At 44.5% G+C, this 72,089-nt stretch overlaps 1 protein-coding gene across 1 annotated transcript; it reads left to right on the forward strand.

The window, feature by feature from the left end:
• Positions 1-33,876: 33,876 nt before the first annotated feature.
• Positions 33,877-49,971, forward strand: LOC144828066 (histamine H3 receptor-like). The gene is made up of 3 exons (XM_078686203.1): positions 33,877-34,153; positions 35,344-35,510; positions 49,204-49,971. The coding sequence occupies exons 1-3, from the start codon at positions 33,877-33,879 to the stop codon at positions 49,969-49,971; spliced, it is 1,212 nt and encodes a 403-aa protein (XP_078542329.1).
• The last annotated feature ends 22,118 nt before the right edge of the window (positions 49,972-72,089 follow it).

Consider the following 72,089-nt stretch of genomic DNA (forward strand, 5'->3'; position numbering starts at 1 on the left):
CATGATAGTTCAACAGTCTGGCGATTACAGCTCGGGGCCATTCTCCCTCAGGTGGTCGCTGCGCTAACGCACGATGTGCACGTTCAATCACAAAGCAGGTAGAAAGCGCCCCCACGGGGAGCCAGCTTTCCAGCCATCCGGGTAAGAATTGCTCCATATTGTCTTTTTCGCATCGTTCCGGAAAGCCAACAAAGCGTAGGTTGTTCCTACGTGCGCGGCCTTCAGCATCTTCCACTCGGGTCGCAAGAGCCTTCTGAACTTGTGCCATCGCGGCCATTTTGCGTTTCAAAGTTCCCACTTCATCCTCGACCACCGATATCCTCGACTCCGTCTCGGTGATCCGTTCCACGGCGTTCCGTAGGTCCTGTCGCAGTAGGGTCACGTCCGCACCCACCGCCCCAATCTTTGCGTCCAGCATATCCCTGGACTGGGTGATCGCCGCCATGAGTGCCGCGTTGTCCGGTCCCGCTCCTCCACTCCCACCGGGAGCCCCAGACCCTCCGCTGGGGCCGGTAAACTTGTCTATAGGCCCTTGCTTGGGCGGGCCGCCACCTCCCCTAGTCATAGCTGCGTGAAATTGTAGGGTCCTGTATCCGGAGGCTCCACTGAGGGGGGGGGGGGGTGTCTCTCCCACCGACGAGCTGAACCGTCCCCGGCCCCCGAAGAGGAATCGGCCCCCAGCCAGGGGTCAACGGAGCTGGCCACCAGGCCCCCACACCCCTGCCTCCGACTGCTCCGCAGGGCACACAGCGGGTCACTCCGGAGTCACCGGCCTCACAGGACCTCGGGCGTCACGACCGCCCCTCCACCGGCTCCGTCAATGACAGTCCAAGGGAAGTTCAATGTGGCCCACTGGCCGTCTGTGGCAGGGTCCGCACCCCCAATCGTGGTAGGCCCTACTGGTCTTCCCAGAAAGCAGCTCAGCGGCGCCCCCAGACACCTCCTGTATTCCGCGTCGGCTCCGTCCGCAGCCGGCACCGGGAGAGCACGAGAACCCAGGCCCCGGCTGACCTGCAAGGATGCTGTCCACTACTCTCCCCAGGTGCACCGGGCAAGATCCAGGACCGCAGCGAGGCTTATCTGCGTCCAGCCGCTGCTCCCCGGAATCACCGCCGTGCAGGGCAGTCCGTCAGCCGAGTGGTCCGCCGGCTCGGCCGGAGCACCCCAGCCACTTCACTGTAGGCGATGTCGGAGGCCCCGAAAATCGAGGCCCCGGTCTTGCTGCCTCAACGCAGGCCTTGTCGCACTCCGGCCCTTCCCACAGGTCGGAGCAGGCACTCACCACAGCCAGAGGGCCCCTCCGGCAGCCTCTCACTCCGCTCAAAAGAAGGATTCCGCCAGCCCCCGGGGAACGGACCTATGCAGGGTGGCACTGCGACTCCCCGGCTGGGGAGCGCGAAACTCGAGGTCCCGGTTCCTCCCGGGGGACAAGGCCGCAGACTGCCGCCACGGTCGTCAGCTCCACCAGCGATCTGGGAGCACCATAGAACGCACCGGGCGATACCTCCTGCCCTCCGAATAGCTCACCGGCCGTGTGGGGATTGAAACGGGTCTGAGAGCCAGGATTTGCAGTCGGATAAAGAACGGGCCGGCGGGAGCTTTAGCAAGCTGCTACCACCATCTTCGCCCGCGTAGCCACGCCCCCTTCAAATTTGTTTTTTAGTTCTTTTTTTACTGCTTTAATTTTTGATGGACCAGATGTATTTTAAATAATGGAAATACCAGGACTCTCTAGTTCTTGTCTTTTGTTTCCACATCTTGATCATTAGTTTTTGCATTACATAGTCCACCTGATGCACAATTATTAAAGGAAGGTATCTATATGTCCCTGATAATATGTATGTGATCTCTCTTTTGAGATGTTCTAGATGAGGAATTTAGGAACACCTATATGAAATCATTGAGATAAAATGTGTTTACCCCATTAGACGATGCCACTATATGTGAGGACATCCATTCAGATAGAATTCCCATGTCGCTATCTACCCTTAGATGGTGAAGGATATGCTCTCACACGGAAACCCAATTGAAGAGCCTAGAGACACTGTTTTGCCCATTGCCTTTGTTTTTGTATTGCCTTTGAGAATGACAGTGTATTTCAACGCAGAATTGTCCCATGGCGTGTGGCCACTCCTTTGAAGATCGCAGACCACCTGTTTGCAGTCCCCTTGTTATACAATGAACTGTTTAAAGCATCGCACTTGCTTCATCAGAAGGCGTTCAACATCAGAAAAGAAGGAGGAGCTGGTTTTGCCACAGAACCAGAATTTCAGTGCAAAAGAGCGCCTGTCATGTGCTGGTTAACCTCTGACAGTGTGCAGTCCCTTGAGATTTCAGTGCAAAAGAGCGCCTGTCATGTGCTGGTTAACCTCTGACAGAGTGCAGTCCCTTGAGCCCCTTGGCCTGAGTTTTGGCCACACACCCCCTTTTTCCTTTGCTTCAACGGAAGTGCAGTGCACCGGAGGATCCAAGAGTGGCTAAAGGCACTCCGTTCTGGTGCCCAAGAAAGAGCAGCCTGAGCGTCCTCTGACACTGAATGATGAGTGTTGGAGTCTGAGAATGGTCCCGGGTCTGCACGAGATGACCTGTGCCCATGACCAATGAAGAGCACAATATCTGTAGTGTCTGCCGCAGAGGAGAGATGCTGGTGCACTGCCTTGAGACATTGAGACTTTTTGAATGAGCATTGAGTGTTTGCCAGGAGAGCACTCCAACGGATACTGAGAAGCACCATTTACATAAAAGACCTGAATGAAGAGGACTATGCAACAACAAAAGAAGATTTGATGGACAATAGAAGCCTGCCAGAGAGGCTTTTTGAACGGACTCTGGGCATAGTTGGTTTCACAAGTGGTTTCCGTGCGATTGCATATAATAGGTGTTAGGAGGCTGATTTTTTGCTGGCATTGTTTTAAAGTACTATTCTGTTTAGTAAAAGCAGAATAAAGTCCATTCTCTGTGGAAGAGTATCCCTTTTCATCTGAGAGCATTAATGAGGGTCACCACTGTTTCACTTGAACATATAATAAATTACTGAAATGCATAGGAAAACCTAAAAATGTTACTAGATAATTTTAGGATTTACCTTTTGTTTAGGGTTGTTGAAAATTGTAATTTCGTTTGTAATAGTGGTCACTACTTTCTCCTGTTGTCTATATGTTCTTAATAACGGGTTTTCTAGTGTGTTTTAAACATGACGTTGTCTTTTATGGGTGGGATTGTTTTTTCCTACTCAATTGACATCTGTACCCACCTCCCAACCTATGTCTCTTCCTACTACTACTTCTTTGCATTCTTTCCATATTTTACCTGAACATGGACTAGTTAGGAGGTCAGAGTTTACTGATAATTCCTTCAGTACAGTTTCTGCATCAACACCAGTTAGTAGTGAACATCACTAATTGTTGGGTGTGTGGTCTTATACCACATACTACCGATAGAGGCATTCCCTATTTGGTCCTGCCATATATGGCCTTTGTGCTACTGCGTGTGTTAGGAGACCTGTCCCGAGAGAGTTGCTAAGTAATAGGATTATGCTTCAGCAACATCTTGATGATTTGATAAATATAGACCTGGACTAAGACTAGCGTGAGTATAGGTTATTGCCTATGTAAGGGCAAAAGGAGCGTCTGTGGTACTGAAAATTCTGGACCCGTGTCATAAACATCGTTGTATCATGACGATTTTGGTATCAGCAGACCGAGAATGACTAGTATACTATATACAAGCATTTTCGTCATATTCGAGTGACAAAATCACCCTGAAATCAGAGATTCCGTCCTGAACCCTCGGGTTCCATTTTATACACAGCAGCCATTTTGTGGTTGCCCTCACATAGGCCGATGACTAAGGCCAAGCGAGTCTTAAGGACACGTACACCTTCAGCTGACTTCTGTGTGACCTGGGCAAGCTGACTCCACTGCCCGAAGCCAAACCTGTTCGACCATTTCCTTTCCCAGTAGCTGATCAAGATTAAGCATCAAGGCACAGGAGATCATAAACCTTTATTGCACACAACTATGTCTTATCTTACTCACAACTGTCTCTGCTCCTTTCTTTATGGCCTGTTTACGATGGGGATGTGACCGGTTTTTATTATGGGTTTGTGCAGCTTGTGTAAGAAGGAATGTTGGGTTTTGCATGCTTGCAAAAGCTAGGACTGCCCCTTACTTTTGTACTGAGTCATGTAACGCTAAAAACATATAAAAGGCCTCTGTCCTCTGTGTTCCTCAGACTACCTCATTCAGTTGCTACGGCTTCTGGGTGATGTGGCCGCACTTATGAAATTTAATAAAGATGTCTTTTCATATTACAGCTTCTGTGCCAAGTTCTTTGTTATATTAGTAAGTATTCCCTGAGAATGAACATTTTCAAGTACTTCAGCAGAAACACTTTCTAAAAGTGGAATTTTCAAACACACAACTTAAAATGGGTCAACCTAGGGCCTACTTTAGGGGTGCCAAACATGTAGTAAAAGGGAAGGTTTGGACCTGGCAAGTGAGTACACTTGACAGGTTGACATAGCAGTTTAAAACTGCACTCACATACATTATAATGGCAGGTTAGAGACAGGTTCACATGACTCCTCATGTGGGTGACAAAACCAGTGTTGCAGGACCACTGGGTACACACAGTGAGAGATTTTGTAGAAAGGAATAACTTCCTCCTTGATAAAGTTTTAAACTTGCGTCCTCAAGGCTATACACGGAGGCAGGCTATACTAAACACAATAAAAAAGGAATTATCTGCCTAGTGTGAACATGTGAATATAGGACAGGTCAAAGGAAGTACACCCATTGTTTTTGTCACATATATGATTATGTCTGTTTGTTAATGTATATTTTTAAATGTGTTTCGACTGACATTTTGTATATAAACGTATATCAATGTATGTTTATATTTTGTGATTCACTACTAAGTGTTGCCGTTCAACAATGACATGATAATGTAAAAAAGGTTTTCCAAAAAGGTTCAAGAAAAGTGAAATAAATCACAAGGGCTAAAGAAACAATAAACATTGGTACCTAGGTTGCAACTAGATACTCTGTTGGTATCAAGTATAAAGTGGTCCAATCTAGGTTGCGAAAGGACCTAATCCTTCCTTGAATAACAACAGGTCTACCAATGCCACACACAAACTTCTAAGGAACACTTAATTATAGGGGGTCCCTCAGTCTGACTACATAGAAATCGGAAATCAAAACCGTGACATGAGTTCTATTAACAATAGTTTGGCTACCCACCCATCAGGAGAAAATGCACACTATAGCCAGGATATATCTAAGCTTGTTATAAACAGCCACCCTGGTCTTCCTATGTTACTCAGTGTTACAGGGTTTTTCTCCATATATTCATCTGCTGACATATCACACTCATGTAGCATAGTTCCTCAGCCAGAACTCTGAATCGACTATTAAACCAGTGTTGCCTGAACAGGTTGTTTCTTTGGTGTTCCTGAGGTCAACCCTGGTGCTTTTCTGAGGACTGTGGGCTCTGTGGGCTCTTACCTGCTGGTGCTTGCCCTGCTGATTCTTCCCCCCGCCGCCTGCTCCACCGGACATCAGGAGCGGCCGCAGAGAGGGGGAGGCTGAAAACTACAAGCCCCAGCAGCCTTTACCAAGTCCACTCCCACAAATGCGCCCGGAGGTGCTTTAAAAGAGCGTGCTGCCTTCGGCCGAGTGGGTTGTTTCTTTGGTGTTCCTGAGGTGAACCCTTGTGCTTTTTTGAGGACAGTGGGCTCTGTGGGCTCTTACCTGCTGGTGCTTGCCCTGCTGACTCTTCCCCCCGCCGCCTGCTCCACCGGACATCAGGAGCGGCCGCAGAGAGGGGGAGGTTGAAAACTACAAGCCCAAGAAGCCTTTACCAAGTCCACGCCCACAAACGCGCCCGGAGGCGCTTTAAAAGAGTGTGCTGCCTTCGGCCGAGTGGGTTGTTTCTTTGGTGTTCATGAGGTGAACCCTGGTGCTTTTTTGAGGACGTGGGCTTTGTGGGCTCTTACCTGCTGGTGCTTGCCCTGCTGACTCTTCCCCCCGCCGCCTGCTCCACCGGACATCAGGAGCGGCCGCAGAGAGGGGGAGGCTGAAAACTACAAGCCCCAGTAGCCTTTACCAAGTCCATGCACACAAACGCGGTCGGAGGCGCTTTAAAAGAGCGTGCTGCCTTCGGCCGAGTGGGTTGTTTCTTTGGTGTTCCTGAGGTGAACCCTGGTGCTTTTTTGAGGACTGTGGGCTCTGTGGGCTCTTACCTGCTGGTGCTTGCCCTGCTGACTCTTCCCCCCGCCGCCTGCTCCACCGGACATCAGGAGCGGCCGCAGAGAGTGGGAGGCTGAAAACTACAAGGCCCTGCAGCCTTTACCAAGTCCACGTCCACAAACGCGCCCAGAGGCGCTTTAAAAGAGCGTGCTGTCTCCTGCCTCGCGGGACGCGCGCGGGCGGCGCCGGGCTGATCCCGGGCAGAGGGCGGGCCGTCTGTGGCCATCAGAGGCCGACAGAGACTGGACTGGGCCATCCCCCTGAAGTTTTTAAAATTCATAGTAAGATTTTAAGTATGTTAAACTGTACTCCATATTAATGCACATGATAAGTCGAAATTAGTTGTAGGAAACAGGGTAAACGCACACCTATTACAGGTATGGCATTAAAAAATAACAATGGTAGTAAGACTTCTTCTACGGGTGTTGGTAGTGGGCTAATTGGTACTATTGATGCTTTCTTCACTAAGGCAGTCTCCGCTTTGGAGAAGGAGATTGCCTTAACTGAACGGCGTATATCCCTCGACCCAGTATTTATGAGGAAATCATCACTGGGGAAAATTGCTACAGTACCCTCCCCCGAACAAATACTGTCCCAGAATGTCCAAATATCCGGCAATCAAGACGAATTTTCAACTATACTTGACATTAGTGGCATTGATGCAAGCTTAGACTCCTATTTGGCCTACCCAATAGTGGAGCCGGCCCGGCGCCAAAGCCTTCTGCCAACTAGCAGTAAGCCTCGACTAGATCGCACTCACTCTGAAATAGAAGAGGGCAATGCTCTTTCTCTTAAACGTAAGCGAGGAGGAAAGCAGAAAGAAGGCTCGCGCCCAAAAAAGAGTAAAAAGAGCAAGCCTGCTTGCCCCATGCACCAAGATAAGGGGGTCACGTATAGGAACAAATTATCAACACAGGAAGGAAATGTAGATCTAATACTTATTAGTCCTGTTGTTGAAATAACAGAAAGCCCATCCACACATGGTAGAAACACCATATGTTCATTGAATAATATTGAGCACTTAGTAAAGTCATTAACTCCTCCCATTGATGGAACGTACAAAAAGGATAGGCAAACAGCTAGACACACTGGAGAAAATTACCCGGGATAACTCAGCCTTGCTGAAAAAGTTGGGAGATGAACAATCTTTGAAAAAGAATTCTTTTCCACCACCTAAAAACAGCCAAATATCATCTGGTAGCACAAAACTGGGCCAAGGTAGCAAAACCCCGCCAAGCCCAGAAGGTGGAAAGGAAAAAGTGAACGATCCCCAGCGGGTTGGCAAGGATGGCAAGCAAAACAATTCAGATAGCCGTGAAGTGCAACTAAGTTCCCAGACAATACTGCACCAGTACCAGACAAGACAGTAGCACCTACCAGTAAAGGACATAGGATGAGTGCAGATCTCCCCCCGGACTCCTATCCCTATGTAATCGTGCTTGCAGGGGTACCGGAGTGGAATAACAACAGGGAGGAAACTTCGCATGAATTAAAGAACAAAGTCATGTATTGGCTCAGGAAAAACAGGCCCCTTAGACCTGACCTGCGTGGGGAGATTATTAGTACCCGTAGAGTGAACTGGGTGGGCCCTAAAGTCAAAGACATTGGTGGCGACTGTATTATTATAAATTTCAGAGATTGAAGAGTTGTGCAATTCATTAGCGGCTTCCCTAACTATGATAATTCTGGTGGAATTTTCTCTTTGGATCTAAGCTATTTCTACCCACCGGCCCCTCCCATTGATGCCAACAGACAGAAACTTTTTAATCCACGACATGGAACATGGCATCCACACGTTGGAAGTCGTTACAATGTCCCAAGGGATTACTTGATGCATGGAGGCTCCATGCCGTATAACTCCCACGATCACCGACAGATAGGGAACCTATTTAACGTCCCAACCTATAATAGATTTGATTCCCTTTCAGGCTTGGGGGGGGTGGACTGACCAGCACGGGACCAGGCAATTGTTACCTGCGTAGAAAATAAGGACTGCCCAATAATTGGGGAATCCCCAGATCGAGGAGGAAACACTCTGGACATCTTGGAGAACACACGCACAGAAAGGCTGGAAGCTATGCAAACGGGGGACTGTAATGCGAAAAAGGAAAAACAAGACACCTATATAGTTAAGTCCAACACTCCAATCTACCCCTTATATAATAGGACTAAGGGAAAATGAACTATCACTTTTTGGAACATTGCTGGACTTAAGGCCAAGCTGGATAATCCGCTTTGGTCCAAATTAATTGAAGGACAAGATGTCATATGCCTGCAAGAAACATGGGCTAAAGATGTGTACCATTTGAATGGTTTTAAAACTGTTTTTACTCGAGCCATAGGCTCACTACATGGCAGAGCCATGGGTGGGCTCTGCACATATGTTTCTAATTGTTTTAAATGTAAAAGGATTGAGGTTTTTATTAATAATTGTTTCTACCACATAGCTGGCCTACACATGAATAATACTCTCTGCATCTTGATTATTAACCTATACAATAATGTCCCTATGGCTGACTTAGCCCCAGTTTTTAAATCACTAAACTCAGAGATAAATTCCCTAATTTGCAATGAAGGAAAGGAGTTTGTTGCTATATGGGGGGGTGATTTCAATTGTGCACTCTGCAATAGAGGTGGAATAGGAAATTGTGGATTAACCATGGACAGGGCGTACCCATTGACATTGACCCATTTTGAACATAATGGCAAGGGCGATGCCCTGAACGAGATCCTCTTTATGAATGACCTAGATTTTGCAAATAAATTATGCAAACCGGAGGTTCCGTTCTCTGCTACATTCTGTGGGAGAGGGTGCTCATCGGTAATTGACTATGTTTTGATTTCCTCGTGTTTCAGGGGTTGTGTTGGTAATTATAGTGTATTGGAGTTATCCCTAAGCGACCACTTCCCCATCAGGGTGGAAATTGTAGATCCCCGCGTCACCCCTGATAGTACTCCTAGGTTGGAGTCAAGAGATATCACTATCTCTAGGCAGAATGGACACGCCTCAAAATGGTCCAAAATTGTACCTGACGAGTTTCTTTGTAATTTAATTAAGGCCTGTAATTCATGTTTCAATGCTTGCCTGGACTTGGTGTCCAAGGATATCGAAGTATTTAAAATAATTTCAAAACAATTATTAAATCCATTAAGAAAAGTCTGTGGATCAACCCGAAGAAACACAATAACAGTAAAAAGAAGGGATGGTTTGATCAAGAGTGCACAAAGGCACACACCAAACTTAAACAGGCTTTGAACATGCATAACAAAGACCAAAAACAGATTAGGGAGCTTCGTAAACTTTACAAGTTGGCCATTAAGAATAGAAGGGCAAAAATAAGGAAGGAAGCATGGGAGGACTTACTAGAAGCTTCTGAACGGAGGGACACGATAGCATTCTGGCGGGCAGTAAATGCGCCATATTTTAAGGATGAAACCAAGGCGCGGGTTGAAATTGCCATCACCGAGGATGACTGGGTGAGCCATTTTGAGTCCCTATATAGCCCTGTAGACAAACTGAGGGAACCGACCGTGCAGGATGTGTCCAAAGCATCAACAAACATAGAAGGACTGCACCTCTCTTTTACACTGAGTGAGGTCACGAAGGGTATTATCTCGAGTCAGGGGGGCAAGGCACTGGGCCCAGATGGGGTACTGGTAGACGTCTTTAAAAATAACGTAACATTATGGGTGCCACTATTAACAAGATTTCTTAATGCAGCTTGCACAGTGGGTCTCCCTAATACTTGGTATGAATCAATAATAATACCCATTTTTAAAAAAGGCGATAGGGCAAGTTGTAAGTGTTACCGCCCTTTATCCCTGCTCGATTCCACTTTTAAAATTGTAGGGAGGGTTATCCTGGATAGGTTGAAGTCATGGGCAGAGGAGCATAAGATCATTAGTGATCTGCAATATGGTTTTAGAGAAGGGGTAGGGACAGTTGATCAAGGACTTAACTTATCTATCTTATTGGAAAAGTACACTAAGGCAAAGGGTGGGAGGTTGTTTTTAACTTTTGTGGACTTGACTTCCGCCTTCGACTGTGTTAACCACAGTAAACTTTGGGCAATTGGGTGTAGAGGATAATATTATTTGTTTTCTAAGAGAGTTGTACAGGGCAGCAATTAGATATGGCTTAAATGGAGAATGTACTAGGATGATCAACATTGCGAGGGGAGTGAGACAAGGATGTGTCCTTGCCCCGTTTTTATTCTTAATCTATATTAATGAGCTGGAGGACATATTGTTGAGAGATTGTATAGATATGCCTACGGCATCACAACGACATATTCCGGCACTTATTTGTGCCGACGATGCCGTTTTGATGGCAAGGACCCCTGTCGCAATGCAATCTATGATTACTTCTTTTTCAACCTTCATGACCGGCCTGGACCTGAAGGTGAATTGTACTAAAACGTTTGCCATAAATTGTGGCCCTAGAACAAAACGGAGAAAGAAAACTATGTTCATAGATTGTAAACCATTAGATTATATTTCCTCCTTCCATTATTTAGGTATTTTGTTTGAAGGTACAGGTCTTTGGAACTCTGCGGTCAAGGGGAGAAATATGCTGTTTACCAAATCTATAATGGCCCTCAAACTCTTTGGTAAAAAGATGGGAAAGAAACCACCCAACGAGCTTTTACAGATCTATAAAACTAGCTGCATAGCGGTGGCAATTTATGGTGCGGGAATTTGGGGTATCTCCAATGTGACCAGTTTGCAGCTGACAGAGAACAGCTTCTTGAGATACCTCCTAACCATCCCCGAGAGTACATCCACCTTTAACTGCCACGCTGAACTTGGCTTGGTTTATATTGAGGATACTATTAGAATTCAGCCGGTTCTTTTGTGGCACAGGGTCTGGACTACCAATGAATGTCATCTGAATCGTCCTATAATAGGTGATCCACTGAAATTGGAGGGTGCTTATCGAATGAAATGGTTAAATTACATCAGAACCTTTTGTGGTAATATTAATCACCTCGAATTTTATGATGACCCTGTGTCAATGGTGAAAATCCCAAGAAAGGAACTGAAAAGCCTATGTAACACGTACCTTGTGAAGCTAAGAGATCAAAATGAACTGTCTAAAAAAACAGTGATGTCCCATCAACTGATTTTAACATCGCAGGCTATTCAACCTTACCTAAACCTGCGGCTGACAGAACATGAACGATTTCTGCTGGTACGTTTCAGATTTGGGATACTTTTTAGAACAATGAGCTTCCCCATTATAAATGACTGGTCATACTGTATAAGCAAATGCCCCTGCGATGATACATCCAACCAATCAGATATCCATATTTTATTTTTTTGTAAATTTTATGAACCCCAGACAATGCCGTCCAGCCTTTTCGGCAATTCGGAAACTAGAAGATATATTTACGGTAGCATCTGTCTCTGTTTTCCTTAGAAATGCTTTTTATTCAAGGAAATTGATTACGTCCTAAAGATTGTACTGCGTTATTGCACTGAGCCTATGTGTTTTATTAACTAATATATATGTTTTCCTTAGAAATGCTTTTCATTTAATGAAATTGACTACGTCCTAGAGATTGTACTGCGTTATTGCACTGAGCCTATGTGCTTTTTATCAACTTATTTTTAGTTGTTTTTATACTGTGTAAACTGTGCATAATATGTGTTTCATGTACTTTTATGGTTATCACTGCTTATAACCGAATAAAGTCTTTGAACTGAACTGAACAGTCCAACCATTGTATCTCTCCCACTGTCTGCAGAGCAATGGGAATGTTGTATAATGGGAAACAACAGGCTGTCTAGCAACAATGGTCTTCCATCTGCTGGAACACAAATGTCATGTGCATTTTGAACACATCCTGCTCTGATCCATCCTTGCTCTTCTGCAGCTCTTGAAATCTTTTGATTTCTTATCGCATATCAGCTGCTGACAACGACATTGAAAATGTGGTGTCCTCATTAGATTCATTTGTATGTTCTCCATTAAATATGCATACCACAATCACACTATACCGTGCAACTTCATCGGGATATCTATTTCCAACTGTGACAAAGTCATTGCCACTTCTGTGGGCCGCACATTCAACGTTACTAATTTCTTGTGGCAATTGTAAAGCTTCAAACAATTTCATCACCTATTCCCCATTCCGGATCAGTGATCTAGATGAGGTCATGAATCCCCTCTGGGACAACACTTCCCAAAGTCACGAACCACACCGAAGCCATATTGACTATTTGTAAATAGAGGCACTCGCAATTGAGCTGAAAGATTGCAAGCTTGTGTGAGAGCAATCAATTCTGCCCCTTATGCAGAAGTAACACCTCAAAGCCAGGAGGCTTCCAAAACTTTTGGAATTGTACAGACAGCATAAGCTGCTCTCAAATTTCCCTCATTGTTTCTTAAACATGAGCTGTCCAAAAAAATTACATTGGCAGACTTATTAAGAGGTTCACCTTTAATGGCAGGTCTTGGATTGATACATAATCTGTAACATAAGGGCAGTCATGTTCAATCTCATCACTGGCAATTTCATTTTCAGTCAATGATAACAAAGTAGCTGCATTGAGAGTGTGACATCTCTTAAAAATCACATTGTCTGCAGCAAGACCTTGTTGTTTGTATTCCTGCTGTTTGTCAAATACTGCATTTTAGCCCTAGTGAGCAATATCGCCATTATTGAGCACCATCACTTTAAGAGGATGTACCATAACTATGCTCTCACTTCTCTCCATACTGACACCAACCACTGCAACCACTTTAAGGCAGCCAAGCAGTCCTGCGGCAACAGGGTCAAATAGCCATAGATCTTCAAAAATCTCCATGTAATTCAGGAAGCACTAAGAGAGCACAGCCCTCTTTCTCACTACAAAATAATATGAACATTTTACGGTAATGTGGCATTCATCATGCCGAGGGAAGACAGAGACTTTCTCTCAGCTGTAGGAACACTTTCAAGCAATCATTGTCCTATGTAAGTTGATAAGGCACATCCTTGTTCATCAGCCTCAGTAAAGGCTTGGGTATTATGAAAAAGCTGATTATCCACTGTCTACACAAGCCCTCAAATTCCAATGAATATCTTCATTTCTCTCTGCATTCTTGGTGGATTAATTTTTAGTATGGTCGCTATTCCCTCTTGTCACACCTTTCCAATTCCTTTTTCAATTAGATGAAATATAGGACCTCTTTCTGACAGTATTGCAATTTGTTCAGGGACACCTTTTGTTAGTTGTCATCCTGCTAATCCCTGCTTGGTTACCTGCCACCATCGATCCTGGCTCCAGGGCTCCAGAGACTATGAGGGCGCTAAAAGCACAATGGGATTCCTGCAGCTCGGATTTCCGACTGTTTCCTGTCTGTACTGAATAGCTGCCACCATCGATCCTGACTGGGGTGGGACTGCATCCCCAGCCTGCTCCAGGGCTCCAGAGACTGTGAGGACACTTAAAAGTGAGACAAGAGCCCACCACACCCATCTTAGTCCATCAGAGTCGGGATGAGGCCAGGCTGGGCCACTCCCTTTGCCTTGCACTACAGGTTCTGTGGAGTTGATATCAGTTTGCCTTTATTTTCCTTTTCATGACTGTAAGTTTGCCTTTAGGTGACCAGAATGGATAAAAGGAAAGCTTCATCCGAGATTAAGGCCTTGGAATCTACTCTTGATGGTTGTATGAAGATAGCTGTAGGAGCTCTTAATAAGGAGATTGAGTGTGTGGAACACCATCTTTCAGGCACAGCAGCTACACTAGTCTTGGCTACTGATAATTTAGGAAACCCTGAACTAGCTGCATCTATTTTACAACCAGCTAATCTGAGCACATTTGACACATTCCATCTTGACCCACATGCCACAGATGCCCGTCTACTTCATGTTGTGAAGTCTATAGAGTAGAATCAGTACAGACCATTCATTGCCAATTAGCACCATGCATGGAGAAATCTCTTGATGAGGGCCATCTAACCATAACGAAAATGCAAAATGGGATAAACTGAAAAGCATATGAGGCTGGGTCTAAGCCAGAGGAAGTAGTTGGTCAATGCCATTCTAGAGACCCAATTCTAGAGACCCTACTAGGTCTATTCAAGACATTGTGACAGTCGCACACAGCAATTTGCTTAAACATATTAAGGGGAGACTGCAGGATTTAATTCTGCATATTACTAACCTTTTGGACTCTATTAATAAGGTGAATGTCCATCCATCTAATCCCCAACATGTTTGAGCTTCACCTCCTGAAGTAGGCCATAGAGCCTACCAGTACTGTGATTCCTCCAAATTCTATTCCACCTCCTATACCAACCTTGCATCTAGGTAGGCTATCACGGTCCCAGTAAGTAGCCCCTGTATCCCTGTGGCATGATCCCTCAGTATTTACCCTAGTAACCTAGGAGAAACTGAGCCACTGTGACTCAGTAACAATTAGTTTACCATTAGTCTGCTGCCCTTATGTGGCAGTATTTGTTAATGTAACACAGTTAAATCCAAGATCGGGTGAATCCCTGGTGTCTTTAACGAATAAAGTTGTACACTGGCTTGATACGAACCATATATTTCCATCTAAAAGATCATATCAAATATTGATGACACGAAGAGTGGGATGGGTGGCGGCTCCAAGGAAGACCTTTAAAGATTATTGTATCATCATTAATTTACAGCAACCATACTTTGCTGAGGAAATCCTATCCTGTCTCCCCTTTCTCTAAGTACATTGCTTTACTTCCATTGGGTTATTTCTATTGCCATCTATGACATCTGGAACCAGGGTATAGTGAAAAGCCACTTAGCCAACAGGTATTAAAGTACGTTTCTCCATTTCCTCCACCACTAGCCACGTTCAATAGGTTTGAAGTGATGGCTTCGGTATATGATAATGATTGACTCAAACATAGTATGGTCGGTGATAGGAAGTGGTATGATATGAGTTTGGTTGCCAAAAATACTATGATGGAGTCTGTAGTTGGTTTGACAAATACCAATATGACATGTATACGTTGAGTGGAGTTTAATACAGGGGAAAAGAATCACTGACCTAGTATAATCAAGGGTAGTGCGCCACATAGTATTAATGTGCTGTCTAATGTTGAATTTCCGAAGGCCACCTCCAACAAGGAATTTGAGGGTCACTATTTATTTGCTACCTGAAACATATGTGGGCTACAGAATAAGCAGGGAGTGCCAGAATGGATCACGTTTACCACCGGGATGAACATTGTTGGCCTTCAAAAAACCTGGTGTGTGAACCCACTCCATGTTGAGGGTTATTCCTCTAATTTTCTGCGTGTCATACCTTCCCCTATGTGATAGGCGAAAGGAGGCCTACCAGTCCTAATATCAAACTACCTTCCTATCAAGTTAAAAGAATTTCCTTAGTTGGACCGCATACCCAGATGTTGTGGCTAACTAGTAAAGGGAGACCTGATGTGGTGCTGGTTATTTTCTGTACTAACGTTTTTGATTCTACCCAAAGTTTGGTGCCCAATTCCCTACACACCGGGCTGGAAGTCTTTATACATCCAAATCATTCCAACTTAATTTTAATCTGGGCAGGTGGCCTTTAATATTCAGTGTTGTCTTCTACCCATGATGCAGGTTTGCAGGTTTTCTAATTAGGATGGTAATGACATGTCACATTTTTGTCATAAGGATTACAGTAATGTGTTGAAATCAGTCCTTTTTAAATACGACTTCCTTATGCTAGAGAGTAAAAGTGGTACTAATTGGGAACTGATCCCCTCTTTTACTGGTAGAGCTGCCCGTACTGTAATTGATCATTTGTTGGTGTCCACGGCCGCTAGTAATAAGTATGGTACTCCCAGTACTATCCAGACTATATTTAGGGCCAGATGTAGGTGGCCATTTACCGGCCGGTAATGGCCGGTTTCGGCCGTTACCGACCGGTAAATGGATTTTTGGGATGTAGGGGGCCAATTTTACCGATTCGGTAAATTTACCGAATCGGTAAAATACCGCTTTGGTATTTTTACCGATTCGGTAACTTCTAGATGTAGGTGGGACTCTTCTGAGTCCCAAAGGCCTTTCAGATTCGGTATTTTACCACCCAATCCAATTGGGTGGTAAAATACCGAATCCAGGAGTGCTTGCACATGTGTGCATGCACACCTATGCCATATGACAGACAGACATGCCCTTAGGGCATGTCTGTGTGCCACATGGCACACATGCCTGTATTTGGGGTGCTAGAGGGTGTCAAAGTGACAGACCCTGCACCCTTGCTGGAATCGGTATTTACCGATTCTGTAAATACCGATTCAGTAATGCCCATTGATTCCTATGGGCTTCAATGCCCATAGGAATCAATGGGCATTACCGAATCGGTATTTACAGAATCGGTAAATACCGAATCTTAACGATTCGGTATTTACCGAATCTGTAATACCTACATCCCCCCCCTCTATTTTACCACTTCTTAAATACCGAATCGGTAAAATTTGGTATTTAAGAAGTGGTAAAATAAAATTACTTACATCTAGGCCATAGTGACCACAACCCAATGGATGAAAGTGATATAGGTGTGCCCAGTTGGTCGGATCACCAAGTTGGTGGTATTTACACGTGTGTGTAAATGTTTGTCAACTTGTATGAAGCATAAAATGTTTGCATGTTCCTGTGTCCATTGCTGATTGAAAAATAGGGTCTAATTTAATCACAGAATGGTTTTACTCGTTTTACATATTCCAAAATGTATGTTCTGGCAACATTTTTAAATCCTAAAATGGATTGCAGTCTTTTCAGAGTCGTAGGAGGTTGGAGCAATGCACATTTTTCGAAAAAAATGTGCCACTAGGCTTTTGCCTTAACTTCACAACCCGCATCCCAGAAACAAGACTTTGAGAAGAGCAATTTTTTATTTTTTGAAGGTAAATGTGGAGCCCAGGTGAATAAGCTCTAGAATGATATGGTTTACTCTGTCCAAGTGTTCCATTAATTCATCGTCCCTCAGATAAATATCGTCTACATGGTGCAACAACTCCTCATCAAAGGTTTGAAGTAACTCTGTCACTCTGGCTGAAAACAGCCCAGGGCTATTCTTATACCCTTGAGGTAAACTGCAACATTGCCTCTGTGAACCTGGCACTGAAAATGGTGTCAAATATCTCCTTTCAGGTGCTGTAGTCTGGCAGAAAAATCCATTTTAGATATCTAGTGTTGTTCTGTAATTTTCCCGCACCATGTTATTCATTAGTGTGGCACTGTGTGCGTTTTGTACTGCAAATGTGTGAGTAGCTGTGTTTAAATGTATGTACTCCAAAACCAAACGGTACAAATTGTCTGCTTTCATTACAGAAAACAAAGGATTATTCATTGAGAAGGTACAATTTTCTAATACATCTTGGTGTGCAAGTTGTTCTAGGATGTCATTAACTTGTTTTTTAGCTTTATGTTTTAATGGGTACTGTCTCTGGGGTTGTGGAGTTGTTTTTATTGGGATTTCATAATGAGGTGATTCATCATCCCACCCAAAATGATTTTTGTATAGCTTGACGTATGAATGTTTGATTGAATCTGGAACGAGGTCAGAGAAAGCAAATAAAACTGCTGTTTACTCCATTGGGTATTACATTACGAACTCAGGTGACCAGTCCTTTTCAGCCAAAAGAATGCAGTAACCAAATGTCAGGTTCTCCCAAAAGAGAGCCTTGGTGTTTCTGGATATGTCCCCCTCCAATTGGAGTGTTATTTAGAATAAACGATGGGGAACAGTGACCCTGGAATCAGGTGTTTCTACCATGATATGTTTACTCAGCGCTACTGCCACCAGATAATCTATCAGGTTCCGGAGCTTTATTTTGACTTCTGTCACACTGTCCAGCATCATCATTGCCCATTCTCCATTCAGAAACAGAGACCTCAGTAGCCTGGGCATGTCTTATTTTGATTCCGCCACCTTCTTCCTTTTGAATTGAGGTTTAGTGTTCTTTGGTTTTTCTTCTTTTTTAATGACATAGACTGATGAGCATTGTGATTCGTTCTTCGGTTTCTCACACTCTTCTGATCTGCGCTCTGACCATCCACCTCTCTCCGAAAGTGTATCAAATGAATCCTGCAAGGAACTAAAGGAACGTGTATCAGTATTCTCATTTTATCACGGTTTCTAAACTTGTATTTCTTTTCAGTGGTTTCCTGTTGAGAAGACCCACCCCGAGATTGCATTTTTATATCTTTTTTTGCTTATTGTCCCATTTTCTTGGAAGAATTAGGTTCTTGCTTAGAGTTATCCTTTTCAGAATTACTTGTTGCTTGTGATATGCCTTTGTCTGGCTCCCATATTATCTCTACCTAGCGTAACATAGGTTTCTTCAATAATTTTAAACAACTCCTGTTCCTGTTGTGTAGGAGTGAACTCCCTCAGGCGTTGGTGTATACCTAATGCAGATGCCTCTCATTTTATGCTACTCAACATAATGGTGAATACTGCAGCACAATTTCCCATCGCTTTCATGCTTAAGTCCAGGGCAGGTGCTGCCCTGTACTCATTCATAAGCTGTTTTAATACATCAGATAAGACAGCCAGTGAAGGGGTACCATGAGTTCTGGTGTAAACGGAAGCAAAGACTGCACCACAAGTGGCACAATCTGCCACCCGGGGAGCCATCACTATTGGCAAGAAAATTGTTAATATTCTGTGTCTCTCCTGCAGGCCCGTATGGGAAAAAACTGCTTCAAGCTGGCATGTTGCGCTATCCAGAACAGAATCTGTTCCCAACTGGTGTGACTCTTTTCTATAACAGCATTCAGCTTTTGTGAGCTGATACCTGTGGTAGCCAATTGTTGTTGTGTAGCCTGGGTAGTCCGCGCAGGGTTAACTGTGAAGGTTTGTATTAAGGATTGTGTAAGAATTCTGTAAATCTTTGCTAAATCTTTGTATAGTATGCTTAGTTCTGCGCATCTATTTTAGCAAAATTTGGATGCGGTGTATAAGCAGCTAAGACCTGCCATTTCACTGCGTCTCTGCTGAGCGGACAGAGTCACATATTTTCTGTGGTGTGTAGAAAGGTGCTTTGAAACCAATATCGATGTTCTTGATAAGATAATGGCTTTTCTATGTCCATAAATGGAATGTATTTCTCTTGTGTTTCATCTTCAATGCAAGTGTGAAACAATTGTATATTGACATTCGCAGGCGGAAACTTAACCAAAGAATAGAATATCTCTGTCATGAATGCCTCGTGTGCCTCAATCATGGAGGAAGCATCTCCGCTCATTGCCAGGAGTCCATATTGTAATAATTTTATAGTAACTGCATGTTTTCAATTTTCTGTAATGTTTAGAGCTTCTACTTCTTCTCCATTCTTTCCTCCATTATCTACGTTTACGGACATTCTTTTTAAAGAAGAATGAAAGTAATTTATGAAGATAGGGTAAGCACAATGTGGGAAGATTTAATCTTACAATCTTGAATAACTTACATCCAATACATAGGGTATACCTATTCAGCTGTTGCAGATTTCCCTACTACAATGGATGTCTCTGGTCTAGAGGTAAGTAGGGGTCTCTGAGTATGCACAACTGAACTACTCAGGTAGACCCCTAAATAAGAACCCAACCAACATTGGTGGCGCCATGTCATGTAGTTCCCAATAATCCATAGGATCTGCACGTTTGTTGGACAACATAAACTTTGGGTGAGATGCCTAGACTGATTCCAAGCACCCCTGCAGGATATGTTGGCCTAGAGACCAGCTAGCACACAGTGCCACAATAGGCCCCCCTAACCCTACCAAGGAGCGAATAGTTTCTGGTAACCACTGAACATGACAGCACTGATCCCTAGGGGAATCGTGGTAACAGATCAGATCCTTTCGCTCAGTCACTTGTGCTTCTTGCTCTCAGAGAAATATACAAAGACTGCACAATGGGACGTTTTCAATATATTTACTGAACCAACATTATTCTCGTATAAAATACATGTGCAGCAATAATCAGTAGACAGAAGCAGATGAAAGTGATTACAAGCACCAAAAGAGTGAACAGTAGATATAGTTCTACCATGGAGCTAAAACAATGTTCATTTTGGAAGGCGGAGGGAGCATAGGTCTTGATATATATCTATCTATGTTTCCAATTGTGTTTTGCTTTCCCTGTTATTAATTTTATTTATTTTTTCTCTTCTTTCCGTATGCTCCATGTGCCTCACAATCCTTAAAATATGCTTGCAATAATTTTGGATTTTACCATGGATACGTATCGAAACCTTAGTTTTCGGGGTGTGGGGGGAGGTGAGGACGCTCTAATCGTATAAAAACTATGAACACATTTTTTTTTTTAAGGAGCTAAAACAATGTATGTATGCAGGCATACAAAACAAGGCAGTGATCAGGCGTACTCCTACTATGTGAACCCTACTCTGTACCTAGAGTTTGTGTGGGTGTGAAGCCAAGAATCCCCCAAGGGACGATCCAACCCCATTTCCTGGCGGGAGAGAATGTAGGACCCTACCCTGGTCATGAACTGGACATCCCCCACAGAGAGGTCAGACCGCTGTATGGTAAAGTATCGGCATACAGGGACCTTCGGTGGCAGCTGAAGTGCCTCCTCTGCTAAACCTATGAGATGGTGATTATTTATAATAAAAAGCTTCCTTGCAAAGTACACGTAGATTAGCAATGTTATGGATATCTAGAGAGCCCTGGTGCCCTGTGGTATACTGATACAAAACTCTTTGAAGCCAAGTTGATTTACACCTCTGAACATTTTCTTCATCCACATAGCAATGGGTACATTCAGTGCACAAAGCAATCAATTTGGCATTCTTTGTTTATTGAGTTTTGTTGCAGTGCCTAACATAGAGTAACCACCAGCCTCCACATCATTGCGGACAGTTTTCAGCCTTGCACTTTTGTGTCTTAGCCCAACACATTCTAAGTGCTGTAGTCTTGTTTTGCTTCCACAGAACTATTTACACTAACATATGAAATCAATGATCTGACTGCCATATCACAAGGCCGGTGGTTGAAGAGATGTCGTAAGAGGGATCGACCACCACCTCCGACAGGATCAAGGACCCGGTTGGGCATCAGTTGGAGGCCTAATCCATACAATGGAGGTGGTGCCTCCGAAGGTACCGCCGTAGGAATTAGGATGTCTTTCTGACAGCCTTTCTCTGTCTGCCTTTCCGACATGGAAATACGGTCAGAGAGTAACTTTCTCCCCTAGGCCACCGCTATGTGGCCTGTGGGGCACATGTGGTACCCCTCAAATATCTATGCACAATGTGCCAGGCAATACATGGTGCCTAGCACACAGTGCATGAATGTTTTGAAACAAAGGGCCTTATCTACAAGAAAGTGACTCAGTGCGCCACGGCAAGCCATTTGGCTGCACCCCACTGAGTCACTTTCAAAGCACAGGGATGCAATATATTTAATATTAATAATAAAGAAGCTTATAAAGCGCACAGCTACCCTGGATGGGGTGTCCCATCGCTAACAGGGACATTGATAGAGGTAGTGGTCAATCTACCATAGTCATTATGACTAAAGAGCCAAGTTTCCAGGGCCTTTCTACATTTTTGTTCAGACTGGATTGTGCGTAGTTGAAGCGGAAGGTTATTCCAGCATTTAGAGGTCCCCACCTCGAAAGTCCTTCCCCCAATTCTGGCTTTCACAAAGGTGGGGTGGTAAGGTATCATTTGTGGTGAGACCTAAGACATCTGATCTGCTGGTAAGGACGAAGTCTCTTCCTCAAATAGTTGGGCCCCCTTCCTTGAAATGCCCGGAAAGCAAACGTAAGAACCTTAAACTCAATGCGTTTGGCCATCGGAAGCCTATGCAGTTGTCTCAGGTAAGGAGAATTACGCTTGCGAAGGGGAACCTTGCAAACCAGTGTGGCCGCTGAATTCTGCACTATCTGAAGCCTACTGATCAGACCAAGTGGCAGACTCATATAGAGACCATTAGCATAATCAAGGTGGGAAGTGATTAGGGCATGCACAATGATTTTACGTGCTGACTCAAGCAAGTAATCAATGAATTTCCTAATTATTTTTATCTTGCCAAAGCAGGCCGCGGATACCTGTTGAACCTGGGTGGCAAGGGACAGATCTTTTTCCCACCTAACTCCTAGATTCTCAACTGAGTCCTTCGGAGTGGGGGGGTCCTAAGTCAGCTGGCCACCATAATGCTGAGGAGATAATACTGCTTGATTAAAAAACATGACCTCCGTCTTGTCAGCATTAAGTTTAAGAAAGTCACTGCTCATCTAGGCAGAGATGTTTTTAGGCATAATTTCAAAGAGTCAAAAGAAGGTGTGGACACTCCACTAAAAGTAAACATCAGTTGTGTGTCATTGGCATAAGATGTTAGCTTGATTCCAGTGTTGGCGATGAGCTCTGTAAGCGGAGTCAAGTAGATGATGAAAAGTAGCAGGCTCAAGGCTGACCCCTGTGGTACCCCCCACTTGAGTAGTTTTGTGGTGGAGGTGTAAGGGGGGATTGAGACCTGTTGTACTCGGCCATGTAGGTAAACCGCGATCCAGTCAAGCGATGTCCCCTGGATGCCAATTTGCTTTAGGTGATCCAGTAAGATGGGACACCGTGTCAAACGCTGCTGACAGGTCGAGTTGTATCAACATGACCACCGAGCCCCCATCTACTGCCAATCAGATGGCATCTGCCATCTCAATCAGCACTGTTTCTGTGCTAACACTAGCCAAACCAACCAAATATTATGTTGCATCCCTGTGCTTTCCCCTGCACTGGCACACAATTCGCTACCATGCACCAATGTAGGCACCCTTGCACCATGGTGCAAGGGTGTCTGTGTTACAGAGGAGATTATTTTTGTACAGGAAGGGAAACCTTCCTGCACAAAAATATTCACAAGAGGTGATTTCCTCTTTCTATATGTGCTGCAGAATGCAGCATGCATAGAAAGAGAAACAAATGAGGAGAAATTAAAGCATGGGGAGGCTTAGGGTTCTGACACGTCCCCAGGTTTATGAAAGGTTGTAAATCTTGGAATGTGGCAGGAGCCATGGGTGTTGCAGGGGATCACCCACAGCAGCACCCATTACACGCCCCTTTGACGAAAAGTGCTGCGTGAAAAGGGGCCTACCTACAAGGACCCAAAAAGCCATGTAGGGCGGCTTTACATGTCGTTGTAAATATGGGACAGCAAAATGCACTGCCGAAGTGTTATAAAATGTGACACATCGGCGGTGAAAGGGGCTTGTAAATATGCCCCATAGCCTTTACCATTGCAGCTTGTGCCGCAGCCCTTTTCTGGACAAAAGCCCAAGCTGCAATGGTAAATGCTATGCCTCTGACCCTCCGGTCTCCCCACACAAAGGGAGCAATTACCAGTACTTCGCCCAGCTCCTAAGGGAGAAAGAGGTGGGGTGAAATAATCTGCATCAGTCACTCAGATATCACACTGCACCAGCAACGGGCCTGCCCAAGCCCAATGAACAAAGGAGAGAGCCCATGCAACTGGAGACAACCCAGGAGGGGACTCTTTTTGAACTTTTGTTGTGAAAGGCCCTGGCAGTGATGTCAACGAATGGCGGAGGTGAGACCTCAGAAACAGATTTGACTAGTGGCTCCTGGATGATGCCATTTTGAACTTCTCAGCATGCTCTGCCTGAGGGTTGGGAGAGGGGTGGAGAGATGACGTGGCACCCTAAGATTGGCCAGGGTTGCCTGGCTTCTGGAATCTTGATCTCCCTTTTAAAAAGTCTTCCACAAGGAAAGACCCTCTCTTGCCTGGTATTTATTTTGTGCTTCCCTGCTGGATCCTAGGACTGCCCTGAAAAACTGGCAGGCGGAACACCCTAATGGCCAGAGAGGGCTAAGAACTCTGCCCACTTGACCCCAGGACCAGTGGGTCACCCCAAGTGCCAGTGAGGATGCCCCCCTTACAACACCTGAGGACCAGTTGGGGTAAAGATCTGGGGTTTTGTGCCCAAAAACCAAGACCAGGAGGAAGCTGGTGCAGGGAGTCAAGAGAACCATCTCCCTGAGGACTGAACCACTTTGCAGGTGAGGAAGTCTGCTGCAACTGCCCCTGGTGGCTAGAACTTGCCACCACGAGCAAAATGATCCCAAGATCATCAAAAGCAGCCCAATTCGGCCTGAGTTATGGCATTTTAACATTTGGCAACCTTTGACATTTTACCAGCAAAAGTGCATGGGGCTACTCTGCCATTTCTGACTTTACCATCAGGGTGGGCCATGGCCTGGGGGACGATGCAGGATTCTATATTTAATCATTGCTGCAGGGAGGCTATTAATGAGGCCCCCTCCCAGACTCTCTTTGACCCCGTGTCCCAGGTGGTTTTGATAAGAAAAGGGGACTAGAACTCCATCCCTGGCCTCCTGAAGCACAGGAGAACAGGAGGGGACGCCGTCATGCCCCCACCCCATTGATTTTGGGCCTGCCGGGTGCCTGTGACTGGGGGAGCAGGTGGCCACAGCACACAGAGAGATCCCTATCTGCAAGAGCGGGTAGGGGAGAAGAGCTGCCGGCTCACACAGGCAGCAAACGAGATGCTACATGTGTAGGGGGGCCAGCAGGGCAGCTAGGGGAGGTATCTCTGGCTGCCAACATCCAAGGAGGCACATGGGGTGAGCGAAAACCCCCTAAAAAAGAAAAACATCAAAATATAAAAAGCTAGTATGCTCTCCTGGCACAGCGGGAGAGCTGATACCTAAATATTCACTGCTCCTAGAGGAGCGCCCCATAAAGCCCTGGGTTTTTGTATTGTTTTCATGCTGTGACTCCCAAAATAGACACAGGGCACCACCAGCATTACAAGCATGACCTGGAGGGCTGCAGGAGCACAGCAGCCCCACCAACACTTTTTAATCAGAGTACTGACCTTAATTTTACGAGGGTCAAGAATCTAGGACCTCCCTAAGATTTCCAACATACTCTCAATCAATCCTTAGGCTGGAACTTTAACTTTACAGCTGGGAGTGCTGCACCCTCTAGGGGTTTTGTGTATGATTTGAGTTGTGGTAGCCTGAAAGGACTATATGTGATTAAAGAAGATAAACGCTTTGAAATGCCATCTAGGGGCCAGGTTTATGGTTGCAATGCAATGTCACTACAATGTGATGCCCTTTAGGGTCTGCTCTTATTATTGCATTTTTATGGCTGAAAATTATATAAAAAAATATAAAAACATATATTTTGCTCACTTGAAATGTTTTATTGATTTAATAATGGTGTCAATGATTATTGAACAGTGGTTACTAGCCCATTTCACCTTCCCTGAGTAGGCATTGGGCTGCTTTGCCTTGCTACCCTGAGAGAGTCACACACTGCAATGGGGTGCTTGGCTCACAGTAAAGGGTTTGTGGACCTTTTAGATGTACAGGCCACACAACTAAAAAAACTATTTCCTACAATTGTCTAGATAATGGGGAACTTGAATATTTCTCTGATACAGCTGCAAAACTAGATGATTCAGCACTCCTACTTTTTACAATTATAACATATCAACTTAACACCGTTATTTAACACAATGCACAGACTCCATTGTATTCATTCCTAAAATGAGAATTCTTCAAAAAAACATCTTGTTTTTTGATCTTCTAACTGGCCACAATGAGTTTGGTGTGAGCTGCCATATTCACTGGTTCATTGAGATCGCTTCCCACATATGGTTGAAACCCTCAAACTGGAGAACAACTGGGTCTTTTTAAATGATGCCATTGGCTCAGAAAGCCCTAGTTCCAAGATATATTACATGAAGTGGGATGTCCACTTGAGAACAATTTCTCCAATGGGGAGTTGAGGGAATTCCATACCGCTGAGGAATCCATCTCAAACTTTATACCACAACAACCCATGTCCATTGTCTCACTGTGATGAAATAATTTATTAAGCCTTGAAGAAGTCCGTCTAGAACAAAACGTGTTGGCTACATTCAAATTAAAGATGTTGTTAAAAAAAAAGGTTATGAATAAAGAAGTCTCATTTGAAGAATAAATACAATGGAGTTTGTGCATTGTGTTAAATAACTGTGTTAAATACATTTGCATGCTGTTGTAATTGTAAAGAGTAGTGCTGAATCATCAAATTTAGCAATTTATTATGGAGTTTATCCTCTGTGGAAAACTAAGAGTACTGGTCTTCCTGATTCTTGCACTACCCCAATCTATTGTAATTTTTACCCACTAAGTGTTAGGTGGGATACTCTGTTGCCTCAGCCTTTTTGCATAGATTTCAGATTCCTCTAGTACACAACAGCAATCACTGGGGCCAAGATTTTGGTGAACACCCCTGGAGAAAGTGGAGGACCCAAAATAGTCAATACTACTGGCAACTACAAATTCAAAACATCTCTGATGAGCCGAGGCAATGGAAATATGTTGGTACACGTCCTGAAGGACCAGGGAAGTTTGGTAATCCACCAGATGAATCAATAGAATTACTTGCTGAAGTGAATTCATTTTCTAATGAATTATCTTTGGATATAGATTCAGATAAGCCAATACCCACTGAGATCTTCTTTACCAGAGTACAGAAGAGTACAACCCTTGACTTTTTTCTGCATCTAAAACAGGGAAAGTAGTACTCTTCTAGAACAGGCATGCCATATTCTCCCATAATGCTTGACTCCTCTCTGGACTCGGACAGGTGAGACAATAGAATCAGATTAACTGGAGGAAAACTTGGAAATTCTAGGGTCTGACCCCTGTACATCATTTACAGAACCCAGTTATCTCTGACTACATCCTGGCAGGTGCTAGAAAAGTGGGAAAGAACTCGGCATAGTCAGGAACACTGATTGTTTTTCGAGTTCCTTTGTATTCTCTGAGTTCGACGTTAAGGACCTGGCTTGCCACTGATTTTTGTTGAAAGTAGGGTTACATTTCTTTCCTCTAGGTCTATTGTAAAGTTTTGTCTCTTCAGGAAAATCCTTGAGTCAGGTTTGAAGGGATAATTCTGCATTCCATTCTGGAAAGATTTTCGTATAACTTTCTCTAGTTCCTCACCAAACAGCCTGTTGTGTGAAAAAAGCACTTTCAACTTCGACATCTTTCAGGAGGATTCAATCGCCCTAACTCTCAGATACAGCTGTATTTTAGCAGGCACCATCCCACTTGCAGTCATGGCAAATGCCAATATATCCTGCCAAAAGTAATATCTGAAAGAATGGTTTGCCTGCATTTCCATAGCTGCCAGCAAATGCACTATGTCTTCTATCTCCAGGATAGCAGAGTAAAGAGCTTGAAAACCTAGATTCAGGCCTGAATGCATTAGAAATTAATGTAATCATAACCAGGGGCTGCTTATTGTGAACATTATGAGCCCCCCCCACTCTTGAAGGGATTCTGGCTGGATCAGAGGAACACATTACTCTAGGGGAAAAAGGTGGACAAAAGCTTCCTTCTATGATGAACCTCCAGCACACAAACCAAAAAAAAGGAGGCAACATTTATACCCCCCAGAAAGGGCCTCTAAACTGAAGAGGCTTTATTTTTCACTGTTGCAAGGACTACCTCTCCCGTAGGATAACATTGGGTTACCTTATTACATTTAATAAGTGCATCTTTTTATTGAGAGCAGGTAGAGAAGTCATGTTTGGCTCTGATGAATTATAAATGCATATCCATTGTAATGGTAAATTAACATTTTAAGTCACAATTCCGAAAATGCCAGATTTAGAAAGTGCACAAAGAACAGTTGATGGACAGAATGCAGAACAATGTCATACATTCACCCCAGTACAGAGACTTGGGCCTAAATCCATCGTTTTTTTGTTCACCATGCCATTCCAGTTTGAACCCAGCCATATGCAAATCAGTCTTGATCCTGTGCCCCATGGGAACAGTCCAGCCCGAACTGCCAAACCAGGGCCTCCCTGGACTGGAAACAAGCATCCTAGGACCGGTTTCAGGCTTTTAGCCCTCATCAGCCAGGATCGCTTGATTCCAGTGGCATGGAGACCACGGGACTCATGTCTGAGCTTACCCGTCCCACTCGGGGTGACAAATGCAAAAACAACAGTTGATGGACAGAATGCAGAACAATGTCATACATTCACCCCAGTACAGTGATCTGGGCCTAAATCCATTGTTTTTTTGTTCACCATGCCATTCCAGTTTGAGCCCAGCCATATGCAAATCATTCTTGACCCTGTGCCCCATGGGAATAGTCCAGCCCGAACTGCTAAGCCAGGTCCTCCCTGGACTGGAAACAAGCATCCTAGGACCGGTTTCGGGCTTTCAGCCATCATCAGCCAGGATAGCTTGATTCCAGTGGCATGGAGAGCATGGGACTCACGTCTAAGCATACCCGTCCCACTTGGGGTGACAAATGCAATAATAACAGTTCATGGACAAAATGCAGAACAATGTCATACATTCACCCCAGTACAGAGATCTGGGCCTAAATCCATTGTTTTTTCGCTCACCATGCCATTCTGGTTTGAACTTAGCCATATGCAGATCAGTCTTGACCTTGTGCCCCATGGGAACAGTCCAGTCCGAACTGCCAAGCCACGTCCTCCTTGGACTGGAAACAAGCATCCTAGGACCAGTTTCTGGCTTTCATCCCTCATCAGCCAGGATAGCTTGACTCATATCTGAGCATACCCGTCCCACTAGGGGATGACAAATGCAAAACCAACAGTTGATGGACAGAATTCAGAAAAATGTCATACATTCACCTCAGTACAGAGATTTAGAAAGTTGTCATTTTCATGCTCTAACCACTGGGTGCCTGCAGACTGTTCCTGGGTCACATGATTAGGTGTAGTTGAGAGTTGCCCTTTGTCTATTCCTCTCACGCAGAATCACAATTGAGGGTCTGGGTTTAGGCAGGAGAGGCCATCCTGACTTCATGGGGGGCATAGCTATCACTTACAACACTTGCATTCTCAGTACACACACATAGGACTTCACCCTAGCCTATTGTGCTCCCAGACAGACTGGGACCAGGGCAGGAAGACATGAAATTCCTGACACCTCTCTAGGGGGAAATTCCAGAAGCTTCTCCCACTTCAAAGTGAGCACCAGGTATAAAAAGGTGACTCTTAGGCTGACTCTTCGCTATACACATGGACTTGTGGATATTACAGAAGAAGGGCACCCTGCAGCCCTGCTGCTTGAGGCCTGCCCTGCTTGCCGAGAAGGAAGAGTAGACCCGCACCCTTCACCCCAGCTTCAAGTGACCCCCATGGGTCAGTTGACTGACCTCCTGTTCTGACCTACAGGGCCATAATATGCCCCAGAGGCATCTCTGCAATGGCCCAGCTTACCTGCTATAAAATGACCTCCCTGGACCTGCAACTGGACCTGCCTGGGCCCTGCTGGTCTATGGTGGAGCAAGTTCTTGATCTTCAAGATGTGACTTCCAGATCCTTGACCCTTGGTGTGGCATCAGTTGAGGTCCTCCTTGAAAAAAAGGAGACCCGGCTTGTTCATATCAAGTTCTGGCAGCATGGATTGACTGCAAACTCGAAGCTCCGGTCAACACAACTCTTCGGGCTACAGCAACTACCCGTGACGACTGATAACGCAAGATGTGCACTTCACACTACAACACTGACAGCCCACAGTGACCGCCAATGTGAATTTCCAGCACCGATTGTCTGTGATGCCTAACAGGATCTTCGTGCTAGATCAAAGACCATCCACAACGCTTTGCTTCTTGTGGTCTTCTCCACCGCAAACAGAACTCTTCATGCTGGTCTTTAGAATGTATCTTCTTCAGGGGGTGTTACCTGGTCCCTGTATCCAGCCCATTCTTCATTGCAGTCAGCCTGACCTTGTGATTTGTTATTGTTCAAATTCAATAAAAATATATATTTTTTAAAGTTTTGATATCAAGGTCATGGTACAACAGTTCTTTATTCGAATATCCCATTTTGCCCTTATGCTTGGACTTTTCGCCAACACGTGTTTCGTCTTTATACTGTAAGAATAATAGCAGACTTCATCAGGGCTAGTTATGTGTGTATTCTGCTTGGTCCTTTAATGGGAAATAGCGAAATCTGTACAGTTCATTGTAGGAGAGTAGGGTCTGCTATCCTATGGTCACCCCACTTTTTGCTTTTTGCTTCACTGGTTTTCGACTTAATGTGGATGTGGGCCTGCTAATCAGACCCACAGACCTGCTGTTCTCTCTCTAAATTTCACACCATGTACTTTAGGTACATCACCAATTGGGAATTGGGTCACTCGTGTGAGTCCCTGTACAGTGTACCATAAGTACCCAGGGCATAGGTGTACCAAAGGCCTACCAGGGGCTGCAGCATATCTTTTGCCACCCCTGGCTGGCCATCCAAACTGACACAACTGGCTGATCACTCAGCTGGGGCAAGGTCGTGTAATCACCCCTTGCTTAGGTATAGTATTCCTATTTCCTATATCTAACCTTATATCTAGACACATATACACCTATAAGTCACTCCTATGGCAGGCCTTAACAATCATGAAGGCAGAGTGCTTGGTTTTATGTGAGATGAGGCTCTAGCTTGAGCTGAGCCTGTCTGCAGCTTTCGGAACCATGTCCTTATATCTGTTCTAGGATATTGCCATACCATATACTCTTAAGTGCATTATAATCCTCGCGGTTGAATTCTAACTTTGGTTTGGCTTTATCAAAACATGTCGTGTAAGGTGTCATACGCTTTGGAATACTACCCCCTCGCCAGTTCTGGCAACGGGGGTAGCATTCCACCCTTCTAGAGGGAGAAGACATGTTGTTCCTACTAATCCCGGTTACAGTTAACCAGAGCCTCAGCATCACAAAATGGATGCTGCTGCCACAGACACAAGTCTGACCTGCTGCTGCTGGGAGTTCTTCCAGCGAAGGAGGCTTGGACAATAGGTTTCCTGTCTTGGAAGGTGCTAGCACCACCCCAGACAGGCCGTAGTGTTTTGGAGCAGGGAGGGCTGAATGAATTGAGACACTGCCAGGGGCACACAAGGTGTCCCATGCATAGTCCAGTTCAAACCGGTGCTGGGGCACTCCAGCCCCAGCTCTGGAGCAAAACTGGTCAAAGGGAAAGGGGTGTAACCACCCCCTTCCCTGGTCCCACCCATAGGAGGGACCTAGCAGGTAATCCAGCCCCTAAATTTGGTATATAGTTAGGAGCTGAGTCCCAAGACTTTAGATTTATCCTGACTGAAACTTGAAATGAAACTCTGGACCTTTGACGTTCTACCTGAAGATAGAAGACTGAAGTATCTCCCTTGTGGTCAAGGAGTGACCACCCTGTGCAAGCAGGCACCATCAAGCAATCAACGGTTTGCTTTGTCGACGCTCCCACTGGAGCTCGAGCACAGAGCCTTACAAGACCTGGACTTCCAGACTTACAACAGCCCAATCCACAGTCACAGCAGAGCTGAGACCTATAGAGGTGACGAGAGACGTGGGACCGGCCATCTTGAAAAGCCAGCCAATTGCTTTCCGTGCAACTTCTGAGGCACCCTTGAAGTTGTGCATTGGGGATTGAGAAGCCCCAGACCCGAGCACAAACTGCACCGAAGATCAGCCCTCCACACTCCACGGGTTTTGCGTGGGGCCATTCTTCATTTTCCTGCTTGATGCATCTGTCCAGTCACTTGCCCATTGGCTAGTGGACTCTGTGACGACGAGCCTTTGAATTTACACTATTGGTCTGGTTGCCTCAGACTGGCCCCTGCTTCCCTGAAAAGGAGAAGCCCATCAGACCTTGCTGGCCTGATCCGTAAGCCATCTGCGATTCCTGCTTGGGTTGCCTTTGCCAAGGCTTGTTGACTCCAATCCGGAAGCCGACACTGCCAACAGCGAGAGCCTTTGTGGGTTAGTTCGTATCCAGCTCCTGGTCATGGCCGACACCTCCTGGTCTACGTGGCTGCAGAGACAAGCTTCATGACATCAACTGATTGCTTCGTGACATCGCCTGGTTCCTTCCTGGTTACTTCCTGGTCACTGGCTAGTGACCCAGACTCTGTCCCCTCTGCTTTTAGGTACTCTTCATCCTCGATCCGCCCTTGGATCCAACCGGACACTTCCCTTCTGGTCGCCTGCAGCATCTTTCTTCAAGGCTCCATAGGATTCAGCGACGAAACCCGACACACTTTGACACCTATGCACCCGCTTCCTGTGGGTGAGGTAACGCGAGTACTCCGGTGCTCTTGTGGGTATTTACTATCCTAGTGTCTAACTTTCAAGTAGCTTTCTCCTTGTCCATCCAGAAGTGACCTAAAAGAACTAGTTTCCAATTCTTTGGTTCCCATTCTAAATCTAAGGTAACTCGCGTGTGTGTAAAGACACTGCACGCCCATCCCGTGGGCCTCCTGCTCCCTATCCTTTGGTAGTACAGCGTAGCCCCAGCGATTCTCCAGGCCCTGGGCCTATCCTTTGTTCGTGACGTGGCTCTTATACCACTATTTTAGTATATGGTTTGAAGTGCCCCTAGGGCATTACTGTATTTTGTGCAACTTATTGTATGATAATTAAGTATCTTGTTATGTGCTTTTGCCTCTGATCTCATAAAGAGTTCAGAGGATTAATTTAGTAATAAATACATATATATTATATTTATATAACCTGTGTGGTGTCCTTTCATTTGGTATGATAGGGGTTACATATGGTAAAACAGCTGGCTTCACATGCCCTCTTGAGTTTAGCCTAAGACTGCTTTGTCCATGCTGCCACTAGGATAGCTGGTCTATAAGGTTGACTTTACAACCATCACCTTAAGGGTTGTTTGGACTGATACGGGGTGCCCACTAGAATAGTGGACATCACATATCAGGCCAACTTCTCACATTCATTCTGTCCAAATAATCAAGAGAGAGCACATAATGCTCTCTCTATGTCCCAAAGTCTTGTGTGGGACTGGGGCCCCTGTGAGGTACAGGCTTGGAATTTATGAAAACAGTGACCCTGCAGAGTATCTAGTCTATGGACTGTTTTTTTCTTTTTCTTTTTTTTAATAAAGTATCAGAACTTATTTGCAATCATGCAAATGATACAGCCGATCCCAATTGTCCCACTCACTTGCGCCTTAGCTTTCTTAAAAAGGATAAACTTTAGTTATTTCCCGCCACTGTGTGGAGGTTTCGTCGATGTGTTTACAGAGGAATGAATATAAACCAACAGAAAGTAGCATTCAAAATGTAAAAACTGATCCTAATCTTTGGGACACGTGAACTGACGGAGAAAGTTATCATTCCTCCCTCAGCTCCCAATTATTATAAACACATACATTCGTTCCCTTTAATTAATGCAATTAAATTCCAGAGGGCATCGCACTTGGAAACCATAGTTAAATGCACCACACTTGTATAAATTCGATGGTCTATATCTGCACAATAACAACGTAGGCTGCAGAAGAAACTAAAAAACTCTTACTGAAGCTTCTTTTAAAAAAAATATATATATTGCTTTCATTAAATCATACACCTTAGAGCGAATGTACTGTGGGCGAAAAGGTGAAAAATCACTCTCGGTTCCCGCCGCCGGTTACTTTTGGAAATACTGAGCAAAGAAAATCTACATCTTTCCACCGGAACCAACACGGGCTAGCATTTTAAATTAATTCAAAGCAGCAAATCCGTTTGAAGGACTCGTTTAGCTCTTTCCAAACCATTGGATTCCGCTTGTTTTACTTTATGCCACAGTTGACAGTTTTAAAAACTCGCTAAACATGTCTCCTGGCAAATACTGCTAAGAATGGCTTTATATTTAAGCGTTAAACCTGCGTCATATATGTTTGAGAATGGTTCTTTAATAAGTCCTGAAGGTTTGGTTCTGTTTTCTGATGCCGCTGGCCAGGATGAACAGTTTTCAGGAGGTGTGCAGGTCTTGCTAGCTGTGCTCATGTCTCTGCTTGTTCTAGTCACTGTGATTGGAAACATCCTTGTTATATTGGCTTTTGCAGTGGATAAGAATCTAAGAAGTCAGAATAATTTCTTCCTCCTAAACCTGGCTTTCTGTGATTTGCTAGTAGGTAAGCCTATCTTGTTTTTTACAAGCTGGTTGCAACTATAAACTACTTGTTGTAATTCAAATGTAGCACATTTCAAAGGGGAATCATGGAAACAAAAAGCCGTTTTAACATAAGTAAATATCATCTTCAACAAGTCATATTTTACGTAAAATCGATGATTATCAGAAGGTTAGCAGCATTGTTAATTCTGAGCAGTTGATGTTCCCTTCCGCTCCCTTGGCAATCTGAATCCTGCACTTACTACTCACATCTTCATTTGAAGTTGCTTTGAGGTTAGCTTTTAAAATTCATTTGTGCCAAGATTACACCCAAAAGCCACATTCTAACTTCTTTCACATAAATATTCAAAATTCCTTCAGGATTACCTACCCTTTGGACCTATCAAAAATGTGACAGAGGCACAAACATAGGCTCCTCAAGGAATTCACAGGAATCCTTATCGATTACTAATATTTGTGCAGAATAAGTTGCCTGAAAAATTAAACTGATCTTCTCCTCTAACACCAACACTCACTGGTCGGAGATCTTGAACAATTCATTTTCGATAGCCCCCAACTCAAATAGCATGTGGGCACAGATTATTGACACCCCCTTCCTCGTTATGTAAGACAGAATGGACAATCATCTTGTATATAAACATAAATATTAAGATAAAAGCCTTTGATTGCAACCTGAAATCTTTTGACTCACTGCTTGCAGATATAAATAGCTCAGTAGTGCTGGGAAGCATACCCAGAATCACACCTTAAAACGCAAGCTGAATTTAAGATGCCCACTTTTCACTGCAGCGCTTCAATCATCATACAGCATATCACCTTCCCATTCCCAGAGGGTAGCTCAAGACTTCACCTCACCTTTCCCTCATTCACAACCTTACCCACACTCTGAACAGGGAATACACATGATGTCAGTTGAGATGTCATCAATGTTGTTATCAATTATGTAATTTTACATATCATGAGTGTTATATCTGAGATCGTAAACAAAGGCTCGCTGGGGCGCAATTTATAGCTAGCTCACACAGCTATAACTGGTGAAGTTCAGTGTTTTTTTGTTTGTTAAACCGTAGTTCTTACCTTATTTCAACACCTAACCATAACATCACTTCAACCTTTGTTTTTTTAGTGAAAATATAGATATGTATATTCAAGTGGCAGAAAACTAAATTGAAATTACCTTTTCTGATTTAGGTGCTGTATGCATTCCTTTGTACATGCCTTACTTGTTGACTGGAAGGTGGATGATAGGAAGAGTGGCATGCAGGTTTTGGTTAGTAACTGACTATGTCATGTGTGTTGCATCAGCTTTTAGTGTACTTCTTATCAGCTATGATCGGTTCCTTTCAGTAACGTCGACAGTAAGTCAATTCATTTTAGTTTAACACTTCCTAATTTTCCACTTTTGATATGCGCATTGATGTCTAAAAGTAGTTCCTTGTTATGGGATTTGAGAAATCTTCTACCAGTTAAAATCTATGATTAAAAATCTTCTTTATGCCTGGAAATGAATTTTAACCAAATGCATCACTAAACATTTCTTCCTTTCAAAGATATTTTCTACTGAGAAAAATGAAGGTAGACAATCATTTACAAAAAAGTATTTTGTGCTATAGATGAAGTAACTGCATTCTCAATTTCTGAAAAATCATACTTGTTAACATTTTTGAAGACCTCCTCCACACTCTTGATGAGGGGAAAAATGAGTGCTAATTCACCTTGATACATCTGCTGCTTATGATACTGTGGGCCATGAGATTATTTTGAAAAGCCTCAACTCATGGGACAGTCTGTCTGTGATAGATTTCCTACAGGTTTGTTATATCCAGTAAGTGCCCATCGATACAAAAGAGTACTCAGTACAAAGGGTGGCTTACAGTGTTCCACATATGTATTTCTTATCACAGACACTTTTCTGCACTTATGTGTCCCCATTGGCATTGATGTTATCATATAAGTCTGTAAAATATAGTTTTAATACTAAACTCTATTTCCAATTCGACACTTAAGAATATAAGCCAAACATCACAAAATCCCTAGACCGCACTGATTTTTTGATAAAAGACAGCTTGCTTTGTTTGAAAATATCTAAAACAAAGATCATGGTACTTGAAGATTATGACAATGATAGACTTCCTTTTAAATAAATACAGAGTCATTTTCTTCCCAATGTCTACAGATCATGAAGTAAACATTGTGTCTGAAAATTGGTGTTGGATTCTTAGATCCATTTAGTAGGCAGCATTTAGAAAGTCTGTTCAAGCAAAAACATTTTCATGGGTTTGCTCTTACAGAGTCAAGGTTGCTCTGGTGTGTAAGCAATTCTCCATAGTTTAGTGAGGAAAAATTCCCAACATTAGATCAGGGTATTGTGGAAGATCAATGGATAACTGATTATAGCTGAATTGTCTTTGATGAAGATAATGAAAATGTTATAGAAGAACAATCTTTATGGATTTCCAATTAATTTTATATAATTTTTAGTCTAGATGACATTGATTTAGCACTGACTAAGAGGCATACGGGTAAAGCTGTAGGGCAAGATGGTGTCCCTATTGATTTGTTTAAATACAATAGTGCACTGTGGGTGCCTTTACTCACTAATGTGTTGAACTCCATTAGCAAGGGTGGGTTCCATACCTTCTGATACTGAAAAATGATTGTCCCAGTCTTTAAGAAAAGGAATGGGTGTGATCCACAATGTTATTGCCTTACGTTATCCTTACTTGATAGCTCAGTTAAAATTCTGTGAAGGGTGCTGTAAGAAAGGCCAGAAAATTGGGCAGGAGAGAAATACATTATTTCTGACCTACAATATGGTTCTAGGAAGGGCTGAGGTACCCTTGAATAGTGTTTGGATTTGGAATTACTATTGGCAAAGTACATAAAGGCCAAGAAGGCTTTTCTGTTTCTGACCTTCATGGATCTTAGCAGTGCTTTTGTAGTAAATGTAAATGTAGTATACTTGTAAAGCGCACAGCTGCCCCAGCAACGGGGCGTCCCGGCGCTGTATAACTCTGGGGAACCCGTCCTGGCTTTCCCTGTTGGATGGTCCCTTGCTGGGAGTCCCCAAGGTGGAGCCAGGCATCCCCGGAATTGGTGGGGCCGTTGTGGAGATTAGGCAAGCTAATGCCCAGAGTTGCCGAGTGGAACCCCTGATTAGAGTAAGCACCGAAGCGAGAATTATCGAGTCCGCTGACCAAGGTCCACGACCCTGCCGCGTCGGGAATTGAACCCTGGTCCCAGGCTGACTTCTGCTCTCAGGCCTGCCGCCTCTAACCAGTGAGCCACACTACTCCACTTTTGACTGTGTCAACCACACCAAATTGCGGCAGATTATGCCCTCTATGGGTGCCGACCCACATATTATTCACTTGGTAAACCACCTCTATTAAACCTCACTGCCAGGGTTCAATTAGGTCTTGGAGGGGAATGTTCTAGTAGTTAAAAATAATTTACCCTTTGGACTTGAAATTAAATTTACACCTCAAACATACATATATCACACTCATACATTTGGAACAACTCTAAAGGGGGGATAGCCAATGATATTACACATTTTTCCTTTATTCCAAAATCAGAAAATATTAAAAAGTGCACAATAGCAAAACAATACATTTCAATGTTAAAAATGGGTACAAGAGTTCCCACAGTAAAAATTACAATTAAAATCAATGATTACTGATGAACATTACTTTAATATACAATTATAGCAGCAGACTGGCACAGGGAAGGAACAAAAAGAAAGGCAACACCAGTCCGCCTTTGCGTGGTTAATCTAAAAAAACTAAAGACAGGGAAAGGGACATTAATATTTGGCCTCTATGCTTCTAGTCCTGTTTCAGATTTAACAACATTCATTGCGTCGACGCGTTTCGGTGGAGCTATACTAATACATCCACCTTCTTCATGACAAACATAGAAAATTCCTTCCACGTTTGTTTCAACTCAAAAATATCCAACAAAGACATAATACAAAAGACATATTTTAGCACATATTTCTTACTTAAAAACGACATAAACAGCATATCAACATTCTTTTCGTGACAATACAGCAATGTCTCAATAAGGCAACGTCACATTGTATCAACAACAAAGACTATTTTTTGGTTTATATATTAAAAAGGGGAGAGAGAGAAAAAGGGGGAATTGCCTGAGATATAAACATATCTCAATCTCAATTGGAGGAGTTCCAAACCAATCAATCATACCCACAGGCATAAGCATCACACATCGCTCTTACACCAATTCAAATTTAACTAATCTGATCAGATTTCATGAACATACACATAATGATATCCAGGTTATGCTAAACCAGGTCCTAACTTATATTCAGCAATTGTTTCTTAAGTATAAATATTTACTTTGTGTAGATACTTTACCTTAGATGTACTTGGGTATTTCGATCTCTTCGACACTTCTTATTCAAAAGAATTGAGTGTCTATCCTAGTAGCTCAAAGACCTATAACGTAATAAGTAGAGTCCACAATATATTAGGGGTTTATTTAATTGTTTTACCCTTGTTTACTAATCTCTTATCTTATTGATTTGCCCCGCCAATAGATGAAAATATAAAAAACCAAAACAGGCGGCAGGTAGTCCTCATCTTGTGAATTATTGATAAACTCTTGCAGGGTAATATTACTGCAGACAGACCAGAGAGAGTTAGCCTCTCAGTATCTATACTCTATAGGGTTAAAAAAAAAAATATGGGCCGTACACCTAGAGAAACATATGTATAGAGAGACACACAAGAATGTCACCATTTGGGTTATAACACTCCTATCTCTAATTCTATATGGGAATCTTAATTCCTAAACCTCACCTTGCAACTTGATGTTCCACTCTCTGCAATGGATTATATTCCACGGATCCTTTCACATTTGCAAGCAGCAAAAACATATAGGCTCGGTGTGCCTGAATTTGGTAGTCTAAAAGGGCTGCAGATAAGAAAGAAAAGAAAATAGAGAGCGACTCTTCAGTGTGCTAGATGTTTGGTATGTATCCATTACATATAGGAGAGCCTAATGTGCCCATCCACGGCTGGCTGTTTTTATATTGTCATACCAGTAAATGGGGCCACCTCATTCTACTATAAAGGACCCTCAATCTTAAAAAACGTCCTATGCTACACGGCACGCGTATCACTAAATGTGTCCCGCTTGTGGAAAGTACATAGAAGAGGCGCACACATATGCGCTGCAAGCGCGACTTATAAGGATAATACCTCACAGAATCACAAATGGCCCCTTAGTCTCTAATAGTAATAGGCCATGACTCGATCAGCAGTGCCACATAGGAGAGTCTAATATGCCCGTCCATGGCTGGCTGTTTTGATATTATCATACCAGTAAGTGAGGCCACCTCATACTACTATTAAGGGCCCTCAATCTTAAAACCCGCCCAATATTACACGGCACGCGTATTACTAAATATACCACGCTTGTGGAAGGTACATAAAAGCGGAGCACTCCAACGCACTGCAAGCGCGACTCATAAGGATAATACCTCACACGATCACAAACTACCCCTTGATCTTTAATAGTAAAAGGCCACGGCTCGTTCAGCAGTGCCAGAGGGGCGCATGCTGCTAGCGGACCTAAAGGTGTCTATTTTTCTTTGTGGAATCCTGGTGATGCTGTACCTAAGACAAGCGTCGACGTTTCGACCCTAAAGTGCCCCAATCGGTGGTCACGGCGGGTCTTTCTCAAGACAGGAGTGTGAAGGGGGGGAGGGTTTTTATTTGGCAGTCTGAAATTAAACAAGATGCTGTGTGTCAGAGAGATTGTAGGAGCACTGAAAGTTGCACCTAAATTGGAAGCAAGCTAATGTACTCACTCTGTGTTCAAGGCAGGAGGCCTTCAGCCTGAGTCGATACAGTGCAGGGGTCAATGTATCTGCGGGAGAGTTTAATTTCAGACTGCCAAATAAAAACCCTTCACACTCTTGTCTTGAGAAAGACCGCCGTGACCACCGATTGGGGCACCTTCGGGTCGAAACGTCGGCGCTTGTCTTAGGTCCAGCAGGATTCCACAAAGAAAAATAGGGATCCTTGGCTTAAAATCAATAACTGGCCACTAAAACACTTGTATATATCTGTATATATGAAGTTGGTTCCACTGTATATATCTTTCACTTTTTGAGCACTACACACAAATGTCACTGAATTGCACTTTAACACTTATTTTGACAGTCTACTCATGTATTGTACGATATCAATGAATGACGTAATTCTGATAAAGAGAAGCAATACAACCAGTTGATCCTATTACTTATTTGTTAAGCCCAAAACAATGTTTGTAAGCTGTGTATTTCAGAGAGTGTTCACCCCAGCGTTCACCCCAGCGTTCACCCCAGAGTGCATTAATAGCAGTGTTAAAGTAATTTTGTATTAATAACAGTGTTACAGTAATTTTGCCTTACCCAACAGAACCACCTTTTTGTTTAACCATTAATTACCCAGGATCTGAGGGACACAGGATCACCCCTTTTCTTTAACTAAACTGCAAGAGAGCCGCATTATCCTACGCTCCTCATCTCTATTGCTCCTTGTTTGCACGCAAGTCGTTACGGGTCCGGAGTAGCGGTTTGTCAGTTAGCCACCATGAAAGAGATCTCTCCGCCCGCTATGCGCGTTAAATACGCGTCAGAACATAGCGCGCCACGTGAGAAAATTAAAGGGAAAAGTTTCACGTATCAAGCTCCCATTTACTAGCGCGTAGCGCAACGCGGCGTCTTCATGTAAAAACACACATTTGTGAAAATATTATATACTAAAATAAAACCCCTAATCATATTATTCACTTGTTAAACCATCTCTATTAAAACCTCACTGCCAGGGTTCAATTTGGTCTTGCAGGGGAATGTTCTAGGCCTTTCTGGATAAAGAAGGGTGTCGGACTAGGGTGTTTTCTGGTACCTTTCTTATTTATGTTGCACATAAATGGTCTTCAACAAGCTCTCTTGCAATCCACCACTGATCTTCCAAAGGTTGCCTCTCGATTGATACCAGCATTATTATATGCAGATGATGCTGTTCTTCTGGCCCGCACTGTAAATGGGTTACTGTTTTTGTTAGACTATAATATGTATTTGGAGTTGAGAAATTTAAAACGTAACTTAACAAAAACCTATGTTATGATCTGTGGGAAGGGCATTACTAAATTAAGGAAATGTGTTGTCAAAAATACTGTGATTCCCATTATATTTAAGTTTTCCTATCTATTGTCGTTATTTGATAACCATGATAAATGGTTGCCCCAAATCAGGCTTATGTTCTATCAGCTAAGGAAGACAGCTACTTCAGTCTTTAGGTTTGCCTCAAAATTGGGGTGTAGATCACAAGAAGCTTACAATATGCAACTGTAAGTGTATCTTGGCTGCACCTTATGGTTCTAGCATTTGGGGCTTTGCTAATCATCAGGTATTACACCGGGTGGGGAAAAAAATACTTAGAAGACTTTTAGTTGTCTCACAACCTACTCCAGCCTCAATCTGTAGTAAGGACATTTACATTATTATTATTATTATTATTAAAAGGTAACCAGTTTAGTCTAGGTATTCCATCTGGACAGAACCATTACCTTCTCTGAACAGGGTCTTCATAGTCGATTGTCTACCCCTTAATTGTTCTCATAAATGAGATTGGTTAAAATGTATTTGATTGACCCATGAATATTTAGGCATTACTCTGGGTACTGCTGAAGAAATTATTCTTGCTACACTTACGAAGTCTAGTAAATCGGATCTCAAGCACAATCCGATCATCTAATCTATTCTGAATCTGATCTATTCAGTGAGGGAAGGGAACACAACAAGAGTGTCAAGAGTACAGTCAGAGGCGTAACAAACACCCCCGCAGCCCACGTGGTGCGGGGGGGGGGGCCCCAGGGTCCAGTACATGAAGGGGGCCCCCGGCCCCCTCAGCTCATCTGGAGAGAGCGGTGAGAGAGACAGGCTCTAAAGCAGCAGCTGCTGGACGCAGCCTGCTCCGTACCTGCTAGCGCTGACCCAGGACTGAAGAGAAACAATGTTTCTCTTCAGTCAGAGCGTGCCAGAACACCGGAAAAGGGATGGGGGTGGGGGCCCCTCCCCAGAGAGAGCATTTTCCAGAGAGAGCATTTTCCATAGGGCAATGCCCATATGTGAAAGGACGAGGCAGCAAAATGGTCGGTGCCGTCAGGTAAGCACAATTGCTAGAAGGCACACTACTTTGCGCCTGCCTTCAGGCCTGTTTAATAATTGAGCTCAGTGTGCCAAGTGGTGTTTATGTTGCTCTGCTTTCAGATGAGAGGCGCTGCTCGGGGATTGGGATTCATGATTAAGAATTTAACGAATTCAGCAGAAATTCCAATTTAACGCAAAGACTTTGGAGCGATTTTTTAAAAAAAGGTGTCGAGGTGTCGAGGTGTCGGAAGGCTGTGCCCTGCACAGATATTTAAAGTTATGCAGCAGGATTGTACCCATAAACACTCCTTAAATGTGTCCTTTCGCTGCGTTGGCGCCATCCCTGAAAGAGCATTGGAAGGAGCCCGGGTGCCTTGAGGGTTCATTCCTGCTGCGGCCTAGCACAGAGGGTGAGTTTACCCCTCTGGGGGCCTGGCGCAGGGGGGAGAGGGTTACCGCTCTTCTGGAAGCGCTGGCCTGGTGCAGGGGCGTCATGATACCCTCCTGGGTCCCTTCACATGGCCAGCGTCGGATGATGAGCGCGGCTCGAGTCTCCTGACCTTTCCTTGAGAGGCCGTCAGTAGCTCACACGGAGTGCATTCAAACCTGTGAACTGTAAGCTTCGAGGAAGTCCCCGCAGTGCAGCGCGGTGACTTTGAAGAATAACTTAAGTTTACCTTCCCTGTACCGGGGCTGCGGAGGGGCCGCTCGGGCCTGCTGGGGCCTGGTCCTGCCGGGCCGGGGGGCAGCAGAGCACGCGGGCCTGCAGGAGGGCTTCATGGAAGAGGCCCTGCTGCGCGGCTGGAGGGTCCTCCCAGTGATGGAGTGGACAGGGGAGAAGAGAGGGGTGCAGCAGACAGGGAGGGGGGGAGGCTTCGGGGGCCAGGGTTTCTAAAGTGGGCCGGGGGGGGGTTGTTGGTGAGTCCGGGCTGCTGGTGCCAGGGGCGTAAGGGGGTTCACGCCAGGGAGTGCCTGGATCCCGGTTTGGATGAGCTTCGAATGGTACCAGTGGAAGGGGGCTTGTGGAGAGGGGGGCTCTGGCCCCCAGGGTTGTCTGCACTGCTGCTGGTAGGGTTGGGGCCGGGCCGGGATGCACGCCAGAGGAGACAGTGTTGAATGTGCAAACACTCGCTGTTTTTCTAATCTAGAAACACATTTCTCTGATGTAATTTACAAAGTCCAGGGCTTTAGATCACGGAGAAAACAGGCTTTGCCTAATTCCCGACGAATCTTGTGGTGACTGGCGCTGAGGTGGATTCACCCTTTTAATGTGTTTATTTCATGATTTACTCCAGAGGCGCACCCTTTCCACGCACTCTGTTGCGGATGTTATTCTTTAAAAAATTACACACAAAAAAAGCTTTCATTTCAACACGATTTCTAGTTTTGAAAACCTCTTGCCATACATTTTTTATACGTGTGTGCGCCAGTACGTGAACGGATTTATTGGAAAAATGTTTTAATTAAAAAATTGCAAAGAGCCTCACCTAGGCCTCAAGAGAGCGAAGTTGTACTTTTGCCGTGCTGGTATGGCAGATGAACTAGGGGTTCACGGTTTGTCGTCGCCGGTCTTCACACCTCGGTGGTGTTACCAAGCACCGGCGCCTCCTTACACACCCGGCGATCACTGCCGTGTGACCACAGCGGCTGCACTCAGTTATTGTATTTATGGAGACGGTCAGTGGAACTTAGAGCGGTCGACCTCGAAGCTGGGGACCTGGGGTTGAGTCTTGGCATCCACGCTCAACACCCTGTGATTCTGGCTAAATCAATTAATCTCCCCGTGCCGAACAAAAATGAATGTATCTGTAGTGTGTCCATCTGTAACGAAACTGTTGCTCATTAAAGCGCTCTGATACCCATATTCTCGGGTCTAGTTCGCGCTATATAAAAATCTAAAAAAAAAAATGTGGTGCGAATTGCGAAGGTTGCTGACTGTTCTGGATGCCTGGGGTCTGGGCTCTTCAATCGGGTTCAGTACGTTCTTATTTCATTTTGACGTGGAATTATAGCACTGAGACACAGCCTTTCCGCCCCTCCAGGGCGCAGATCGGGGAAAGGGTAAAAACGCCAGACATATAAAACGTTCTGTGACTGAAGTGACAATTTTAAACTGAGCGCACGAACAAAAACGTCAACAAATAAATGTAAGCAACTTAGAGAGGATGTGCGATGGATGGATGGATCGTTCGATCTATATGTGCAGAATGTTCGTGTAACAGTTTTTCAATGAATTCTGCACCATGTACCGAATCCATAGGCATGCAATCCATAGGCATGCAATCTTGGTAAAACAGCATTGCAGAAACAAAATAAGGTGCATATGTACATCGGGTAGCGCGGGAGGAAGGAGCTATATGGGGTAAATAGGCGTGAATGTATTCCCTGGTCTGTGTACTGTGTAAATCGGGGATGCTTAAACCAGTCGAGCGTGACCTTTATATGTTGCGATACTACAAGTAACCCTCATAGTAAGTGCTCTAGCTTAGTGTGTCCTTCAGTTCCCTATTGGAATTTGCACACTGTGACCTTGAAGTCTGCATGGCTGCTTCGCCTAACTGTGCCTCCTCATCAGCTGGGATTGACCAGTTTAGGAAGTATGAACAAATACTTGTGTTTATTATTTGCTTCAAAATACCCTGATAGCTGCAGTTGAAAAACCCTGGTGTGGTAAAGTGTTTACAGTTGGTGTCCTGACCACCCCCTAACCTTGAGCTATATAGCACATGCACGTGACTTTCGACAGGGTAGAATAATTAATACCAGCTTAATTTGTGTGTGTTTTAGAGCCCGTGGCCTCCATGCTCTCTGCTCTTCATTGATTGAACCCTGATGGTGCCTTTTCACAACCCTAGTAAAAATCCCCGTTGGCCCATTGCAAAGAGTTTCTGCTAGACGTAGTAGCTACCATATTGGTTTTTTGACACCTGATGTTTTCCTGGGGAACACTGCAATCCTGCAACTGGCTATTGGGGTTGTATATTCCAGTGTACTCCCTTTTACATCTCAGGCTCTGTAACTGACCCGAGTAAAAATATTAGTAGGTAGCCATATGGATTTCCCAACAGGGATTTTCCATCTGAGAATACATAGATATTTGTGAGGTATTGTATTGTGCTTACGAATTTGAAATGTTTCCAGACGACAGTGTGCTTTCAAAAAGTTATTTATATAAGAACAATGCTGCCTTTTGAGTCACTGTTACTCAACATTGCTTTTGATAGTTATATTTATAAAGGGTTTTACAAAAAGTAAGTGTTCAAAAATGAATCACATGCCTGAATGACATATATATATATATATTGAAATGTCTATTATCTCATTTAGCAAGCAATGGTTTATGTGAAGGTGATTGACGTCCTAAAATTATCATATTTGCACAACAACTGTTGTTCCTCTAAACATTATAATTAACCAGAACGAGGGTGCAAAATAATGGCCTGCGTACCTTGCCGGTAATTTACCCATGCCCCCCCCAGAGAGCGAGAGAGAGAGAGGCAAGTGGAGAGACAGAAAGTGGAGAGAGACAGTGGAGAGAAAGGGAGAGAGAATGGAGAGAGAGAGTGGAGGGAGTGGAGAGAGAGAGTAGAGAGATTGGAGAGAGAAAGAGAGAGTGGAGAGAGTGGAGAGAGAGTGGAGAGAGAGTGGAGGGAGACAGTGGAGAGAGAGTGGCGAGAGAGTGGAGAGAGAGTGGGGAGGGAGAGTGGAGAGACAGTGAAGAGAGAGTGGAGAGAGACAGTGGTGAGAGAGAGGGAGCTAAGAGAGTGGAGAGAGAGTAGAGAGAGAGAGAGAGTGGAGGGAGGCAGTGGAGAGAGGGAGTGGAGAGAGAGAGTGGAGAGAGAGAGTGGAGGGAGAGAGTGGAAAGAGGGAGTGAAGAGAGAGAGTGGAGAGAGAGAGTGGAGAGTGGAGAGACAGTGGAGAGAGAGAGTAGAGAGAGTGGAGAGAGAGTGGAGAGAGTGGAGGGAGAGAGTGGAGAGAGAGTGGAGAGACAGTGGAGAGAGAGTGGAGAGAGAGTGGAGAGAGAGTGGGGAGAGACAGTGGAGAGAGAGTGGAGAGAGAGAGTAGAGAGGGAGAGTGGAGGGAGAGAGTGGAGGGAGACAGTGGAGAGAGAGAGTGGAGAGAGAGAGTGGTGAGAGAGAGTGGAGAGAGTGGAGAGAGAGAGTGGAGAGACTGTGGAGAGACTATGGAGAGAGAGTGAGAGAGTGGAGAGAGATCGGAGGGAGGGAGAGAGTAGAGAGTGGAGTTGAGAGATAGAGTGGAGAGATGGTGGAGAGAGTGGAGAGAGAGTAGAGAGAGAGAGAGAGTGGAGTGAGAGTGGAGAGACGGAAAGTGGAGAGAGACACTAAAGAGAGAGATAGTGGAGATAGAGAGAGTGGAGGGTGACAGTGGAGAGAGAGAGTGGAGAGACGGTGGAGAGAGTGGGGAGAGAGTAGAGAGAGAGTGTAGTCTGGATAGAGAGAGTGGAGAGAGAGAGAGGCATATGGAGAGAGAGTAGATAGAGAGAGGAGAGAGAGAGAGAGAGAGAGAGAGTGGAGAGACAGAAAGTGGAGAGAGAGAGTGGAGAGATTGGAGAGGTTGGAGAGAGAGAGAGAGTGGAGAGAGTGGAGAGACAGAAAGTGGAGAGAGACAGTGGAGAGAGAGAGGAGAGGTTGGAGAGAGAGTGGAGAGACAGAGACAGTGGAGAGAGAGTGTAGAGACAGTATAGAGAGAGTGGAGAGAGAGTGGAGAGACAGTAGAGAGACAGTAGAGAGAGACAGTGGAGAGAGAGTGAGACAGTGGAGATAGAGTGGACAGAGTAGAGAGAGAGTGGAGAGAGAGTAGGGAGACTGACTGACTCAGAGACTAAATACTGACTGACTGAGAGACTGACTGGCTGAGAGACTGACTGAGAGAGAGACTGGCTGACAGAGAGAGTGACACTGACTGACAGAGAGAGAGACTGACTAACAGAGACTGCCTGCCTGACTGACTGAGGTAGAGAGATACTAACTGACAGAGAGAGACAGAGACTGACAGAGAGAGACTGATTGACTGCAAGAGAGACCGACTGAGAGAGAGACTGACAGAGAGAGAGATTGGCAGAGAGAGAGAGAGAGACTGGCAGAGAGAGAGAGATAGAGGCTTACTGACGGAGAGAGACTGACTGACAGAGAGAGAGAGAGACTGACTGAGGTAGAGAGAGAATGACTGACTGAGAGAGACTGACATAGAGAGAGAGACTGACAGAGAGAGGCTGACAGAGACTGTGACTGACAGAGAGACTGAGAGATTGACAGAGAGAGAGAGACTGACTGACAGAGAGAGAGACTGACAGAGAGTCACTGACGGAGAGAGGGAGAGACTGACTCAGAGAGACTGACAGAGGGAGAGAGAGAGAGACTGTCTGGAAGACTGACTGACTGGGAGAGACTGACCGACTGAGAGAGAGAGAGAGAGAGAGAGAGACTGAGAGAGAGAGAGACTAACCGAGAGAGATGGACTGACAGAGAGAGTGGGACTGACTGAGAGAGAGAGATTGACAGAGAGAGATAGAGACTGACTGAGAGAGAGACTGGCTGAGAGAGAGAGAGAGGCTAAAATAGAGAGAGACTGACAGAGAGAGTGTAGAGAGAGTAGAGAGAGAGAGAGTAGAGAGAGAGAGAGTGGAGGGAGAGAGAGAGTGGAGAGAGACAGTGGAAAGACAGTGGAGAGAGTGTGGACAGAGTAGAGAGAGAGAGAGTGGAGAGAGAGTAGAGAGACTGACTTACTGACTCAGAGACTGAATACTGACTGACTGAGAGACTGACTGGCTGAGAGACTGACAGAGAGAGAGTGAGACTGACTGACAGAAAGAGAGACTGACTGACAGAGACTGCCTGACTGACTGAGGTAGAGAGATACTGACTGACAGAGAGAGAGAGAATGACAGGGAGAGGCAGAGACTGACTGAGAGAGAGAGACCGACTGAGAGAGAGAGAGACTGACAGAGAGAGAGAGAGAGAGACTGACAGAGAGAGAGAGAGAGAGAGAGAGAGAGAGACTGCCTGATGGAGAGAGACTGACTGAGAGAGAGAACCTGACCGCCAGCGAGAGAGACTGACTGACAGATAGAGACTGACTGAAGAGAGAGACTGAATGACAGAGAGAGAGAGAGACTGACTGAGAGAGTGAGACTGAGTCACTGAGAGAGAGAGACTGTGATGGAATTGGGGTCACAGTGTGTATGAAGCTATACAATGCCTCTTAAGATTGCTATTGTCTACTAATAAAAATGTATTATCAAAATGTGCTCTTTGTAGTTACATCTGCTTTTGAAATACTGCATTGTCGCATTGTCTAATGTTTTAAAACGTAAACGAGAAGGAGCAGTGGATGCACTTTTGTCAAAACTGAACGATGAGTGGACCCGATGTTGTATATTATGACTGGAGTTTGCATCAGGAAACCCACCTAAAATTGGGCAAACCTCCCCGGCCTACTGGTGGCAGGGACCCTGTAATGAATGGACCACCACCTATGATAGCCTGCTGGCAGACTAAGCCCAACCTTTAACTCCACCATCCAGTGTTACTTATAATGGCTGTATTGGTGACAGTGGCGTAACAATAACCCCGCATCCCCTGCAGTACGGCGGGTCGCTGGCCTGAGAGCTCCAGACTGGCACGGAGAATGGGAGGGGGGCCCCCTCCATGTAGTTTGCAGGGGGGCCCCCTCAAGTTTTGTTACGCCACTGAGTACAGTGGTGGCTTATAGACTAATCCCCTCAAACCTTGGCATGCAGTTTTATCTTTTGCACGCTTTGAATAGTCATCAATATAAGCTGTCTGATATCACAAGCCCCAATATTTTTCAGATAATTTTTCCTTAGACTATTATGCAGCACTTAATTTATTTTTTCTTTTTCTTAGGTTATGTATCAAGCTAATCAAAAAAACAACAGTCAGGCCTTTTTAAAAATTGCATTGGTGTGGATCCTGTCATTCCTTCTGTATGGCCCAGCAATTATATTTTGGGAACACTTAAGAGGAGCAAGTATTGTACCGGACAATCAGTGTTTCTCCGAATTTTATTACACTTGGTACTTCCTCCTTGGAGCATCAGCTGTAGATTTCTTATTCCCCCTCATCAGCATCTCATACTTCAACTTCAGTATCTACTGGAACATTCACAAGCGCAGCCAAGCCAGGAGAAGTTGTGCACCCCAAATACGAATTACTATACAAGATGAGGAGAGAGACATGAATCACTATACTATATCTGGGCATATACTTTTAAGACGTAAAACATCTAATGCCCCTGAGAAAAGGGTTAATTTAGCCTCCATTAGGTGTTTTTGCACACAAGGGCCTTCCTGCATTCCAAAAAGGGGGAAGAAACTTGAAAAGAAGTGTTCTAAAAACACCAAACTGTCAAGGGACAAAAAACTTGCAAAGTCTCTTGTAATCTTAGTGTCCATCTTTGTCATCTGCTGGGCACCCTACACACTGCTTATGGCCATCCGCGCAGCCTGCAATGGTTTTTGTATTAATTCCTATTGGTATGAAATCACCTTCTGGCTTCTCTGGATCAATTCTTCCATAAACCCTTTCCTCTACCCTTTGTGTCACAAAAGCTTCAGGGGTGCTTTTAATAAAGTCTTGTGCCGTAAAAGATTTACCAGTAATCGTCAAATGTGACATTATTATCAATTTCAATATTTTTACCTAAAAAATAGCCCATGCGTTTTGGAGAAGACAAAAGATAAACTATGGAAGACTCAATTCCTATCCAACTGTACCAGGGGTACGATTTCCCAACAGTTCCACCTATGATTGTACTCCCTGCCCATATCCTGCCGAGGCTCTTGAACACAGCAATATTTCGCAGTTATTACAGCTCGTTTTAATCCAGTTATCTCTTCATTAGTACGTGTAAATATAATTCTCCCACAGTAACTGGGCAAAAATGTTAAACTTACATCTTTATCTTTCCCAATTTACTCATCTACCAAAAGACTCCTCACTATGGGAAAAGCACCAAAGTCAATTTACAAGTAATCTTTCTGAAATACAAATGAAAGAAGTGCCACTGATGTTTTCCTTCTTTTGTAAGAATAAAATATGCCAGTACAATTTCCATCAATATGTTTCAGAGAAACTTTAATTTGTGGATATTTGTTCCTGCAATTGGCAACAACAACAGAGTCAATTTCAGTAAAAGTTAATTACCTTTGTGAAATTGCTGCAATAGTTTCACAGGCTTTGCAAAAGCAGACTACTGGCACTTCTCACACTCTGACTTTCAATTACGAATCAGTCTCTCCAAATGAGACCAATAGAAGGATCCTGAAAACTTAGAATTTTGCTATAGAAATTCATGTGCGGGCATTCACATTAAGAATATCTTCCAGGTGGAAAATGTTGAATGCCAGAACTGCATTGTTTCATACAACTTTAACTTTCATCTATGTCTTGCCACCAAGCACTGCCGCAGTGCTTTGAAGCAGTAATAGGGTAATTGCAAGTCATTATGGCTTCATTTTGGTATATGGCAGAAATGGTCTGTAATACATTGAAGTAATAAAGGGCCCAATGTACGAACAATGGATTCGCAAAATGTGGGCACATATTGCACATTCACCTTTTGCGAATGAGATTGTGTGAACCAACTTATGCATTATTAAGTAGGAATTACAACTCAGAGTAGGTCGCAATCTACCGTACCTCTGAGATAACACACAAATTGGATCTTAATCCAACTGGATGCCATCAGAGAGATGGTGGCTGCTCAGGTCCACAGACTTTGATGTCTGTAATTGCATTTAAATAAAGGGCAAGATGTACGACCAGGGCATTTAGTGACTCGCAAATTGCACTCAATTGCGAGTCGCAATTTGCATGTCGCTAAATGCTATGTACAACAGTGTCAGAGACACTGTTTGCAATTCCCATTGGGGTCGCAAATTGCATGCCTCATCAATATTCATGAGGCACTCGCAATTTGTGCCCCTTTGGAAATAGCTGGCATTCCCAGGGATGGTGGCCTGCTGGGCTCAGCAGACCTCTATGTCTGGGGCTGCTTTTAAATAAAGCAGTTTTTTTAAATGCAGCCCGTTTTTCCTTAAAGGAAAACGGAATTTATTTATTTTTTAAAAATGAAACGTTTTCGATTCATTTTTTAAGGGCAGGTAGTGGCCCTTAGGAGCACTGCCTGCCCCTAAAAAATATTTCCCCCTGCATTCACAAAGATTTGCGAGTGCTTAAATTGCGAGTGTTTTGAAACATTCTTACATAGGCCTCTGACTCGCTATTAGGAAGGGACGTCCTTGGAATGCCCCTTCCTAATAGCAACTAGCAATTCCTATTAGCGAGTGGCAAAAAAATTATGACTCGCTAAATAGGGGTTATACATGGCCCTATTACATTTTGCATGCGCGAAACTTTTATCTTAAATGCAGTCTGTTTTCCCTAAAGGTTACAGGGCTACATTTAATTTTTAAAGTTTGTTTTTTAACATTCACAAAGGGGAAAGGGTCCCCAGTCAACCCTCTCCTTCGCAAATGGGTTGCCACCTACTTTGAGGAGTTGAATTTTTTGAGGGTTTTAAAACACATTTGCGGTTGCAAACCATTGATATATTGCATTGAAAATCGCAATTTGGAAAGGACACCCTACGTATGCCCCTTCCACATTGCGATTCGTTTTGCATTTCTAAACCCGTTTTACAATTCAATGACCACTGAACAAATCGCAAAATGGACTTAGTACATAGTAAAAAGCCATTCCACTGACATAAACCCTGTTAATCAGCAAATTGCAGTGCTTTCAACCACTGGCTTACCCAAATTTCCAGATAATCATTTCTATGTACTTTTTCAGCAACTTTTTGCATATGTTAAATCTTGCTTCTAAATATTGCTTGTAAATGTTTAGAGGAGAGTGTGGATAGTTTTACCACTCATTGTATTATCAGAAAGTTATAAATTAGGCCTTTAGAACTACAAATAGACCTGATAACGAGTTTAGCAGACAGGGCTACTCCGTCACAATCGTGACAGATATACCGTCCACCAAATTACAATTCCATTTAAACCTATTGAACTTGCATTATGGCAGACGGGATATTCATCATGTTTGTGGTGGAGTATCCTATCCGTCATACTCGTAATCAGGCCCTTAGTGTATTTGCGAATCAGAAAATGTATGAAATAGGTATTTTATTTATTTATTATAGTGTTTTGTATACAAGACCCGTGGGTTTCAGAGCGCTTAACATCGAGGTAGGTTACAAATTGACAATACAATATCAATTATAAAAACAAACAGATATGAGGTAGAAGAAACTATGGCTATGAGGGGGTTGTGCTAAATTGTCAAAGAATTAGCAGAAGAAATGGGTCCTAAGTCTTTGTGAAAAACAATTGAGGTGCTGGATTGCTCTAAGATCTGCCTGCAACCCATGCCTGTCCTAATAATTACAATAATACTGCAGAATTGTTTGACCTTTACTTTGCACTATGGATTTCATTTTTATTGTCTGGGGGATTATTGCAATGGACAATGTGTTTGAAGTTTATGGGGAATTTGTACCTCAGAAACCAGGACAGAGTAAAGGCTACCATAACCTCATTCAAGGTGCTCTGATAGCCAATTTAACCTTCAGAGTCCAGGGAGGATGTCACTCCGCTTGGCACACCTTTCCAGGCCACTCTATCAAGAATGGATCATCTGCAAAGTCATCATGACTGGCATCTCTGTGTATCTGGATAAAAAGCTTCCCATCTTTACTGGCTCCCCGAATATCTGCAACCAGGACACCATCAGACCGAAGACAAAGATGTGGAAGAATGAAAAAAAGAAATCAGCAGGCTTTCTCCATCTATGCACCTTGCTGCGCTGCCCTATGTCACAGGCATAGGGCAAGAATGCACCAATACGGCGCATTCCTGACTTTTGCCTTGTGCTGGCAACGTTTTGGTGGCCTAGCACCAACGCTGGCCCTCTTGCACCATGGTGCAAGGGTGCCTTTGTTGTAGGCAGTATTGTTTTTGCCCAGAAAGGGGCACCTTCATCCTCAAAAACAATCCAGAGAGGCTTTTTCCTCTTTCTATGCATGTTGTAGAATGAATAAAGATATTTCTCCTTCTTATACCTCACCTGATGAGGCGTATCTTTTTGGCGCATTTCCAGGTTTACAAGGTCTTGTAAATCTGTGAATACATCAAACACCATGGAAGTTGCATGGGAACATCCACGCAACATCCATGGAACACATTGATTTATGCTGCATTGCGTTACTCCAGATTTTGGGAGCCACTGAAAGCCACATAAAGTGGCTTTGCATGGCTTCAAAAATCTTACTTGGTTTGTGTCACAATTGCACCATGTTGCGTGGTGCAAGAGCTACACATACCTGGCCATGAATATGGCCCCAAAGTTTCTAGAACAATTTCCCTATGTATATCAAGACAGCCTAGTTGATTTTTGAAAGACCTGAAGAAACACTTTGTTAAAGAACTTTATATTGTGAGACAGTAAATACTCAACTTCGTCTTTGAACAGCATCCTGGCCTAAATTCACTTGTTGATTGTGTTCTGCTTTAAACGCTCTTCGGCGCTCTACAGCTTTTCATCTAGGGTTGCACTGCACAAATATCACACACATACTAGTCAGCCAAGTGTGGTATTTTGCACCTACTCCTGCAACCATATTTTGAATTATCTAGAGTCTTGCAAGAAATCTCACAAGACACCAGGTTAAGCTTACAAATCAAATGTACGGGGTATCCATCAACTGTTATTTTTGCTGATGCCCACCATGGGCATGGCCATGACCCCACCTTAAAATCAGCAGAAACAGTCTTTCTTCCCCCTTTGGGGGAAGATGGGGCAATTATTCCTAATCTGCACCCTCCCCACCCTGGTGCCAGCAAGCCCACTAGACCCCAGCGAAAATTTTAAAACAAGAAAATGTAGGGCCGGGGCTGCCCACTATGTGCATGACCATGCTCCCATCTAAAAATGGCAACATCAGTCTTTCTGCCCCCATTCGCCCCTCCGGGTGAAGATGGGGTGATTATCTCCAATCTACTCCCCTGTTGAGAAGAAAGACCATTAGTCACCAGGGAAATTTTGCAAAACAATGTACAGGGATGAGGTCTACCCACCATGGGCATGGTCAAGCCCCCACCCTACAATGGCACAGACAGTCTTAAGTGGGGCAATTACCCTGGATTTGCTGCTCCAGGGGGGCAGAAAGCCCACTGGAACCATGGACTGCATTTATGCAATGTTTTGGGGGGAGGGTCCCCTGGGCATGGGCCCATGCTCTTCCCACCACACAACCCGATAGGCTTTCTGTCCCTCCCCCCCTCCCCCCGGGGAATGGATTGGGGTATGTACCTCAAATCTGCTCCCCCGGGGGAAGAAAGCACACTAAACACCAGGGATTGCAAAACAAAGCCAAGATAAACAAAAGGAGGGGGCAGTCCACCCTGACAATGAACCATACCCCACCCCAGAAGGGGTAATAGAGTATTTCTGCTCCCGGTGCACAGGTAATAGATTTGTATCACTTGGGGAGTTTCCACCCAAATATTGTGGTGTTGGGTTCAAATCAGGCCTACATACTCTGCTAAACTCTCGAACGCCTTAGTATAGAAGTTGGCACGGACACTGGAAAAGGTAAAAGACAAGTTTATTAAGACCCCATGGGGTGGTGATACATTCCTACAGCACCCTTCGGCAATGTAAGAAGTAGCACACCGAACATCGGTGCGCGACCTCTTTTATATAGTTTAATAGCAATAAAAAGATAGGCGGTTACAAGTTACACATTTTAGGTACATATAAGGTCATTTTTGGAACACAGCCAGCACGTGGGAGGAGTTCAACGGCACTGGTCAGTTAGTGTGAACATTCCTAAAGAGTGACCAGTTGATGCATAGTGCGCATGTGCGCTTGACCAGTACTAAAAATAGCCTGTTGCCGAGCAGAATAGTGACCATGGGTATCGAGGAAGGACGAAAGGGCACACTGACCACGAGGCAGCGTGTTCATAGGAAACGGAAGTCAGAGGGATTCAAAATGGCCCCCGTTCGTTTTGGTCAAGTTAACAGAAAAGACCGTGTAGCTGTGCTAAACGCTAACTCAGGAGCTGCCAAAACACGACAGACGGCCCTTTTAGCGTTTAGCAAAAGCTACCTCATAGTGGACGTAGTCAGAATGTTCATCCTCAATGTTAATAGCCATTATTTTCAATACTTCATCATTGATCAGTTTCTCTTGCTTATCAATAGCTCGTTTGGACGGAATACAGGCTGTGATACATACAGAACATAATGTAGGGCCACATTGAATACATAGACAAAGGAAAAATAGTACTCCAATAAAAACACAGAGAATCGTTAATAATTTCCAACCCCAAGTACTAAGCAGGGTCCAGAACCAACCAGAAAAGGTCCATGTTCCATTTTCTGGGTGGATCTCAGCAGCTATCTTATGTAATTTTGTAATCGAACCATATACAGAAGGTGAGTTATCTGGTACGTACACGCAACAACTACTTCCGATGACGCGGCATGCTCCACCTCTATCAGCTAGTATCACATCTAGAACCATTCGATTCTGGAGCGCCACAATTCTGGTAATTTGCAATTCCTCAGTAATATTCACTAAAGCGGAGGCAGTTTCGTTAGCGACTGCTTCCACCACACGCGTAAGCCGCCTTATCTTCCTGCTATTCAGTGCAGCTCCTACGAATGAGAATAACCCCAAATTGAAATCTACATATTGTTGTAAAGTGGTATCAGTCTGGTCTATTTCATCAAGATCTACTGTTCGTTTGACCCTGTTTAGTATGAAATCATGGTACAGAACGTAATCATTGTGGTACATGGGAGGAGCAATAAATACAGGTGGTAATACAAAAGCTATATAACACGTTCCCAACCATCCCAATGGTAGACGATGGTATCCCTTATTTCCACAAATGAAATATGTGTTATGTGAAGCTACAAATGCAATTCCAATTGGTGTATCAAAGGTAAGTGTAATATTACATTCACTGCGGCCTACAGGGATTGTACCTTTATTTCTAATACACAAATCTGCTTTTGTATCAATGACTGTTATCATATGCGAGCTCGTCACATTTATAAGTCTTTGATTCGTATATACACGAGGTGTAGAAACATTGTCCGGACGGTACTCTTCCCATTCAAACTTAGTTCCTTCAGCGTGTGGATAGCCGTCTTTGTCGTTATAACATATTTTATTCAACCGAAAAAGTAGTCCACCTTTCGTTGGCCATCGCAGAGTAAAAAGAAGAGTGTACCAAGCATGACAAGAACCATTATGAGAAAACGGGAGAGGAATGAGTGGTGTTCCTCCCTTCTTCTGATGTCCGGGCAACATTCCACATACCCAACAATTGGACGTGTTGGTCATGTTATGAGTATGATGCAAAATCTTAATAAAGCTGTTATTCAAATAAGTCTGCCTATGTCTTTCTTCGTGAAAAGGCAGAGTGAAATAAAAATGTTCAGATGGACTTGGAGTGGTGGGCAGCAAATGTTCTCGTACAGGAAACAACAGTTCTATAGTCCAAGCTAATACTGCGATCACCACTACGGTCAAGACAAACAAAACAACACCAAGAATTCTCCCTCTTCGTGTCGAAGGAGATGCCATAGTTCACAAAACAATACTCTTCAAGAAAACAACACTAAGCGGGAAAAATAAAAACGATGGTTCTGAACCGAGGCTGCCGTTGATTTGTTCTCCGGGATTCAAGACGGGTGTCGCTACACTGGGCAGAACTGATCCCCCCCCCTTGATATTCCCGGCTTCCGTTTCACAAACCTCAGAGCGGTTACCAACCAGTTTCAAAAACACAAAAGGAATCTTATTTCCTGGGGCGTAGATTGTACTTCACTTTATCAGAAACAACGTGGTCCGGGAAGGCTCCCTCCAATTCATCAGGCGTGACAGCTGGGCTCTTTTCTGTATCCAAAATCTTTCTGTAGTCGGATAGCACCACAGGGCTCACCAGATCCGGAGAGACACGTCGGCAGTGCGTTGAATGTATCCACCGCTTCTTGTTAGTGACTCTCACAGCAGTTCGCGTAGCCAGCAGCACTTGCTCAGGGCCATGCCATCTCGGTTCCAAACTGCTGGATCGTTCAAATACTTTGACCATCACGTGGTCCCCAGGGCGGAGATCGTGAGCCTCACCAGTGGAGTTATCAGGGAGCGCCTCTCGAACCTGTTGATGGATAGAAAGCAAATCATTTGTTAATCGTGCCAGATAATCGTTCATCATTATACAAGGCATATCATGTATCAAACGAGGTTTTGGAACTCCCCAAATATTCATAGGCCTTCCAAACACCACTTCGTAGGGTGTGAGGCCAGATCGAGAATGTGGCACTGACCGAATGGACAGCAATGCCAGAGGCAAAGCGTCCGGCCATTTCAGAGATGTAGATGCCACTATCTTTGCTAGCTTCAGCTTCAGAGTTGCATTGTATCGTTCTACTAAACCTGCTGATTGCGGATGAAAGACAGCATGGAATCGTTGCTTGATTCCCAATCCTTTCAGGACGTATTCCACTACTTTTCCAATGAAATGAGGGCCATTATCACTCCACATAAGTTTACAAACACCGTAGCGCGGGAAGTACTCCTTGAGTAACACCTTAGCTGTTGTCAATGCTGTATTGTCTTTCGTAGGGTAAGCCTCAATCCATTTGCTGAAGGCACACACCACTACTAGGACATACTTGAGATTATTACAGCGTTCCAGCTGGATGTAATCCATTTGTAGTACTTCGAATGGTGCAGTAGGTGGAACAAACCCTCCTTTAGGAGTATGAGTCCCTTGTCCAGGATTGTGCTGCAAACATATCAGACAGGTCTGCACTACTCTCTTAGCCGTGCTAGCAATGTCAGCATTTTCCCAAACTCGTGTAAGCAATTTAGTAATTGCGAGAGCTCCAATGTGTGCCAGCCCGTGTGTCATTTGCACCATTGTTTGTAAATAGGCCATGGGTAGTTTCCATCTCTCCATATCTTTACTACGCCAGCAACCCTCATCATCCAATACTCCTTCAGTGGCCCATTTCATACGTTCTGCCTCAGATGCTGACTTCTGTATATCTAGTATTTCTTCTCTAGCATCATGCCACCGCTCAGCTTGTGACTTCACCACATACATGGGGAAATTATTTTGCAGCATAGCGGTCTCTCTCGCAATGCGGTCTGCGAAAGCATTGCCTTGCCCTATTTTGTCCGTCACCTTTTTGTGTGCACTACACTTGACTATTGCAACTTTCTTTGGGCATAACAGTGCATTCAGGAGATCGCGTACCAACTCTCCATGCATGATGTGTACTCCGTGTGAAGTCAGGAATCCTCGTTCCTTCCAAAGTAGGCCAAAATCATGCACTACTCCAAAAGCGTAACGACTATCCGTGTAAATGTTCACACATAGCTCAGCACTTAACTCACATGCTTTCGTTAAGGCTATCAATTCAGCTGCTTGAGCCAATTTCTGGGGTATTCGTGCTGCTTCTACCACGGTCTTAAGTGTCGTGATCGCATAAGCTGCGGAAGTCGTACCATCTGGTAACCTCACACACGATCCATCAACCCACAGTTCCCCATCTACATCTGGAAATGGCGTATCCTGTAAATCGATACGACCCTTTGTCTGTTCCTCAGTCAGAAAAACACAATCATGTTGTTCTTCCTTCTGGGTCTCAGCAACAGGATCCGGCAGTAAAGTAGCAGGATTTAGTGTCGCACATCGCTTTAGTGTGATGTGCGGCGCCAACAATGTTAGCTCATATCCTGTCAAACGGGCACTGGTTAGATGCTGCGTTTTTGTTTGATTCAGTAACGCATCTACCGCATGGGGAACTAGCACCAACAATTTGTGTGACAAAACTATTCCCTCACTTTGTCGTATCGCAACTGCTGTTGCTGCAACTGCTCGAAAACATCCAGGCAATCCTCGAGCCACAGGGTCGAGTACCGCCGAGAAGTATGCACAAGGCCTCTGTTTGTCTCCGTGTGTCTGCACTAACATTGACAATGCGCACCCATCCTTCTCGTGTACATATAATGTAAAGATCTTCGTGTAATCAGGTGTACCCAACACTGGTGCAGAACAAAGAGCTTGTCTCAATTGCTCAAAAGCATTCTGACATTCATCCGTCCATTCAATGGGAATCGGTGTATCTTTAGACAACAATGCCAACAATGGTTTAACGATATGTGAAAAACCCAATATCCATTGCCTACAAAAAGACGTCAAACCTATAAAGGCGCGAACATCCTTCTGAGTGCGAGGGACTGGAGTATCTAGGATTGCTTGAATTCGATCTGGTGTCAATGCACGGCCCTCCTTAGACAAAAGATGACCGAGGTAGGTCACCTTTGGTCTACAATATTGTAGCTTTTTCTTCGAAACTTTATGATTATGTTTGGCCAGGAAGGAAAGCAAAGAAAAGGTACTCTTCTCACATTGTTCTGGCGTGTCTGCAGCAAGTAAGATATCGTCTACATATTGAATGAGACCCACTCCCTCTTGTAAGTCAAAGGAATCAAGCTGTCTTTTTAATGCCTGACTATAAATGCTAGGACTTTCAGTATAGCCTTGAGGAATTCGACAGAATCTGTACGATTTATTATTTAATGTAAAGCCGAATAGATATCGACTGTCAGGATGTACAGGGATCGAAAAGAAGGCATTCTTCAAATCGATGACTGTAAAAGTAGTTGCCGTCGATGGAACCAACGTAAGCAACGTGGTGATGTCAGACACCACCGGGTACTGAGGCACTACTATCTTGTTTATTTCCCTCAAATCAATAATGAAACGGTAAACCTTAGCATCTGTATCTCTTTTAAGAATCGGTAAAATTGGGCTATTGCAAACATTGTAGGGGACTTCCTCAACTACTCCTGCCAAAATCAAATCGTTCACAATGTGCATCAAAGCAAGTTCTCCTTCTCTGGAAATCTTATATTGTGGGACACGTGGTAGAGATACTCCCTCCTTTACAGTAATACGTACTGGAGGGATTAACATCTGCCCCACATCCGTGTCAGAAGTGGCCCACAACGTGTTTGGTAAGGAGGCCAATACTTCAGATTCATGGAGAAAACACACTCGCTCAAAGTCTGGGTAATTCTCATTCAACACAACTCGCACTCCTTCTGGGGCACAGCGAATAGTAGCTCGAAAGTGTTTTAACATATCGAGTCCAATAATATTATCTGGTGTATTTGGAGACAACAAAAAGGGACATGGGGCAGCAAATTTATTAACATGAAATGCAACTGGTTGAGACAATGGGCTAGAAGTAGGTGTTCCATCGAACCCTATTGCTGTAATTACCTCGCCAGACAGGGGAGCCCTTGGAACCAAGTATTTGGACAAAGCGCTACGAGTAGCTCCTGTATCGACCAGAAATTGATCAGTGGAACCCAGAACCTGTGCTTCTATGTATGGACCCCTTTGATCAACTGGTACCTCAACCGATTCCACACCCCATCCTACGCAATCCTATGCATAATGCTCATCCCGTGGTTCAGCAGGACCACCCTCATTTATCTGATATTGATTGCGGTTATCAAACGTATTATAATCAGACTGACCACGACCCCTTGCTCCATATCCTCCACGATCATTCGTACCATAGCCTCCTCGATCATTCGTGCCATAACCTCCTCTTGACCCTCCATAATAATTCCTAGACCTTCCACTTCCTCGTCCCCTCAAATTACGCTGCTCTCGAAACACCGGACAGTCTGCAATCCAATGCCCAAACTGTTTGCAGTATGCACATTGATTCACAGAAATGTCAGAACGAGGGGGAGGAGCATTACTGTATGATCCTCGCCCTCCTCTGTTATTTCCTCTCGTAGCCTGAACCTGGGCTAACATTACCTTCGTCTTCAAATCCTTTGCTTTCTTTTCACTACTTTCTTTTGCCTCTAATTCCTGTCTTTCATAATATTGAGCCATAGTCAATAAAGAAGCAGGGGTTGCTGTGGTCCATGAACTTTCACTCGCTTTCAATCGTTTCGCAATCTCCGGTAGGAGATTAGCCACATACTTATCAACGAATAAATGCCTGCCAGTATCTTCTGTCAATAATTGACCACTGTAATCATGGAACGCTTCCTCGGAGCGAGAGAAAAAATCGGAAACTGATTCATCCGCTTTCTGCTTACAAGAGGCTAATATAGTCCAATCAATCTTTTTAGCGGGAGCAAGAGTCTTTAGTTTTGTTAGTATGGCCCCTGGAAGGTCTAATATTAATTGACACGGCTTACATGCTGGTTCTCTATCTAAATCAGCCTGAACAAGATCTTTCCAAGTGGCCCCGAGAGTCGTGAGGTCATCAAACCTACGAATCGCTCTCCACATATCAGGGGGCAATATCAACCCGAAAAATAGATCAATATCAACTAACGTCATGATACATGAAGAAATTGCACTTTCAACATTTTCATAAAAAGCCGCAGGGTTTTTACGGGGATCAGGTAAAGCATTCTTAAGCGCCATGACATCTGCTCTATTCCAAGGCGTATAAACCCAATTATATACAAAATACCCTTTCGCGTCTTTGGATCTTTTATCATCATCTGTGCCATCCCCTTTATGAGGGACATATAAAGGCGCAGCTTCTCGCATAGGTCTAACATTAATCGCAGCGATCTTATCTGTTTCAAAGATAGGGCATTCTTTGGATATCCCCGTCGCTCCGGACGTAGACGAATTCTTCGACTTTTCCAACTCCCGTAGTCGTGTCGCCTCATTACGCAGTTCAATCAAACGCTTGAAGAAGTCGTCCGCATCTGAAAGAACAAAAAGACCTTTACGAAAATTCTCACGACCCTTGGATATCTCCTTTGGTTCTAACTCGAGAGAATATTTTCTATACCGCTCAACAACTTCATCTCCAAAATTATCTAAAAAATACAGTCGTTCCTTATCAGGCCACTGTTCCATTTGTTCAGTAACGTCAGAAACAGTAACAGTATTAATATTTAGTTTTCGTGCAAATGAACGTAATTCCGCAGCTCGTTCCGCATGTAACCTGGTACGCTGTGTTCGATCACTATCCTCGTCCGAGTCCTCGTTCGGAGCCGTAGGTACGACGTACGGAGGCGGACAACGATCTAGTAATGAAAAATCATCTGTTTCATTAGTAAGGACTGGATAAAGAGGACGCCTGATAGGGAATTGACCATTAACCTGTAAATTGCGTTCTCGTCTCTCCCTCACTTTCTTTTCCTGTAATTCCTTCTCCTGTAGCTGTAAAGCTTTGTCATGTGCAGCCTTCCGCTGCACTTTCTCCGCCAAGGCTTCCTCACGCTTCGCTCGTTCACGCACCTCTTTCTCCCACATACGCACACAATCAAACATATCTTGTCTAGACCTTCGCTGAAACAAACACTGCTCTACATACTGTACCTTTCGAAGGTCAAACGACCCATATAGCGGCCACTGTAATTCACGATCAGTCTTAGTATACTTATGCCATAATGTACTATACATTATAGGTGGAATACCGAATTTGACATACATTTCACGATTTGGGGTCCCCTCTGGGGGAGCCGGCTGCTTTTCACTTAATCGATAATTGGTACCATTTTCAGAACAGCACATCCTACGGAGTGTGCTAAAAACAGGCATGTTCCAAAAAGTACCACGAAAATGTGATACTACAAAAATGTCACCTAACGCGGTGTACCGTTCAAATCAAATAAATCAGAGAAATATCCCTACATGCCTGCCTATGTGAGGTGCACTTCACATATTCAAATTCAAATTCAAAGATTCAAAACGTTAGCTAACAAATTCAAATTCAAATTCAAAGTTTCAAAAAGCCACAGTAAGTGTCAGTAGACTACCTCACCGCTCAAAAGCTTACCAAATATTTTCAAACGTCCAAAGTCCAACTGCCAAGTTCTGTGGTCAAATCAGCCAAAACGGCACATCACGACAATCCAAGATCAGAATCTCAGTCGAGGACCGGCGCCACCTGGAAGGTCAGATCGGAAGGAAGGGAAAACACACCGTGGGTGCCAAGACTCGGGTCACTCAGTGGCAGCGTACGCGTCCATGGCGAGTTTCCTGACCTTCGTCACGACCTCTCCTTCGGGCATCCGAGTCGCCGATGAGTCCCTTCGTGGTCGCCAATTTGTGGTGTTGGGTTCAAATCAGGCCTACATACTCTGCTAAACTCTCGAACGCCTTAGTATAGAAGTTGGCACGGACACTGGAAAAGGTAAAAGACAAGTTTATTAAGACCCCATGGGGTGGTGATACATTCCTACAGCACCCTTCGGCAATGTAAGAAGTAGCACACCGAACATCGGTGCGCGACCTCTTTTATATAGTTTAATAGCAATAAAAAGATAGGCGGTTACAAGTTACACATTTTAGGTACATATAAGGTCATTTTTGGAACACAGCCAGCACGTGGGAGGAGTTCAACGGCACTGGTCAGTTAGTGTGAACATTCCTAAAGAGTGACCAGTTGATGCATAGTGCGCATGTGCGCTTGACCAGTACTAAAAATAGCCTGTTGCCGAGCAGAATAGTGACCATGGGTATCGAGGAAGGACGAAAGGGCACACTGACCACGAGGCAGCGTGTTCATAGGAAACGGAAGTCAGAGGGATTCAAAATGGCCCCCGTTCGTTTTGGTCAAGTTAACAGAAAAGACCGTGTAGCTGTGCTAAACGCTAACTCAGGAGCTGCCAAAACACGACAATATGTCCCGCAGGGAGAGGAAAGAAAGCATAGCTGACACCAGGAATGTTGCATTTGGGCCAAAAAAAAACAGTGCAGTGTTGCATTCTGGTTTGTCCTATTTGGGGCTCTGGGTGTTGCCAGTGCCAGAGTGCAACACTCGCACCACTTTCTTTTACTCCAAAGGCAAAGTCCCTGGTCTCAGGTGGACTTTCTCCCACCCTGGGGACCAGTTTGGGGCAGCCTCCTAAATTTGGACAAACCTCTTATCTGCCCCCGGGGGGGATAAAGACGCTGTTGCTTCTTCTGTGGTTGGGGTATGGCTTGATGCCAGGATAGGCCACAACTTCTTTTTTTGAAGTTGAGCATTCAAGACCTCTTGTATATACTTAAGTTTATACTTATATACTTTAATATATACTTATATGTGTATGTACTTTGTGGGCTCTGGAGACCAGGACTTGTCTGCTTCCGCTTAGGGACTTTTTTCTGTTCAACTGCTTCTATTTAATGGTTTTGATGAAAAACGACCAGCAGAGGTCAGTGAAATACCAGAATCACTTTAGCATTCTCTAGATTCTAGTCCATAGAAATTGTCTTCCACAAGCACCCTGGTGTGTAGTGGGCTTTCTGGTCCCTTCAGGGGCAAATTGAAAGCAAACCCCCTGTCTGTCCCTACGGGGGCAGAAAAATTGCTTCATCCAATTTGGGGTGGTGTTACAGCCAATGGCAGTTTTCTGCTTCCCTGCCCCACCAGGGCCAGAAAGGGGGTTTGCCTTCAATTGGCCCCTGGAAGGTACAGAAAGCCCACAATTCACCAGGAAATTCAAAATGGTGCCAAAACAAAGAAAAAAGAAGGGTGTGGCCTACCGTGGCATCGAGTCATATGCCCAACTCAGAAAGGAGGTTTGTTCCAATTAGGTAAAATGCCCTAATTCTTCCCCCAGGGATAGAAAATCTACCTGCACTAGGAACTTACTTTTGGGCAAAAGAAAGTGGTGCAAGTGGTGTACTCTGGCAATAGCCACATCCCCACCCCAAATGCCACAAACAAGTCTTTCTGTCCCCACCGGGACAGGCAGGAGGTCTGACCTCAGTTTACCCCTGTTTTTTAATGTTCTGATTGAGCAAAATAATCCAAGTTAGGGGTCACACTCAGCTACACATTGAATGGGTTGGAGTTACATGCTGCATACAGTTTGTTTTGAGTCTTGTCCAGAGGTGGTAGGTGTAACATTAAAACATCAACACTAGATATTCATTCAACCGACCTACTTCTAATGGGTGATGATGTGACCATTAAGGTGAAAGGAATAATTCTATGCTCATAACAAAGGTCTAAGGAGCAGTGATCTAGTCTCTTGCTTTTATGGACACATTGGAATCGTAAATTCCCAGATTATATGGAACTTATAAAAAAATACAATGAGACCGCAAAACTCAGTTAATATTCTCATTCGCAAACCTTCTATGGCAGGGCAAAACTGGAAACCAAAAGCAGCCCTGGCAAAAATGCCCACTGTACGGGAGGTATATATTTTAATGGAGTGGTCTGGCCCATTCTAACCTCAGGTCCGCCCTCATTCCTAAAGACTCAACAGTCTTTTTGCTCCCCTGCTGACAAAAAAATCTGATCCCAATGGCAATCAGGAGGATATTTGATTCCTTTGGGCATTGTTTTTACATATGGGCCAGGAAAGTGTGGCAAACTACCCATATCGTCCTACTTGTAATGGTGAATGGCTGCACTTTGTGCACTTAGATTGGCTGTTAACTGGGAAAGCCTACCAGACTCAGACAGTTCTGAAAACTAGACATCCGGGGCAGTCCAGGGTGGTGTGCTTCCTGTGTATCCAACAATATTTTCGTATCCACAATGCCCTGCAAACCTCTAACTTCCTCTATAAAACACACCATTTTCTCACATTTCTGTGAGGAAAACTTCTGGAATCGGGGCGCTAGAGGGCGCACGGCAGGATGGCTGCCTTGTAAGAAAGCTCCGCCGGCCAGGTTGTACAAGCGGCGAAATATTGCGAAATGCGAGATCCAAAGCAGCTGAAAATATGAACACCCGCTATCGGAACGTCTAGAGCAACTGCGGGGCGCAACGGATGGACTGAGTGAAGACCACAAGACCCTAAAAATTGTAAGAAACTATTGCGGGGCTGTGAACTTGCCTCCATGGGCAAACCGGAGAAACTACAGTCCACGCTGGCATTTCCGGCAAAAAAGCCCGCGAAAGATGCCACGTCGCAATCAGAAACTGAGGCAGACAATGAGGCGACTTCGAACAATGGCATGGAACAAGTCCTCAAAGCCATACAGAAAAGTCTTCAGGATGTGCATGGAAAGCTGGATACCATCTCACAAAGGGGGGACAACATGGCAGCCAAATTAGATAAACATGGCGAACGCATTGAGGAGGCCGAGACCCGACTCTCTGCAGTGGAGGATGAGTCGCGCACCACCACACAGAAATGCTCTGAGATGGAAAGACTTCGGGAAGTCATTAAAAACAAGTCAGAAGACCTTGAAGCGGGATCTCGACGCAACAACGTTCGGATCGCTGGCCTTCCGGAGTCGACAAACACTGGTAAGATGGAGGGCTGCGTGGAGGAATGATAAAAAATAACTTTGGAACTGAACAATTGTCCGCAGTATTTATAGTCGAGCGCGCTCACAGATCCCTTGCACCGCCACCAAAACCAGGTGCACCGCCACGACCAATAGTCGCCCGTCTTCTCAACTACAGGGACAGAGATGTTATACTGAAATTGGCGAGAGAAAAGAAAGTCATTGACTACCAGGGCAATAAGTTGTAATTTTACCCAGATTTCCCAATGAATGTCCAACTGGCCCGGAGAGAATTTGCACCTGTAAAATCGAAACTGAGCGACCTGTGCATAGAGTACGCAATGCTATATCCCGCCCAGCTACGGATTACGCAAGGTGGTAAACACGTGATATGTCAGACACCGAAGGAAGCGCAAGACTACATCAAGAAACTCGGGAAGAGGCGCCGGGACCAACGACGACCTGGACAACAGCCAGATTCAGACTAAACAATCGACGAAACGGGAGGACCCATCACCCACCATGACAGATCCCGCTGCAGCCATTCGGGATGTTTACAGAACCCTCATTTCCACGGATTAGTGGATTGCCTGCAGGTGGCCCACTCTTGCACCAGACTCCCCACTGTGCTGTTGGGTGTCGAGTATATGGCCCTCTTACAGTGTCGAAGGGGGAGTCAGCGGATTCCCACTGTTGGGGGTTAACTGATCGCTGAGTGAGTACTGGGCGGGGTGAGAGGGGTCTGCTCATTGAAAGTGCCGTGAGGGTATATAAGTACATTGCATTGGCTGGTTGTTATGGTGTGAGTAAGACTTTGCCCACTGCTTGTTTAAGGGACCTTGCACATCCTACAATAGATGCCGAATTTATCCTACATCCCCATCGGAAAACTAATTGTTGATTTACATCTCACTGGAATAGGGAGTGTAAGAATCTGACAGGGGAATAATGATAACACACAGGACCTACTATTGGGCGCTTCAGCCATTAGACATCATGTCAGCTCGATGTCGGGGAAAGCGGGGAAATTACCTGATACTTGCATTATAATTGTAACCCTGGCCACAACCACTATGTTGGATGCAGTAGTGTAACCCTAGTGGACACCCCAACAGGGTGTCCCCCTACTACAGTTTTGACAAGTTTTATGTTTGCACTGGGGAGTGTCTTTGGCATGATTGGGATGCTAAAGTGGGTGGGGGCGGGAGTGGGGGATTGGAGGTATTTGTTTTGTTCTGCTGCATTTGAGAAGCACTGCCATAATCCAACGTGCATACATGCACGTCATTGTTCTTACATGGAGATCGCCCTGGACACACGCAGATAGTACATCACACATACACGTGACTAGGATTGTGTATAAGATGGGAGATGAGTGACACGCTATTGTCGGACAAATTACGGCTTATTACCGGGAATGTGCAGGGACTTAAAAATCCAAAAACGATACGTCAGATACTGGCATACTTCACAAGGCATCATATCGACATAGCTTTTCTCCAGGAAACGCATATAGATCCGCACGCCTCGACTCGCATAGGACAGAAATGGGCAGAATCGATGCACGGGCGGCATATTCATCATACTCACGAGGGGTTCTTATCCTAATTCGCAAAGGGGTACATTTTAGAGTTGAACAGGTTTACCCAGATACAGACGGGAGATACATTGTGGTGACAGGCATACTTAGAGGGCAGAGGGTGACCCTCCTCAATATTTATGCGCCAAACGTAGACGATCCTGACTTCTTCCATACACTATGGCAGAAACTACATGTGCAGCCTGAGGTCCCGTTGATATGGGGTGGGGACTTCAACCTCGCCTTGAATGACGTCGTAGATAGGTCACCAACATCAGCAGAAACACACAAACCTGCTTTACAAAAATTGAGGGATATCATGTTAGATAATCAATTAATAGACCTGTGGAGAATGAAGCATCTGACCCAACTAGAAGCCACACACACAACGGCAGCGCATGGTAGTTGGTCAAGGATAGATTATTGGTTAGGTTCCCTAGATATATCCTTATGGATGGAAAATGTCTCTCATTTGCCCCGTACACTGTCGGACCACAACCCGGTGGTACTTACTCTTAAAATACCGCATTATGTACCACCTCCGTTTAGCTGGAGATTTAATGAGAAAGCACTGCTAGACCCCCACTACACTGAAACGATTAAGAAAGCAATCATTGAATATTTTGAACTGAATGAAGCGTCCACAGACGACCCTGGGCTACTGTGGGAGGCATTCAAAGCCTCTATTAGGGGGATTTGCATCCAGCACCACTGCGGGCATCCTAAAGGACTTGGGTCACCAGCTAGCTAAGCGGGAAGCGCGGATAAAAGCCATGGAAGTAGAATATAGTCAAACACACAATCCCGCTCTCTTGGGGGACATCAGAACAGAAATATCGGACTATCAAGTGTGTGTGGAAGAGGAACTCCGCTACATATCCAAACGTCACTTAGCCAGGGCCTATGGTGAGGGAGGTAGACCAGGAGCAATATTGGCGGACAAAATATGCGCTAGGAAACCGCCTCCAGTGATACAGGCAGTTAGGGACGCGGGGGGGACTCTGAAACACGACATACAGGGAATACTGAAAGCCTTTATGCACACATATGGGAAACTATATACCAGGGAAGATACGGCGACAGTTGATGAAATTGAACACTACTGTGACGATATAGCACTTGCTTGGCTCACCGATGCACAGCGATCATACCTCTCCTTGCCCGTAATGGTGGAGGAGGTCACAGAGGTCATCCGGACGCTGCCCAATGGCAAAGCGCCCAGCCCAGACGGGTTCACAGGAGAGTTCTATAAGGCCTATGTAGATCAACTAGCTCCTCACATAGTAGCAATGCTTGGAGACGCGCATGAGAAGATGCTACTGCCACCATCACTACGAGAAGCAGTGATTTTAGCCTTGCTCAAGCCAGACAAAGACCCTGAGGACTGTGATTCCTACCGGCCCCTATCCCTCATGAATGTGGACACCAAAATATTATCCAAACTCTTAGCTAACAGGCTGCAGCACCTAATGACAAGATTGGTGCTGCTTGATCAATCCGGGTTTATTCCTACACATTCCACATCCCACAACACTAGGTCGCGTTTTGCCTTATCACACTACATGACCCCCACTACTAAAGCAGCCGCGATTTTGTTAGATGCTGCTAAAGCGTTCAACACCATTGCTTGGACCTACTTACACGCGATACTGCACAGGATGGGGTTTCCTCCAGTGTTTCTCCAATGGGTGAAACTACTATATGCGGCACCCACTGCTTGCACACGGATTAATAAATACATTTCAGAAGAAATACATATAGCAAGAGGTACTAGACAGGGGTGCCCCCATCCCCACTACTGTTCGCCATCGCCCTAGAACCATTAGCTTGTAAACTGCGGCAGGGACATCACTATTCAGCGCTGCAATTTCCACAGAGGCCACTCCACATATCTTTATACGCTGATGACATGTTATTGTACGTACGGGACCCAGCGACTAACCTGAACCCCCTGCTTCGGGAATACGTTAATTTGGGCGGCAGTCAGGACTCAGGATTAACTGGGCCAAATCGACAATCATACCACTGACTGATACCACTCAACGCTTTAATACAGACTATCCATTAGAATGGCAGACAGACCCGGTGCGATACCTGGGGGTTTAGTTCCACAGGGACCTCGAAGTGGTTATCCGTACAAATTATGGAAGGGTGGTCACAGCTATTGACGAGAAAATAGAAAGATGGATCCAGCTGCCTCTGTCACTGGCAGACCGGTTGGCGATAGTGAAAATGGTGATCCTCCCTAAATTATTATATTTATTCAATAACATCCCCATCAAACCTCCAATGGCGGTATTTCGTAGGCTGACTTCACTGACACTGAGGCTGATATGGGCTGGGAAGACGGCTCGAATTGACTTACACTCGTTGACACTACCATACTCGCGAGGCGGGTTCAAAGCACCTGACTTGTTCTTATATTATTTGTGCGCTCAGGCCCAATATGCTCATTATTGGTACCATAAAGTCCCTTTCCTCACACATGTGGCGATTGAAGAAGGCGATGCTGCTCCCATTCCGCTAGACGCCATACTGACACACAGGAGGCCCCCATTACACAGACTGAACATTAACACTATAGACGCCACAAATGAAGCCTGGCGACTCATAGGTCAAAAAACAAACAACCTTCCGTTGTACGCCCCACAATTGCCACTTCACTATCACCCGTGTAAATCAGTGACGCAGGAGAACGTAGGTATGGAGCTACTTAAACAAGTGGGGATAGATTTCCTGGGAGATTTGTATCATGATGGAGTGTTTAGAACGCTGGTGGATTTGTCCTATGTGCAGAACCAAACAATGCTTTTTAAATTCACATATTATCGCCTGCAGAGAGCAGTGAAACTCCTGTACCCTACATACCCAACCGAACCACAACCGTCAAAGACGCTCCAATTACTGCTCACTTCGCCCACACCTGTACACATAGTGTCCAAATTATACGGTGAACTGCAATCCAAAATAGGGGACACAGCTCATAAGGCTATGCAAAGGTGGAACAGTTGCTTGGATACCCCGCTGACTGAGGATGAGTGGGCCGCCACGGGCACACTTACAGAATTGTTGACACCAAATGGTAATTTACGCATGATGCACATTACATACTTGCATCAAACGTATCACACACCAACACGATTGTTTAAATATGGCCTACGAGCTGACCCCAAATGCCAAAGATGCGGTGCTGGGAAGGCAGACTTTATACATCTTGCTTGGTACTGTCCGAGTGTGGCAGAATATTGGGAGAGGGTGGTGCAAGCACTGGGAATCATGGTGGATGTTTTGATAGACTGCAATATTAAGACGTGTTTATTGGGATTGTTGCCAGGGATCCGAGCATTAAAACGTAAGTTCTGCGCGATAGCGCTACTTGTGGCAAAGCGTAGAGTGTCCATCACCTGGGGCAGTAAAAATGTACCTCAGTTCCAACACTGGATACAAGACCTGGTCTATTGCAGGAACACCCTGAAGACGTATGAGGAAGAACTACCACTGGGATCGCGCCCCAGGGACTACTGGACTCACCTCATTTCCTATCTCAAGGAGCCCATATGAATGTACTAACCTCACTCTGAAGCTTCTTAAACCATTCCCCTTTAAATGCAAGAGGGATTGTCTCAAATAAAAAAGTTAGTTTTGGAAGAACCATCATTTTTATCAAATTTGTGCGGCCATATAGATTGAGAGACAAATGACTCCATCCTCGAAACATTCCTCCTATTTCTCTTTTAATTCTTGCAAAATTAATTTTTGCTAGGTCCTCCAAGTTCTGAGTAATCCTAACCCCCAAATATCTCATTTCTAATTTGCGTTTTATAGGGCCAGGATCCAAATTCCAGCTCATAATTTCCGTTTTATCCTCGTTAATTTTGTACCCTGAGACAG

Source organism: Lissotriton helveticus, chromosome 4_1, assembly GCF_964261635.1.
Source record: "Lissotriton helveticus chromosome 4_1, aLisHel1.1, whole genome shotgun sequence".
NCBI classification, from domain to species: Eukaryota; Metazoa; Chordata; class Amphibia; order Caudata; family Salamandridae; genus Lissotriton; species Lissotriton helveticus.

Bases quoted from the DNA above. Each gene is read 5' to 3' on its own strand.
- LOC144828066 (XM_078686203.1), top strand. From the start codon at position 33,877: ATGGCTTTATATTTAAGCGTTAAACCTGCGTCATATATGTTTGAGAAT. The intron at 34,154-35,343 runs GTAAGCCTATCT...TTTCTGATTTAG, and splicing joins TTTCTGTGATTTGCTAGTAG to GTGCTGTATGCATTCCTTTG. The intron at 35,511-49,203 runs GTAAGTCAATTC...TCTTTTTCTTAG, and splicing joins TCCTTTCAGTAACGTCGACA to GTTATGTATCAAGCTAATCA.